General features: G+C 40.8%; 3 protein-coding genes and 1 long non-coding RNA gene across 8 annotated transcripts in view; 3 read left to right on the top strand and 1 right to left on the bottom strand.

The window, feature by feature from the left end:
• Positions 1–21,596, top strand: part of LOC116040821 (helicase ARIP4-like) — a 77,167-nt gene extending 55,571 nt beyond the window's left edge. For all 4 annotated transcript variants that reach the window (XM_031286489.2, XM_031286490.2, XM_031286493.2 and 1 more), the window contains 21 exons: positions 3,710–3,953; positions 5,464–5,597; positions 5,980–6,144; positions 9,377–9,597; positions 9,767–9,949; positions 10,101–10,234; positions 10,904–11,100; positions 11,237–11,440; positions 11,596–11,734; positions 11,832–12,009; positions 12,371–12,589; positions 13,102–13,220; positions 13,466–13,590; positions 14,256–14,355; positions 14,445–14,650; positions 16,564–16,739; positions 17,409–17,605; positions 17,788–17,987; positions 18,151–18,240; positions 18,598–18,693; positions 19,118–21,596. In XM_031286489.2, the coding sequence (XP_031142349.1) occupies positions 3,710–3,953; positions 5,464–5,597; positions 5,980–6,144; positions 9,377–9,597; positions 9,767–9,949; positions 10,101–10,234; positions 10,904–11,100; positions 11,237–11,440; positions 11,596–11,734; positions 11,832–12,009; positions 12,371–12,589; positions 13,102–13,220; positions 13,466–13,590; positions 14,256–14,355; positions 14,445–14,650; positions 16,564–16,739; positions 17,409–17,605; positions 17,788–17,987; positions 18,151–18,240; positions 18,598–18,693; positions 19,118–20,217 (4,427 nt within the window). In that variant the 3' untranslated portion in view covers positions 20,218–21,596. The remainder of the gene's footprint in view (positions 1–3,709; positions 3,954–5,463; positions 5,598–5,979; positions 6,145–9,376; positions 9,598–9,766; positions 9,950–10,100; positions 10,235–10,903; positions 11,101–11,236; positions 11,441–11,595; positions 11,735–11,831; positions 12,010–12,370; positions 12,590–13,101; positions 13,221–13,465; positions 13,591–14,255; positions 14,356–14,444; positions 14,651–16,563; positions 16,740–17,408; positions 17,606–17,787; positions 17,988–18,150; positions 18,241–18,597; positions 18,694–19,117) is intronic.
• A 4,858-nt stretch (positions 21,597–26,454) lies between these two features.
• Positions 26,455–39,443, top strand: tmem115 (transmembrane protein 115). Its single transcript, XM_031286544.2, has 3 exons — positions 26,455–27,900; positions 32,365–32,729; positions 34,977–39,443. The coding sequence occupies exons 1-3, from the start codon at positions 27,409–27,411 to the stop codon at positions 35,278–35,280; spliced, it is 1,161 nt and encodes a 386-aa protein (XP_031142404.1). The 5' UTR covers positions 26,455–27,408; the 3' UTR covers positions 35,281–39,443.
• Positions 39,444–40,818: 1,375 nt separating this feature from the next.
• rhoab (ras homolog gene family, member Ab) lies at positions 40,819–57,132 on the top strand. Of its 2 annotated transcripts, XM_031286555.2 has the most exons (6): positions 40,819–41,002; positions 52,684–52,841; positions 55,121–55,241; positions 56,406–56,536; positions 56,747–56,965; positions 57,030–57,132. In XM_031286555.2, exons 2-5 carry the CDS (start codon positions 52,686–52,688, stop codon positions 56,918–56,920), a joined length of 582 nt encoding a protein of 193 aa, XP_031142415.1. In that variant the 5' UTR covers positions 40,819–41,002; positions 52,684–52,685; the 3' UTR covers positions 56,921–56,965; positions 57,030–57,132. The 2 variants fall into 2 exon arrangements, with proteins under 2 accessions (XP_031142415.1, XP_031142416.1); XM_031286556.2 differs by lacking the exon at positions 57,030–57,132 and having other exon boundaries at positions 56,747–57,009.
• A 1,484-nt stretch (positions 57,133–58,616) lies between these two features.
• On the bottom strand, positions 58,617–59,420 carry LOC118496471. The gene is made up of 2 exons (XR_004899046.1): positions 59,064–59,420; positions 58,617–59,023 (listed from the first exon to the last, which is right to left on the bottom strand). It is a non-coding gene; the product is annotated as an uncharacterized LOC118496471 (long non-coding RNA).
• Positions 59,421–71,511: the final 12,091 nt, after the last annotated feature.

Genomic DNA, 71,511 nt, shown 5'->3' with positions numbered 1-71,511 from the left:
GAAAAACAAAGTCACAGCTGCTCTCTTATGAATTCACCAGTTTCTGTTCATATCTCAGATCCTTCACCATCCTGACGTCTCCTCTAATTCTAAAGTCGATTTTAATCATGTGAGCACCTGGAAAGCTGATGCATTAATATAGTAGTTGTCTATATCCACGACGTTTCACTTCCGGGATTGCTCCGCTGCTGCTGGAAATTATGCCGGATGCATGTCTTTTCAGCCGGATGTCCGTTTCCTTCCCCTTTCTTTCGGAGTTTTATCTTGCACGGCTAAAACAACTTTTGAACGTACACATGTTCCACCAAAACAAGTTCCTTCCCGAGGCTATTTTGCAGTGACACGGTGGCTCTGTGCGGAGCTTAGCGCCGCCCAAGACGATTGTGATTGGTTTAAAGAAATGCCAATAAACCAGAGCATGTTTTTCTCCCATCACAGAATGCTCTGTGGGCTCACCAGACCCTCCTCTGTAGCGCCTTGGAGGAAGGTCTGGCAATGCGAGACTAATATAGTGACAGGATGAGAGGATATGGAGTTAGAGAGAAATTGATAGTACCTGGAGGTTATGAAACTTATTCTTGTTGTCCTTGTCTTATCTGCATGTTCTTTCTCTTTCTATGTAGTTCTTCTAGAAGTATTGTGTTATACTATGGAACAGTGATTGGCTGAACACCAGCTTGTACTCAAGGGGACAAATGTTATATAAGACTGACACCACTGTGTCCTTGCATTGAAGAAAAAAAACATACCTTAAAAGATAACGACCTTGCTTTCGCTTTTTAATTGAAAACTCAACTGGCTGGTCTTATATGGCAGAAAATACAGAACAATGCCCACCACAATCCCCTTGCTCAAGGTAGCATGTATTTGATTATTATTATTTCTTCATTTCTTTTTCTATTATTTGACAAATTTGTGACTATGCTGCATTTTTAAAATAAATACTATATATTTATGAAGTCGTAGTTCCCCACCATGACAATGTACACAAATATATTGTGTTCTTCGTTTGACTTTGCTTTTCACAATAAAAAGCAGAATGGGGGGAGAACATTTTCAGTTAATTGAATATTATTGCCAACAGCTCAACTTCTCTGGAGCACTGGAGACAGATGCATGAACACAAGCCAAACAACATAAAATGACGATGCTGATACTGAGTGTGTCTCTTCTTCCTGCTGCTCATTGGGGCAACCGGAGGTCCTTATCTTTTCTGAAACAGATACATTTCTCTGGTAAAACCATTAAAGTGGTTGTTAAATGTTAGGACTCTGTCAGTAACTGCGGCCAGTCTGTTAATGGCCCATTCCACTGCATCCCACTCCCATAAATCTACACTGAAAATCTTGTAAAACAGGTGTGCTTCCCTGCACTACAATATTATCTTTATTATTGTTTCTCTTATTTAGCAGAATAAGTGTGTGTGTGTGTGTGTGTGTGTGTGTGTGTGTGTGTGTGTGTGTGTGTGTCCACCTCCTCTCACTCTAAAGTGCATCTCTATTTCTCTTTGAATGATGACCTCGCTTTCATCTCCTCTTTCCCTTCCTGTCTGCCCCCTGAGTGTCTCTTTTGTGTGTGTGTGTGTGTGTGTTGAGGCTCTGTGCATTTCAGGAATCGTTATATAAGTGTTCTGTAAGGTGGAGCTGGAGGGAGGCAAGGGTAAAACAGGGATGTGTAAATCAAATCTGGGACATTTTCATGTGAAATAACTTGTTTCCCTGCTGTTATGTCTTGCTGATAATACACCAATTACCCTTACAACTTTTCATTCCTGGAAAACAAAATCATGTGTTTCACAGGTCCAAGATTTTGGACCCAGTCTGAAACAAACCTGTGGATAGTCTACCTGACCCTGATGTGCATTAGTTAATTTAAACAAATTAGACTGACGTGTGTATCTATAATTCTATAATAAATGACCTAGCCCAACTCCGGTTCAGGGTCAGGACTTGGTTACTTGCTGAGTGAAGCCTGTGAAGACCTCTAATGTAGCATGTCTGTCAAATTTGCCTGGGCGGACGTATAACAGCACTCACTCATTTGATATAGCAATGTTTGCAAGTGAGTTATTCGGAAATGCCACTCTGAGACACATAAGCACACCACACACACACACACACTAACTACTGAGACAGGCTGGTGTCATTAGCAGCCAGTTTGTTATCACGTAGATGGACTGAAGGCGTTTTATGTAAGTTGTTTTTCAACTCTCAGTGAGCTCATCGTTTGTGTGTGTGTGTGTGTGTGTGTGTGTGTGTGTGTGTGTGTGTGTGTGTGTGTGCGCGTGCGTGCGTGCGTGCAATGTGGGTAACTGAAACTCGGGTCTGTCAGTGTTTGTGTCCTGCCTTGTGTTTCATAAGCCGTCCATATTTATGATCCAGCTCTTACATAAGACTCAGATCTGGTTCAGTGTGTCTCTGCCTGAACAAGTGAGAGAGAGGAGGAGGCGAGAAAAAGAAAATTGTAGTACAGGCATTAGAAGATACCAAGAACTAGAAATATGGACTTACAGAAGGTTAGAAAAAAAGGTTGAGGAATAGAAAGAAGACTAGCAGAACAGAGTTAAAGGTGCCATATGGTGCCATTTTCATGATTTTCTTTATTGAAGTGTACTGAGGGCCAAAAGGAGAGGAATCTTCTTAATGGTGTTTTGCAAAGGTAGTTTAGCTGAAATTTGAATAGAATTGAAAAGTTTCCATTGAAAACACAGTAAACATGCATGATTAGAAAGATGTCCGCAGCTTGACAAGCAACACAAGTCCTGTTAAATTTAAGAATAGCTGCAAGGATTGGTTAAATGGTTAATTTCTTTATTTAATTGACGTCATCGGGGAGTTTTTAAAGCAGCAAAGGAGTGAGCTTCCGCCTTATGTTGGACCAAAATCAAAAGATATCTTTAATGATGGCGGCCAGTGATTACTTTATTTTGTCTGTTTAGAAAGAAGGATTGTGGTTTGTCCAAAGCTTTAAAAATTGCACAGCAGACTTTCAGTGAGAGGAGTGTTTCATCCACACCTATCTGAACCCATCTGATCCATGGACAAATATGTTTACCAAACACACACACCTGAACAGTAAACCTATCCTACTGGAAAGATAATAAAGAGCTGATACAGTAAAACTGCTTTACTGGCAGGATCTGCATGATTGACTGGGGATTGTTCACACCCCCTAATGATTCATTCATATGATTTATGTCTTACCGTTCACTGGCAGTTATAATTAAAAGGTGTGTAATTGCAAGTGCAATCAATGCTGAGAGCAGACACATACCAAGCCTAAAATACAGTGGATTCCTGGATGTGGCAGTTCCGAATATTTTTGATGATGTAAATGTCTTTGAGTTATGAAGAAAAAGGCAGTTTTGTGCCATTTCCCGTCAGTCACCAACTATTCAGCTTTTGTGACTTTGGCTCATTTGTGAAACGACACCTGGAACAGGTTCTTCACTTGTGGTAGGGCAAGCAGGGGGAAATGAATCGCACAATACTGGATTTTTAATGAAATTCACTCATGAAATGTAGCGTTATTTAGTGAAGAGAAAGCATAAACTGTAATCGTAAAAGTAGAAATGAAATTGATCTAGAATCATGGAGGATAATAATCTAAACTCATAGCATAATGTCCTGTCACAATGTCCTTTTATTTTTTTATTTATTTTACACTATAAATAACCATCACTTATTCTCTTCCCGTCTTCCTCACACAGACCAGTCCCACAGCGTCCCCTTCAGCTCCGAGAATGAGGCTCAGGGAGGTGAATCGGCCGCATGGCAGTGTAACCCTCCCCCATCTACCTCACCGTCAGGGGGGACGCTGGCCCGCCCTCCTCCCTCCCAGCCCACATCCAGACCCTGCTCGAGGCCGGCCAGCCAAAGCCCCTCCCCTCCCTCCGCCCTGACAGGAACCAAGAAGAGAAACTCCAAACCGGCACACATGAGACGCAACATCAGGTACTGAACTCAGCGTCCTCGCTTCAACTTGAAAGATCGCCTCAGTCGAATAGTGCAAATGGACGGACGCTTGTTTATCCTGTAGGGATGCTTAAGAAACTGCACACATAAACTGCAACAATTAACTCGCCACCTTTCTTTTTAAAGCTTTAGATGAAGAGTAATATTATAGTAAATTAATTTGGTGACGTACGTGTGTTACGTCAACCCGTTCTCACTCCCGCTTGGTCAGTGGCTCTCAGCGTCACATACTGATGCAAAGTCTGACACATGGGGCTGCTGTGATTGGTTGAAGTCGCAGGAAACTCCGGTTATTGGTCAAATTTGCTGTAAAGTTGCTGTGATTGGTCAAAATTGCGAGTCGCACCGAATTCACGGTGATTGGTTGAATTTGCGTGAATTGTTGCAATCGCGACATCGCAAATTCTTGGAGGGACTGAAAATGAAAACAAACCAGACTACAAGACTGAGTTTCTTTCAGCCATTCTTTAAACTAGATTTTAGAAAATGACTCAATGCTTGACAAGCACCAGTGAATCTTGAGATGAAAGGGATTACTACACAATCCCCTGATTATGTTTCTGCTGAGGTGCAGAGTAAACTCACACTCAACGATTATTGTATTTCTAATAACATTCACTGTTGGCTGAATAATAGGATTTATCATCTCTCTACTGTGTCTCTTCATGCCTTCTTCCTCTCTCCCCTCATGCTCTTGATTTCACTCTGGGTTTACTCTAATTTAAAGAAGAAACGCACACAGTCACTGATGATATCTGTCAATGATTATACGTACGCATGCTCACTCTGCAGCTTCGTTCCTCCGGCTGCCAACAACCATGACAAAGCTCAACCTCGAGTATGATGTTGCTTTTACGTAACAGCATCTTTACCATAACATCAAACATGTGTCACAGATTCAGGCTTCAGTGTTTGTGTATGCAAGTGTTAATGAAGAGAGTCATTTCTGTTAGAGTTACAAGGTGCTTGTCTATTACATTATAAACACGTATTAGCTAACTTTCTTCTAATCGGAATGTGTTCAACTAATGTATCATTACATTCAATTACAATAAATCCACTGTCTTATATCACGCTCTCTCTTAAATAATGAAGGTATGCAGCCGTCAAAATATTGGCAATTTTCTGTTTCTGTGGAAACGTATTGAGGGAGTGTCAGTTGGAGGCAGTGGCAGAATTAAACTAAAATAATAATCAATACAGCTTGATTGAGTGCTGATGTTTACACATGAAATCTGAGAGTTATTTAAATTTTAGGGAGCTTAAATTCTTGTACGGCTGGTTTATCAGAGGTTTTTCGCTAAAATCACAAAAGAAAACACTGTTTGATAGGATTCAGCATTTTATTACACATTAATGTGTATACGTTAAAAACCATGTGTTTCCCTGCAGTTAAATACAATGACGGTTATTACTTTGTAAAAACACACACACACACACACACACACACACACATAGAGTAATACAAATATTATTTTTCTCTGTGTAGGAAGTTACTGAGGGAGCATCAGTTAGAGGCAGTGACCAAAGCCGCCCAGCAGGACGAGTTGGAGAGGAGGCGACGTCTGGAGCAGCCGAGCAAACCGGATTTCCCCGTACCACTGCTGCCTGAATACACAACTGGTGAGAGCGTGTACCTCCAAAAAATGCTTCCATAAATACTAACAGCCTCCATGGGTCCACTGAACACTAATTCTCTGACATGTACATCATCATAAATTCCTAATCCCAACCATTGACCAAATGATTCAACCTGTAGGGTTCAACTATTGACATTGTCTTTCACTGTGGACAAGTAACGTGGCTGAAACGCCTACATATCACTTAAGAACTAACTGACTATTGTTTCCATCACCCCCATGCTTTCTCTCCTTACTCTCTCTTTTTTTGTCTTCCTTCCCTTTCTTTTCTTTCTGTTCCTTGTTGCTTCCCAATCTTCTTCCTTCTTTCCTCTTTTTTTTTTTTGACTCTTGATCTGCTGCATCGTTCCCCTCCTTCTCTCCAGGTGATGTGACAAAGCATGTGTCGGCATCAACGGCATCGCAGCAAGAAGTGAAGTCGGTCAGACAGGAAGTGATCTGCCTGGACTCCAGCAGCACTGGCATCAGCGAGGACGACTGCAAGACTAACGTACCCACCTCCGCAGCCAAAGAGCACACACGAAAACCAGGTGAGACTACACACTGCATACAGTCTTGGAGCAAATCAGATCAGCAACATTCCTCGAAGAAGTTGCTTCGGTATTACCTAATTTATTCATAATTTTCTGAAACAAATATTTGGAATGGAACGGTGTTTCCGACTTCTTCCTGCTATTTATAGACTCAAGTCTAATAACCTTGAAACAAAATGTGTTTTATTTTGTGTTTTAGGGTAAACCTGCTGACAGAAAAACAAACTTGGTTGAGGTAATAAGGACAGAGGAGTTCAGTTGCCTAAATTGTGCCCCACACATGCAAGGTCTCCGATACAGATTGCTTTTGGACCTTTTGATTGTGTAAGTGGGCTAGTAGGTCAGATGGCTGCGGGAGGTCATGAAAGTAAATAGGGACACAGAGCTGTGAAGTTAATTTATTACCCATCATCCAGTTGTATATTCTGAGCTGTCATCATAGCTAGGCAAAGCCTTAAATAGGCCAGATGCTTATTCTTAAAATGCCTAAACAGCCCAGTGTGAGCTTTGGTACAACGTATTTCAGATGTTGAGTGTTAAAGTTATTTAGGTCCAGTTTCTTTTTTTTTTCAAGATTATTTTTTGGGCATTTTTAGGCCTTTATTTTCACAGGACAGATGAAGACATGAAAGGGGAGAGAGAGGGGGAATGACAGCATAGGGCCACAGATCGGAGTCGAACCCGCGACCGCTGCGCCGAGGCGTAAACCTCTATATATGTGTGCCTGCTCTACCAACTGTGCTAACCCGGCCACATTTAGGTCCAGTTTAAAAAATATATATATTAAAGGATAGATTCACTGTTTTACAACTACGGATTCAGTAGAATGTTGTTTCCTATTATTTATCATCATGCATAACTGCTTTGTCCATAGCTTCAGTTTTGAGAAAGCTGACATTCTTTGGCAACTTAAAAAGTTCAACAAAAAAAAAATGATAGGTTACAGTGTTAAAAAGCAGAAGCTCACAGAACAGTCAACACCTGTATATACACAGTATATTCCACTCATGAAAACATTTTTAGCTGCGGACTACAGCACAAGCAGGAGGTTGTTTAAAATACAGCCTTGTATGTTTTACAATCCTTTTTTCAGTATAACATATAAAGATGTGTAAAAAAGATTTAAGCCCCTTTAAAATCTGTAACATTGCTGTTAAAGTAATGGTTTTTCAGTTTTCTATCATAGGTGTCCGTGAAAGGGCTGTGAATAGAGCTACAATCACGATATACATGAATGAAAGTTGAGAGTTTATGCAGAGAGTTCAGACTGATGGTCTGATGGTTAATGTGATTTTAAAAGGTTCCTTGTCTTGCCTTTCATTTTACGTTACATTCGGACATTTCAGCTGCTGAGTTCAACCACAGGCCATAAAGCCAATACACTGGTGCAATTTGAGGTCCCATACCTTGCTCGAGCATCAGTCTCTCAGAGATTAAGCAAAAAAGCCCTAATTGCCCCATGACAGCCATGCGTTTATTAAATTACACACTAGTTTCAAATTGCTTTCTGAGCCCAGGGGTCTGGAAAGTCGGCACATTAAAAGGCAGCTTCAGCTTGAATTTCTGGGGTAAATAACGGAAGATTGAAAGGCAACCCAAATCTGAATAAGGTTCAAAAAGCCTGATATCTGGGCCATATCTTGGGATGATTTTTAGGAATGAATGTTGATGATAATGTTAAGCATCACGCTGACAAAGACATTTAAGTGTTAAACACTAGATCTATCAAAGTAAGGGACTTCTATGCTCAGTAAAGACAATATAAAGGAAGTTTCGTTTTATTTAAAAAAACAAAATCTTCATTCATGCAGATTTCTTTAAATTCTCTCAAGGTTGAATGGACTCCACAGCGCTTTGAACAGTTAACCCAATTACTGAAAGTCTCCCTGCAAAATGTTAACAACCTAGGTCAAAAAGCTCCTCTGTGTGTGTGTGTGTGTGTGTGTGTGTGTGTGTGTGTGTGTGTGTGTGTGTGTGTGTGTGTGTGTGTGTGTGTGGTTTTCGTAGATTAGCAGCCATGTGCATCAGAATATTTAAAACCTTCTCAGGGTACATCCTGTGCCGTTCCCGTACTGCCTGAGTGCACACACACATTCACAGAGCCACTCAAACAGTCAACACAGTCAAACACACACTTTTAACACACACTCACACATACGTTCTGCGTTAAAAGAGGACGCAGGCAAACTGCAGGCCCACACAAACGAAAGAGAGGGAGAGGGACAGGAAGAGAGAGAGAGAGAGACCGATGGGATGAACCAACGAACAGACAGATAATGTGTAGATTTGGGAGCTGAGAAAGACATAAGTGAAGGAGAGAAAAAAACGAATGGAGGGAGGAGAGAGGAAGAGAGGTGAAGGGAGAGTGTGTCTGTGGGGCAGATCAGAGTGGGTCTGTAGTGCAATAAAGCTGGCTAATCCTGGTTATGGGCCAGAACACACACACACATAAAACACACACACTCGCAGTGGCACAGTCAGTGACATTTCTAGTTGGGGTTGCATAACCAGTCTCCCCCTCCACTTTAATCCTGCTTGTATAACCAGCCATTCACTGCAGTTATATAAGCGCTCTCTCTCTCTCTCTCTCTCTCTCTCTCTCTCTCTCTCTCTCTCTCTCTCTCTCTCTCTCTCTCTCTCTCTCTCTCTCTCACACACACACAACCCTCCTCTTCCTGTGGTGACCCTTGCAGTCCACCAGCTTGTGTAACTTTCAGCACTTGATACTATTGACGTTGGAGTCCTTTTTTTATCAGATATGGATTTCAGTCTGTCTGCCACACACACACACACACACACACACACACACACACACACACACACACACAGTGACGTCCATGTTTGATGTTGGTCAAAGTTGGTAAAAGTTACTTCGTTTTTCTTTTGTTCAGTTTTTTAGTTATCCTGTGATAAAGTTTACAAGTTTTTTCATCAAAGTGTTATTAAAGTCTGATGAGAAACACATGCCCCTCCTGAATGGTCTATAATAGTACAGTATATAATATGTCCATAAGACCTCTAATTGAAATATTGGAATTTCTTTTAATAATTCTCCAATATTTCCTTTTAGTTAATGTGGATAAAGTGTGCTTAAATATATATGTGAAAGCAAGGTCAAATCCTTTTCTTTTTGAGATCAAAACGTGTTTTCTAAACTTGGATGTAGAAAAACAGTTTGCAAGACCTGCAGTGTAACTTTTTGGAAATCTCATCTCCTCCTTCCGGGCAGATGTGATCGATCTGAGCTCGGACGAGGACGACTCCATCGTCCACCTCAGCAGAGAATCCACCATCGAGGAAGAAGAGAGCGAGCAGAGCGGCGCGCACGTCAATGACGCCCTTAACCGAGTGGACAGCCAGGGCAGGGTGCTGGTCAACCTGAACCATCCGGCTGCAGAGGACGACATTTTCCTGTCAGCTCAGCTGGCGCGAGCAGTCAAACCTCACCAGGTATTATTACTGCTGCACTCAAAGCAAATGCTTGGTCCTTTGATTTCTTTCTTATTTTTTTACTATGCCATCAAGTCATACTGTAAGAATTACCTTCTTTCTTGACCTTTTTGAAGTCAGGGACAGCCGGCTCAATTCTCCGTCTCTGTCCTTCCCGTCTCCTCCTCAGATCGGTGGAATCCGTTTCCTGTACGACAACCTGGTGGAGTCGGTGGAGCGATTCGGCAGCAGCAGCGGATTCGGCTGCATCCTCGCTCACAGCATGGGCCTGGGCAAAACGCTGCAGGTCATTTCTTTCATCGACGTCCTGTTCAGACACACCCAGGCTCACACCGTGCTCGCCATCGTACCTGTAAGCACCTGTAGACTGGAATACAAGGAAATGTGAAGGGTCAATAAGTACTCAGATGTAGACACACAGTATGATGATAAGAATATTGATCAAATCAGACTGGAAGACGATGAGGCAATTGACTCAGATTATTTATATACTTTTATCCCAGGTGAACACACTGCAGAACTGGCTGTCAGAGTTCAACATGTGGGTCCCGCCCCTGGAGGCGTTACCTCCAGATACTGACCCGGGACTGGTGACGCCTCGTGCCTTTAAAGTTCACATCCTCAACGACGAACACAAGTGAGTGACAGGAACAAGAGCATTTTTGTTAGTTTTTAAGCTCTTCCTGTGTAAAGCCTGAATCCTTTCACCTACCTGCTTACTTACCCATACTTTTTATGATTTTTTAAAATCTGTGTGTGTGTGTGTGTGTGTGTGTGTGTGTGTGTGTGTGTGTGTTGCAAAATGAGTGTACAATTCTCGTTATACAGCCATGTCTGAGAGTGACACCATAGCCTCATTCTGTCTCACTTCAGTTAAAAATGAACAAAATTAGCAAGCATTTGTTCCTACTGTTCAAGCACTACTCTGAAATTGTTATTATTCATAATGAATTGGTAATTTATCACAATTAGATGATTGATTACAATACTATTTATTCTGGTTTTTTCTCTTTAATACAATATAATCTTGTAAGCCATCACTGAGAGAGCAAACCGCTCCAACACTGCATTTTACATTGTGTGCCACTGGGCTGGTTTATTCAGTTCTGATAAATTTTATGTACTTTTACGTTTTGTACAACTATCTGTATTGCTTTGGGAGAGCACAAACAAGGAGAGGGTGGTGTTCATTCTGTGCAAATGGACCAGTGATTCAAAATATAGTAAGAAATGTGTAAAATCCAAAATTGAGGTATTTCAAGAAACACAAGCAGTAACTTTATTTACCTTTTCTTACCTTACCTAGGAACACAACGACCAGAGCCAAGGTGGTGGAGGACTGGGCTCGGGACGGAGGGGTGCTACTGATGGGCTACGAGATGTACCGCCTCCTGTCGCTGAAGAAGAGCTTTGTGGCTGGGAGGAAAAAGAAGACCAAGAAAACAACGGGGCCAGTGGTCATCGACCTGGATGAAGAGGACAGGCAGCAGGAACTGCTCAAAGGTGGGAGAGGAGGGAACAAAGAGGAGTAGAAAATGGAGGGGAAATATGGGCAAAATCTTTTTAATATATGCTACTTTTTAAAGCACCAAGGTGGAATATCATTGAAGGTATTTTTGCCCATTCTCCTCTCCTCCAGGTATTGAGAGAGCCTTGGCCCGGCCTGGTCCAGACGTGGTCATCTGTGACGAAGGCCATCGCATCAAGAACTGCCACGCCAGCACATCGCAGGCTCTGAAGAACATCCGAACCCGACGCCGCGTGGTGCTGACTGGCTATCCACTCCAGAACAACCTCATCGAGTACTGGTGCATGGTCGACTTTGTCCGACCCGACTTCCTAGGTATGGTACAAGATCAGCGTTTTGTTTCAGGAATTTTTTTTACTAAATGCTCCCTGAGATTAGCATGAAGATGTTGGTCATCAGAAGACTGATTTGGTCGCTTGTTTTCCTGTTAATCTTCTCACTACAGTTTTTATTTCCTATATGTATCTCAGGTACACGGCAGGAATTCAGTAACATGTTTGAGCGTCCCATTCTTAACGGGCAGTGTGTGGACAGCACGCCTCAGGACGTCCGGTTGATGAGGTACAGGAGCCACGTCCTGCACAGCCTGCTGGAGGGCTTCGTACAGAGGTGAGACAGCTGCCTTTATAAATCAACAACTAGGTCCCTTAAAGATTTAATAGAGAATACAAAGGTATACAAAATATTGTACGTGTGTTTATTCCAGGCGAGGTCATGACGTCCTGAAAGACCAGCTGCCCTCTAAAGAGGAACATGTGATCCTGGTGCGTCTGTCTCCCCTGCAGAGGGCGCTCTACACAGAGTTCATGAACCGCTTCAGAGAAGCAGGAAACTCCGGCTGGCTCAGCCTCAACCCACTGAAGGCTTTCTGCGTATGCTGCAAGGTGAGGAGGAGGGCATGTGTGTGGAACGCTACCTAGATTCAAAAGGACCTTTTATTTAACATCTATGGTAGATGTCTTCAAAATTTGCATCTGCACTAGGTACAAATGATTTTTTTAAATAATCAGAGTCACACATTTCAGAGTCATTTTATCTGCAAGTACAGTATAAACATTGAAATTACTTCTACAAATGTCTTGTTGCTCTGTCTGAGTCCCTGCCGTACGTAATACTGTTGCACAAGTAACCATCTAAGTCAACAGGCCTCTGCACCAAGTTAAATTCCTGTATATTTATCATACTTGGCAAATCCAGTGATTGCTGCCTTGAGTGTTTTCACACCGCTGACCTCCTGTAATTCAGATTTGGAACCATCCAGACGTGCTGTACGAGGCCTTACAGAAGGAAAACCTGGCCAGTGACCAGGACTTGGACCTTGATGAAATCACTTCCACAGGTCCCGCCCGATGTCCAACTGCACCCAATCAAAAGTCCAAGCGCCTGGAGAACCCTAACCCCATTGGTGGACTGAGTCTCAACCAGCTACAGGAGAAAGCCAATCAGGTCATCACTTACGAATGGGTATGTCAAAAGACTCTTACTACTACGACTCTTCTACAAAAGAGTTTTACAACTAATTTAATACGTTTGCTGCCTTTAACATAAACCTGCATAATGCATTTTTTTTTTTTAAGAATGCCACCAATGCTTTCAACCGAAATCTCAGTCAGGTCGTAAACGGAACATTATGTTCCCCCTTACTGAGATGCTGCTGTCGGTTCAGTGCTGCCACCCACAGTATAATGAAGAAAACTACAAATAGATGCTCAGTAGTGCATGGTATGCTTCTTTAAGACATCATTAGGCAATCGTTTTGTATCAAAACATTTAGAACAAGTTAAATCCCACAATATATGTTGCATTGAATAGTGCGAAGTTAAGCACTTCATTAGAATTCACATCTTTGTTCGTTGCCTCTCCTCGCTTATAAGCAATTTAACCTCACTTCCTTTAAGTCTGTAAAGGTTTATGAATGTAAAGGGGGTTTTTAATAGTACAGTACATTTTAACAGTCTATCTCTTTGCATGACCAGGCAAAGGACATCATGTATGGCTACAAGCCCGGCCTCCTGGAGAACTCCGCAAAAATGGTGCTGCTGTTCCATCTGATAGAGGAGAGCGTCAGGAAGGGAGACAAAATCCTCGTCTTCAGGTACAAGATCAGACACACAAGAGCGCTTCAGCTGGATTTTTATCAATTCTTTTTTTTCTCAGTTATTTCCACACTCATGTGATATACCAAATAAACCAAAACTGTAACTAAACAAATTACAAATTACTAAGTGGGAACCTAACCTCAGCTTTTATTTTCTGATTTAGTTAAATTCCACTTTACATTACTGAAGCTTCCGGCATGTGATCCAATCCCTAATTTTGCCATTTGTCTTTCTCCTGCAGTCAGAGTCTGTCCACACTGACGGTGATTGAGGATTTTCTGGCTAAGAGACCAGTGCCTCCCTCGCCCAACACGTCCAGCAGAGACAGACCCAACCAGAACTGGGTCCGCAACCTCAACTACTACAGTAAGTGATCAGTAATTATGATTTAAAGATGTTTTTCCTTGTTCAGTATTTGGTCCAATAAATATCCCAAACTAGAAACCTATTAAGGCCCAGTGACAGGTGACACATATGTTGTGTGTAGTTCAGTGGAACATGGTCTGAATATTCTGTACAGTTTACTAACTCAGTTTTTCTGCCACCAGGCTTAACTAATGGTAAATTCTCATAAATCTGTTATTTTTCTTGACTGTATTTCTGACTACAGTAGTTTGGGTGTGCAGTGGTACTGCTCCTCTAATTGACTTACAATGAGTGCTGCCATCTCCTGGTGTTTCTTGATAATAGACTTTGATTTATGGTTTTCCACAGGCACAGAAAGGAATTCATTGTAGAGTTCCTGTTTGTGTATTTCAGAGATAAATGGCTGTATCCACAAAGTCACTTTGTCAACCTAGTAAAAGTGAATTGAGTTTAACTATGTGCACGGGTATCTTATTTTGCACAAATGTTTTCTTTATTCAGAACTTGTGTCCTCTGCACACAGTTGTTGTTTAATTTTACCTCTAGATTATATATAATAGCAGGAGGAGAATCAAATCCCCAGGGATACAATTGCACTATATAGTGAAGCCACCCAGTTTGTCAGGACTCTTCTAACTCTCCATTGGTTGTGTGATGTTTTGAAGGACTGGATGGGAGTACAGCAGCCTCAGAGAGAGAGAGACTGATAAACCAGTTCAATGATCCGTCCAACACCTCAGCATGGGTCTTCCTGCTGTCAACCAGGTAAAACGCACAATAACAGTAATATTATTGACAGAAAATGGATGTGAAAGGTCGGGACATTATATGACAATAAGAAACATAACCCTCAGGGCTGGTTGTCTGGGCGTAAACCTGATTGGGGCGAACCGTGTGGTGGTGTTTGACGCCTCCTGGAACCCATGCCATGATGCCCAAGCCGTGTGCCGCGTCTATCGCTACGGGCAGAGGAAGCCATGTCATATCTACCGGTTGGTTTGCGACTTCACGCTGGAGAAGAAGATCTATGACCGTCAGATCTCCAAACAGGGCATGTCAGGTGAGTCAGAGAAGGCATTTATGACTTTGTTTGAATATTTAGGTGAGAATTAGTCTCGCTTTGCCAGGGTCTGGCTAGTCCACACAGCATTCCGGGATTGGAGAAAAACATGCTCCGGTCTATTGGCATTTCTTTAAACCAATCACAATCGTCTTGGGCGGTGCTAAGCACCGGGAAAAGCTGCGGTGCTGCTGCAAAATAGCCTCGGAAGGAACTTGTTTTGATGGAACGTGTACGTTCAAAGGTTGTTTCAGTCGTGCGACAGAAAACTCAGATTGGACAGATGGTCTAGCTAGCTCTCTCGATTCACCCTGCAGAGATCTGAGAAAAGGTTAACCGTAGTCCTCATATATCGACCAGAGTTTAATATGCCGACACAATGGAAGCCCAAGGCAACGGATATCTGGCCTGAATGAGTGAAATCCGGCGGAATTTCCGTTGGAATCCCGGAAGTGGAACGTCGAGGATATAGACTAGCAGAGAACGAATCTAATGTAGAGTTGTTTTCTGTGGTGGGATTTTCAGAAACACCATGTTGTGGTATGATGAGAAAAAGGGAAAGCTTAGACAACATCAGGTCATTCATAGGTCACAGGTCAGGGGACGAGAATATTCGGCCAGTCTCTTATAACCAAACCTGTTATATATAGTTACGTTGTCTCTCTACAGATTTAGTGAATCTAGGCAGCTGTATGATAAAGGAATTTTTTGTCTCAGGACTGTCTCCTTTTGGAGGTCGGTGGACCAGCCACATTTTAGCATACTTCCCAGAGAAAGAGAGAGGGGCTGAATTAGGCTTTAGCATCTGTGTTTAGGCGCCTGCAATATCTTTGTTTACCTTAAAGGTTCAGCTAAACAGAACGCCTCCAGCATGAGTTTAAATACACCTTCAGGAGGACAGGAACTTCAGAGAGTTGGGACGGCACTGCACAATAACACACCGTGGTTATACTGTACTGCCTGCTTAATTGTCTCCTCAATTGAGTGTTCATTAAATGCTCCTGTGTAAGTCCTCAAGGTCTCCCCAACCTTCTTCACATAATGTGAAATGAGTTGTGCTGCTCCTGAGTTTTTCCTTAACATTTTCGTTTTGCTGTTATTCATACCAAAGATGGCGTGGTAGAGTTTGTGGGCATTTGTAAAATAGTCTTATTCCTTACAGATAAGCATTATTAATTATATGCATGATAAAAGCATTATTCAATTTCAATCATTTCTTTTTGGTACATTAAATGCTTTTCGGTACATTTTTGCAACATTGGTTCTATATTTTTATTTTCTATTTGACGTCCTGAGAGTCCCGGCCGAAATAGCAGCACAATCACACTACACGAACCAACACAGAAATAAAATGAGGGGAAGGGAGGAAGAAGAAAAAAGGAACTGAACAACGTACAAAACCGATCAAAATGGAAAATAGAAAACATTTTAAAACACAATAAGCTTAAATTAAATTTCTTCATGGATATACAAATATTGTGTACCCCGTCTTCTCTTTCATGAATAACCTGTATAGTAAATATTACTGCCTTCAGCTGACAGCACTGTCAAACATCTGTCAGTAATCAGACTCTGTCAAAACCCAGTCCAGGCTCTTCTGTGTGAACACCCAGCAGACAGACCAAAAAAAAACAAAAAACTAAACAGTCAGCTTTGTGTTGAAACCAGAGTTCTTGTGCCAAGAGGTTCTTGTCTGACACAGTAAACTAAGTAAGCTTTGACTGGCAAGACAGATTGAGGCCGCTTATGCTTTGGAGAGCTGTAGGAAATCAGCGGGGTTTTTTTCTGGTCAACAGTTGTTTTTTTTACAATTTGCTCTCTTTTGAACTCCCATCATTTCCTTTCTCCTCCTCTCTGTCCAAACATCCCTCTCCTCTGGACCCTTCGTTTTTCTCTCTCCTTCCCTCCATTAGACCGGGTGGTGGATGACCTGAACCCTGTGCTGAACTTCACCAAGAGGGAAGTGGAGTCTCTTCTTCACTTTGTGGAGGAGGAGCCGGACCCATCACAGGTCCAGCTGCAGCCCCACGACAGCATGGAGAGCGTCCTCAGGAAGGCTCTGCTCATCTATCCTCACCAGGTTACTAAGGTACATGAATGGAGGAGACACTGTCGCTAAATGCCTACAGGTGCTTTAAAAGAAGGACGTGTGTGTGGCCCTGCATACAGTTTTTGCATTATTCATTGTGGTGAAGTTTAATTTTCAAGTAGGCTGTCCAAGAGATGACTGGCAGTCCTCTGCTTATTCAATAAGTCACTTGCGATAGATAAATAGATTATGTGGCAATGGAAATGTCAAGACTTGTCAAACTTATCATACTTACTCATTAATTATCCATGGAAATCCATTTGTTGAATAAATCTGAGGTGAGAACTACGCCAAGCAGTTGCAGTCACGCTTTGCTTTATATTTTTAACACTGTTTTTAAATAGCTCATGAGGTTCTGCAGTTTGAAAGGTGGTAATTCACCTCATAATTAAACCAGCTGGATTCTCAGTGGATGTTTTCCAGACTAAACTCTCGCAGCAAAAACTGAGCTCACAAGATTTTAAGCTTGCTTTGTGAGGCTAAGAATCTCTCATTTGGAACCTTTCATGTGTTTAATTGCAGCTAATTCACTGGTATGAGCAAGGACAAATTCCATTTACTTATAATAATTGACTTTATTTTCACTTGTATTCACTTAGATGTTTGCATTCTAAATTCCAATAAGCTCCTCTGCTTCTCTTACATATTTTTCTTCATTCTACCTTCCAGCAACCATTCCCCCACGAGTCGCTGCTGATAGACCGCAGGGAGCTGAAGCTGAGCAAGGCTGAGAAGAAAGCAGCAAAGAAAGGTTACGAAGAGGAGAAGAGGGCGTCTGTGCCATACACCCGCCCTTCCTACGCTCACTACTACCCTGCCAGTGACCAGAGCCTCACTAACATCCCCGCCTTCAGTCAGAGGAACTGGTCAGTGACTTACAGCAGCAACAAAATATACTATGTATTTATCTATATATAGATACTCTCTGAATAAAAAAAGAAGCAGCTTTCATTATGAATTGATTAGCAATATTTAAACCTGGTTTTATGAACACAACAACTAATGAACTAATAAATAAATAAATAAATAAATAAATAACTCTGCTCAGGCGACCACCTCCGTGTACTGAAGAGAAGCCCGGGGCCAGTGTCCGGCCAGTCCAGTCAACTCCAGTTCCCATGACGCCCCGTCAGGCATCTGCAGGCTCTGACCCAGGCAATGACTCGTCAGGATCCAGCCTCGGAGGTTTTCCTATCAACTGCCTGCAAAAAGCCGGGGTGTTTGTACAGAGGATCGTCACCACTACTGGTAGGCAAACTGTGCATGTATTTGATCTTATCTTTTACTTTGTCTTCATTTTATGAATGCTTTTTTCCCCCCCAAGAATCCTCTACTCGCCATGACATTGGATGAGGAATAGTTGATGTTTCTATCTACTCCTGGTAAATTAGTCTTTCTTGGTCTCTTTCAGACATCGTGATTCCAGGCACCAACAGCTCAAAAGATGTCCAGGCCAGGATCACTGCTGGAGAGAGCATCCACATCATCAGGGGCACCAAAGGTACAATAACTCTTTACTCTTGAAAACATTTGCATGTTTGCCACTATAATCACTTAATCATTTAAATCTTTGCTTGTTCTACCTTTTCAAATGTGATAATTAGCCGTTTTTTTTCCCCCCATTACACATGATACTAAACTGAATATCTTTGGGTTTTGGACTGTTGTTCTGACAAACCAATGAATCAATTAATGGAGAAAATAGTCTGCAGATTATTAATGAAAATAATCATCAGTTGTAACCCTATATGCAATCCCAATGCTGCAAAAGCATCTTCCTAAGAACCTTCACTTAATGTAGCAGGTCAGGGTAAACTCTGTGTGTACTGATCATTTCTTTCACCTGTGTCTGTTTTAGGGACTTACATCAGGTCGTCTGATGGTCGAATCTTTGCCATCAGAGCGGCTAATAAGTCCAAGACTGCAGGGGAGAGTTCTACAGCGCCACCCAAAGGTAGGATGATCTATTACCAGAACTGACTTCCACTTAAAGCAGAGAGAGCAGAGAACGTTTTTATGCCAAGGACCCCTTAGCTGAAAAAGAGACAGAGTAGGGACCCCCAACTACATGTACCCTACTGTGTAGAGCCTAATGGTAGAATTATTTTAATGTATCTTTTCAGACATTTTAATTTTTTTTTGAAAAAAACAAACTTCCAAAACATAATTTTTTTAATATTTGGCAGCCCCCCTGCACTAACTCTGAGGACCCACTAGGGGTCACGGACCCCCCTGTTGAATATCTCTGACTTAAAGAGCCTTGGTTAGACCAGCAGAGATGTAAAAATATAAGGAACAAACTATTATTGACATTATGATATTATTTAACCGAACCCAGTCCAAAAGCTAATATCTAACCTCCTGTTTCATCTTTTCAGACTCCCAGGCTGTACCAGAGGAAGTGTCAAACAAAGGCAGTAACGGTTGCCTGTCACCTGACAGGAAGCAGCAGGTACCCTTCAAGACTGCACCCCGCCCTCTTTCACCTGACGGCCCAGAGATCATCAGCGAGTTGCAGCGCTACACGGGTAGCACTGGAGCTGGCCCCGCCGCAGACTCCGGAGCTCAGCCAGAGAGGGCAGCAGAGGGCAACATGAACAACCTGCCTTCCACCAAATCGGTTCAGACCAATGGCAGCAGTGGGAGCAGTTTTGCTCCTGAAAATATAAGCCACCATGATGCCTCTGTGATTAGTGTAATCCAGCCCAACATGGACGCCACTGCAGCCCAAGACCTGAGAACAGGTTCCAAGCGCAATGCTTCTCCCCCGCCCCTGGATGAGCGGCCCAGTAAGCAGCCCTTTGCAGGTAAACACTCCTCAGCCCCTCTGGCCACACAAGGCTTCCCCTTCACCGGGGGCTACGGCCTCCCTCCTCTCGGCCTCAACCCTGGCATGTTGGGTGGATCACTGGGCCACCCGCTCTTCATGGGGGCAGGCTCGCCTTACTTCCAGCCCCCCCACACTCAACTGGGGGATCCCAGTTACACATACCCAGATCTGTTCAGCTTTGGCGGAGCCAGCGCAGTCCCCACCTCCTCTTCCTCTTCCTGCTCAACAACCACTGCGGCTGCCGTCTCATCTTCCTCATCATCTTCTGCATCAGTCAAAGCTGCCAGTTCCGTTCCAGGAGCCCTGCCGCCGTTTATGCTTTGCCCCAGCATGGTGGGCATGGCTGGGATGCTCCCAGCAGGCTTCCCTCTGTCTTACAGTCAGTCTATGGCTAGTCTCTACACAGGCTCCATGCTCCCTGGAGGGCTGCCGGGTCCAGCCGCCACTCCTGGTCCAGCTGGAGCCAGCTTCCTCTCCCAGTACCCTCCCACTGCTGCCTCCAGTTCCTCCTCATCTTCTCCTTCATCCTTTTCCCCTTCAGCGCGGTCTGAGAGCTGCCGGGGCCCGGTGCTGATTAACTGCGGGATTGTCAGCAGCGCCAGCAGCTCTGATGATGACGATGATGTAATTGAGGTGAGGGGACAGTGACAGACGAATGATGTGGTTGTTTGAGCAAGCTTGATTCAATTTAGAAATCATCAAAATGGGATGGCATCCTGTTTGCCGGGCTTCAAAGGGCCTGTGCCCGAGGCCGTGAGGGAAATGGACAAAAAAAAATGAAAGGCAACTGACATGTTGACAACTGAGCCCCTGCTAAAGTGTTTCCTCTGTTCGTCTCTGCTGCCTTGGAGAAACAGTCTGAATGGGGATTGAACAAAGACTGGACACCGAGCGACAAATCTTAACACTGACTGTCAGAAGATGAAACCAGGGGAAGAAGAAAATGAAAATCGGAGGACTTTGGGCTTCCAAGTTTTTGTCCAAAACTGGCATTGAAATACTAATCACTGGACTTAGAACTGCTGAGTGTGGGCCTGCAGTGACCACAAATGGCCTCTAGTTGTAGTGTTGACTTTAGAGATTCTAGTTCTGCAGCTTTGCAAAATGTCAAGACTCTTTTTGCTTTTTTCAGCTAATCAAAAAGATGACCGTAGCGTGGATTTGCTTTAAAAAAAAAAAGTTTGAAAAATAAGTAAGCTGGTAGAAACGTTTGTTAAATATCAGTAACTGAAATGGTATTCTTCGTTAGTTGTTAAATATTGCTACTGAATATTTTCTTCAAATGGTAAAAAGAATCAAAAAAGATCAAACTGAACTTTAAAAAAAAAAAAAAAAAGCATTTTGATTGAACAGAATAATTCACTGCCAGGACAGGGGGTATTGTACGTTTTTGTTTTTGAAGAAAAAAATACTACAGAAGCGGGATCATCTTGGATTATTGAAGAGGCGGTTGAGGCTTGATGAGGTTAAAGGCAATTACTGCAACCTTAAAACTGTAATGAAAGAATGTATGCCTAATCAAATGCCTTTAAACCAGGCCTTTTTTTTTGAAAAGACTCCTATTCAAGCATCAGACGTGGGAAGATCTGATTTTTCTTATTTTGTGCATTTTATATTTATGTAATCTCTTTTGATTTTTAAAGAACAATCCTTGCCTAAAGACAGCCAGGTGAAAATGAGAAGGAAAAAAAAACTGTGTTCTTGTGAAGTGTCCTCCTCGTAGCGGAGAAACAACCAACACAAAATGCCTTTTTGCCTCCATCTTTCTGAATGTTAACTGTGAGAGAGAAGGGGTAAAGAGAGACAGGCGGTCACTGCGGCTCTCTGAATCTCACCCACAGTCTTACTGTAGCCTAGCGAAAAGCGATGCAAAACACTCACTCAAGCCTATATATGTATTCGTACAACCCCAGAGGAATGAATCTTGCAGACCCCAAGTTTTGGTTACGCTTGTCTCGTTACTGTGTTCGTGTCTGTGTGTTGTTTTTTTCTTAAGGGTTACAAAAGGAATCGTTTAAAAATTTGAAAATAAGAAACTTGTGTGACTCGGTTTGGTAACTCGTTCTGACGACACAGATTCCACCTCTCTGCTCTGCTGTTTTTTTATTTCCCTCTTTCATCTCATTTTGTGAACAGAGGTCATTGTGAAACAGATTTTTTTTATTTTATTTTTTTTTATCGAAGAGATGGAAAAAAAAAAAAAGAGAAATGCACAAGCACATCAGAGACCTCCATGGAAGAGGATTGTGTCTTAAGAGACTAAATAACAATGTAGAGCAGAATTAAAACTCCACCACAGCAAATGCGCTGTCTCTACAGCATCCTCACAGCTGCAGCTGAGAAGTACATATCCATCTCTCTGTATGACCTTGCAGGTAACACTGTGCACTGTACTGCACTGTAAAAGAGACACAAATCTGTATACGTCTGTAAAACGGTTGAAAGCTGGGAAAGCTTCAGCATGTGACCAAGTTCCCTTTAAATTAACTATAAACCATCGCTCTGCTGTTCCAATTGATCCCCTCTGATCACACAAAGCGATCTACTACGGTCTGCACAGTCCTTCAATGGGAAATGTTCTCCTCCAAAATGGCTGCAGCAAGAACTTCAAATCCCACCAGCTCTTTTGTTGAAAATGAAACTCGGAACATCGTCAAGTAAAGACTGAGAATTTTCAGTTCTTTTTTTCTCTTTCCTGTATTTGTTCTTCATGCTGAAATTGTTAGTTTACTTATGTTTCATTTTTGTTCTCTTCTTTTTACAATGTTTGAATTTACCAAATTAATTTATTCATAACGGTGCATATTTATTCATTTTTATTTTTGTACAATGTTCTTTTTCTTGGTTTCCTTTTATTGCTTGTCTTTTGTTTGTACGATTTGTATGGTCATATTACTATTGTTGTTAAAGGGGAAGTATGCAGTTTTGTTTAGCTTAATTTACCTTAACTGAACAGCTTCGGAGTCATTGGAATGGTTATATGACTTTTTTCGAGTTGAATGGTGGTTGTCTCGCCTCCCCCCTAGCGTCTGTGAGCGGAAAAACCACCCTTGCAACTTTTGGCCGGCGAGCCGCCGGCCTCAGTGTCAGTAATTATCACGTGATATCAGGTCTCGCGATGCAACGAATTGCTTCACGGCACTGCACAGCACACATACGCCCATTCAGGAACCGGCTAACAAGGTAGCAATGGAGTTTTTCACACTCTCGTCATAGCTGAGCCGGCAAAAAAGAAGCAGAAAGCTAGGAAAGCATTGTCAGAGGAACGGAGAATGAGGAAACGAGTAAACATAGGAGCTGCCAAATATCTATTCCGAAGCTGTAGGGGGAGCTCTATAGAGAAACCTGCGAGCAAAACGGCGAAGAAATGGCCAAAACTGCATAGCGCCCCTTTAAAGTGACGATCTGCGAGTCTGACCCAGCACATGTGAACTTGCATGTGGACCAACCAATTAGTGCATTACTGTGCACATTAATAGCCAGGGTAGAAGGATCGATTCATTATCATATCCCATTTGCCATAACTCTGATCGGCTCTTGATTATGAGAAATCCCCAAAAAAAAGGACATCAGGGATACACTGATATTAACCGTAATGCTGAGCTGTGTTAAAACCTTCTTCTAATCTATATGAGCTCAGATTCATTCATCAGAATGCCCTGCCTGTTCACAAGTTTGTTCACAATTGGGATACAAATCTTAAGTATTTAATAATATGAGCCATTTATCTGCATGTAAATGAAGAAACAAAATAATAATCAAGAGCTTTTCTTTCCTTTATTTGTTGTTCATTGCCATATCATCAGAAATGTCCATCTGTGTCATCCCTATGATGGCAAAAAAAAAGCGAGTTTCCTCAGTGTTGACCTGTTTGGTTGTCAGCTCTGCGTTTGTCGCACTGACTGACTGCTCTTTTATTTTACAGCTTTCTACTTGAATTTACATATTTATTTATACAAATCGATTCGGTCGACTGTCTGAATTTTAGCCGAGTAGAAGATTAAAGCTGCTGTCTTTGAGGATTGGCTCTAGTCAAAGCCTGTTGTGTAGTTTATCGATGGATAATGTGTATGACCTTGGATTACTTTTAGATCCTATTTTTTTGTTGTTGCTTTTTTGAAGTTTGTAAATAAAAAGAAACATGTTTTAAAAAATACTTTTCCTAATTTCTTTACATTGATAGTAGCAGCAGATGTAATGTATACGCCTGTATGTCTCTCCCTCACACACACAAACACACACAGGTAACCGAGCAACATTGTGACGGAACAGCTAAACTGCTTCCAAAAAAAGGAACCACTTTTACAGTCACAGACAAGTATAAGTAGTAGTAGTAGTAAGAGTATTATTTGCTCTCAACCACAACCCTATGAAGTATAAACAGTGGTATATTAATTCAATTGTAACGCTGTAATGTACAGTGTAGATGTGTCTTGAAGGAAAAGAAATGTGTAATCTAGGCTAAGCAGACTGTAGAATCCATTTAAGAGAGAAAATGTACCCAAAGGCCCTAAAACAGTTTGTCCAATGTTCCTTAGAGTTCATGGACCATTGAAGTACTTGGTGGTGTCTTTTTCTCTGTCCTTTGCAATATTAATCAAGCACTCGTAATAAAAATGTGAGAATCTGGAATCAACTCCAGACAGTGCTTTATTCTGTTCATTGATCTTTAAGACCACACTGCATATAATATCAACGATAAGTGTTTTACAGGAAAACCTAATGGGTTGCGTAGTTTCAATAATGTTTAACATTTTAATCCCTTAAAAAAGAGATAAATGTGAACACACTAAATTAACCAAAACAATGTAGGCCAATTCACTATTTCAAACACGTGATACCTACTCATGCAAAATGGCATAAAAAAAATAGCACTTCTTAAAGAAAAGCTGGTAATCATAATAGGTGAAAGAAATGATTGTTGAATCTCAAACATTCTAGACATAACTTGATCTTGTTGTCTTCTGTCTATTTATTTGCACTCGTGTAGATGTCAGTATGTTCAGTGCCATTGCTTTTGGCAGTATATTTGATTATCCTGTTCCCGTAGTGTAGTGGTAAGATCAATGAAATGTAACATTGAGGGTGGAATCTGGGTTTGGTTTGTACTGAACAGCTTTCCATGTCCTACTTTAATAAATGGCCACTCGCATAGTGGAGTTTGTGTGTGTGTGTGTGTGTGTGTGTGAGACCTTGTGTATATATATATATATATATATATATATATATATATATATATATATATATATATATACAAGCAGATGATTATTTATTTAAAATTTGGATTCGTAGAATTGAAATCCTTAAAATTGAATCAGGGCATTAAAACCAACAAATGTGTCACCTGACCACTGTGTAAATCCCAAAATTCACCAGCCTTTATTTGGCAGGTTACTTGAGTTGTTGGCTTGTTGGTGGTGTCACATATAGTTTATTCCACCTACCAAAAGAGGATAAAACAGATAAATGTAATGGATAAATCAACCTCCATTTCCAGTGAGAGGTGTGAAACATCTGAATAAGTATCTTGTTTAATTTGATTAATGTCCTGCACACAGAGGGGGATGGTTCTGCAGAAACAAATGACTGAATTCCCATAGCTCACTGGCTCCTTTGCATGGTAATTAAATTGCAGAACCTGACTACCTGTTTCGGTTTTGTATGTACACCTGCATTTCATTAGATCTCATTTGATCCATAACCATTACGTTCCAATTTACTATCCACAATGATTATACATTAATTTACACCCACTATCACCATAGAGCTAGACTAGGATTTTAAAACAAAATTGTGCTTCTAAATCAAAGTTATAAGCCAGAGTACTTAAAGTTATCAGCCCTGAGATAAATCAGTGGTTGGCTGGTGGTAACATCTGAGTGAAGGTTGCTGTTTAATGTGTCCTTGTTGCATGTTTCCCTATTACAACCTATTTGTATGTGGTTTGTCTTCTTTGTAAATGTGATGTGAGTTCTGATTGTTCTTAATAAAATGAATGCATCTGTTATATTTGTGTCTTTTCATTACATCTTTTCATTTTCATTGCATCATTGAGTATAATATCGCTGCGAAAATTGTTATTGTCCAGACAATAAATGTGCAAATTACCCATTTTAAATAATATTCCTATACTACATATCTTAATGAGATCATCAAAACGTAACTAAAGGAAATGTGTGACCTAATCCATAGAAATAATACAGTATTTCCACAGGAGAGAGGTATTACTAGTATAGATAGAACATTATCATAAACCACCAACTAGAGGAACATTATTGAAGGAGCTACATGGTGGAAGAAGTAGGCCTATGTCGTGGTGTAAAAGTAGGCTACTGAAAGTAAAAATCGTGAATTATCTTTTTATGTAAAAGTACTATCTGAAAAACGTATTTGAAGTATGAAGTAAGTAAAAACACTCATGCAGAATCGCGCCTTTTAGAATGTTATATTTAGGCTGGCCTTTTCTTGGCTAGTTATGCATTTACCAGTAAGCAGGCTATACAGTTTAATGTTGAAGCAGTTAACTAACCAATGCTAAACAAATTAGCAAAATAATATCATTATGCAAAATAATTATCTGCAAAAATAATTAGTGACTATAGCTTTTAAATAAATGTAAATAAATGTAGGCTTATTTCCCTCTGAACCGTAGGTATAAAGACCTAAAATAAATTACTTGAATAAATGTATTTAGCTGATCCTGTTCCACCACAAGCAAGGCTAATCTATAAGGTGTAAATAGTAACAAAGTCATCTACCGACTAATTTTAACCCAGCTTTACTTACTTTGTGTTGTACCGAGGAGGACTGGTGCGTCATTTGTTGAGAACTCGGTTTCCCAGAATGCTCTGGTGTTAAAACGTTACGTGACTTGACGTTTTTTTTTCACCAATTGTTGATGACGATGGCAGACAACGCAGGTCAGTAGCTGAACGGTGGTACAGGCAGGGAGGAGTGCCTGCTAAGATAAAATAATTTTCTCCGGTGACCTGCTCTCAAAAGACGGAAGACCAATACAATAAACGAATGAAGCTAAGGTAGTGTGAAGAAACTCTGAACTATTCGCGAATTGACGCTGGTTCAGAAACGTCTCTAACATTGTTTTGAAGGCCTGTTGCTAGCTACGAGAATCCTCGGGCTAGCCCGGTAGACACCCGGCCGAGAGAGCGCAAGGGACCAGGACAGGGTCGCCGTAGACTGGTTTGATCGACCAGGTTTAACTGATGCTGGCTGCCCTGTCTTATAATCAAACCAAGACGTAACCTCTCCTTCTCCTCCGTGGCGGATATAAATCAGCGTAACTCAGTTTGACAGCTAGCTAACATTAGCTCTCCTGTGTTTACAAGCTAACTCAGCCCAGACCCTTTGAAGAAGTTGGACACTTGGGTATATTTGTTTCAGTTAGGATTTTCACATTTGGGTGCCACCACCTGCTTGCTAGCTGGTGGTGATTTGTAACCTTGTTGTAGTTGTGTCCACGCCGACTAAAGGTCGCCAGCTAGGCAGCTAGATTAAAAAGTGTCCTAGCTAAGGTTATCGCACCTTCAAGCTTATATACTGCTGCCAAAAGTTTGTTACCTTATTTGAATAGAAGGAGTAGACTACTGGGTTGATTAACACAACTATCTTTAACCAGTTGAAAGACAGTAATCCGGATGAAGGCTCACAGAGAAGTGTGGATTTTGATGCTGTCAGGTTTTAGAGGTGTCACCTGTTATTCTTGGCATTATTAAATCTCACACCGGGATCCAACATCTGCTGCACCAGGACCAACTGATCTGCTGTTTCGCTATCTTGAGCTGATTTGCTCAAGAAGGATCCTCTTCAAAACAGATCACAATGAATCGTTACCTGCCAGTGGCACGACAGCACTTTCTGGCTGCCCTTGCCAGCACCAGTGTGGTAGTGAAAAGTATAAGTGCTGTGGTGGTACTCCTCTATCTTTTGTCATGGGCTGTCGACACTCCATACGCACTGGGGATCACCCCAGGCTACCTTTTTCCGCCCAACTTCTGGGTGTGGACACTGGTGACCCACGGGGTGGTAGAGCAGCATGTCTGGGGTGTGGTGGCCAATGTGGGGATAGTTATGGCCTGTGGGCGCCTGCTGGAGCCTCTGTGGGGCGCTCTGGAGCTCCTGATCTTTTTCGCAGTGGTTAATATCTCTGCAGGCCTCCTGGCAGGCCTCTCCTACCTCCTCACCTATGTTGCCACCTTCGACCTGGACTACCTGTTTGCTGTTCGTGCCTATGGAGCAGCTGGGTTCCTGGGAGGTGTCCTGGTGGCGCTGAAGCAGACCATGGGGGATACTACAGTGCTCAGGGTGCCACAGGTGAGGCTAACAAATACTGAAAGTAATTTCTGTTCTGCATTGATGCATATTGGCAAAGGGTATGCTGCTAAATATTACCAGACCAATGAGGAGTGCGGGACAGCAAATCTGAATTGAGAATACAATCCAACAAGAATGTAAACGGCACTGGAAATCTAACCACTAGTCCTTGAGATGTGTACATAAACAAGCCTGTGTCAGATTATGGCCATCACACATCAATGACGTCCCCCAGCCGTATTCACAAATAGCATAAAATGTGCTTTGTGTTAGTTTAACTTAACATAGAATTTCACAATGGATACACACAGAGAAAGGACAAGATGATGTAAAGGCAAGGTACCAGATTCTTTGCCTTGGTTATACACACTACACATAACTCTTCATGAATTAGGAAGCCATTTGTGTCTGTGTCAGTCTTAGAAGCACTGAATAATATATACTGTATGCTTTCAGCTATAAAGGAAGCATTGTGAGTTAAAAGGGTAGCTTTTAAAAATGAGGTTAAAGCTTTAGTGCGTAACTTAATATTAATGAACGTTCGTTCCATTCCAGCCATTGCTAAATGAGTTGCTACAAAGCTAATTAAGACTATCAGCTCCACACAACTCTCTCTGTATTTCTCAGTATGGCTGTGTTCAGAAGATTGTGGCGTCTGGCGACTTTCGCGCGCAGAAACTCAAGCGAAGATAATTAGTTCTTCTGAAGGGTCCATCATGTTTTTTAACCCTTGTGTTGTCTTCCCGTCGACAACTTTTTGTTTTTCTGGGTCAAAGTTTTAAATTAAAACTTTTTTCAACATTTGCGTCGTCTTTTTAAACACTTTTATTGCTTTCCCCAACGTTTTTGTCACTTTTTTTCCAGATTTTTTTCTGCACTTTTTTTGACATTTTTGTCACTTTTTTAATGTTCTTTTATCTTTTTTTTTCAAATGCTATAAAATTAAATAAAACACCCAAATTCAATAAAAATAGTGAACTGATTTTTTACTTTACTTGTGAAGAGCGTTGTAGAGAACCACCCACATTAGCTTTTTTTGACAATTTGGTTGATAGAAACCCAAATTTCTGATATAGAAACTTTGTGAAAATGGGTCAAATTTGACTCTAGGACAACAGGAGGGTTAAACCTCTGTGTCCTCCCTGGCTACTAGCAACTGTGTGGAGGAGGGGTGGGGGCTGTGCACGTTCAGGGAAGGCTTGTATCATGTGGACGCGCCGACAGTTTTGTTGTCATTACTTAGAATTCCTCAGGGAGGGCGACAGAAACTACGCACTATAGCTTTAATAGAGTGGTATAGAGTGAAATGCGCAAATTTGCACACTTACCAACAGTATACTGCCGTGTTTTTGGATTGGAGAAATGCTGGAAATCCACACGTGGTAAAGAACATTCTGGGGTGTTGCTTCCAGTCACCTTGGAGACTGTAGTTTGTGGATTTGCATGAAAGCATTCAGTCATGTCTTTCAGCCCCTTACTAACACTTTGGTTAAAAACATCTAACGGGATATACTTATGAAGGTAAATATGGTGCAAAAAGGGAGAGCTTGTAGAATACAATGTGAGAACTTGCAGAACAAAAAATCTGAACTTGTATGTTAAAATTTGCACTTGTAAAAATTTAATTTGCACTTGTAAAAATAAAATTTGCACTTGTAAAAAATATTCACGCACATGTGATCTGAATTTGAAGTCATACAAAGAAAAAAAACGAGAGCTTGTAAAAAAAATCTGAACTTGTAAGTTGAAATTTGCACTTGTAGAAAATGTTCACACACCTGTATTCTGAATGTGAAGTTACAGAAAAAATATTCACAAATGTGTAGATTGATATTTACATGAACACAATGACAGCTGCAAACTTATAATGCAACATTTACTCGTATACTTTTTTTTTTACTCTGGTTCATTTTCCATCACAACCACAACTCAGTGATTACAACCTCTCGAATCTGTCACTGCAACTTCACATATGTGCTCTCTCGCATCACAAAGTGGCGAATCTGCGCATCTCGACTTTCACAACACTCTTGGCGATACATTTGGTGCAAAACTAATTTGTACCTGTGGACTTAGGCTGTGGAGCTCTGAGCTAACAGAACGGGAAAAGCCTTCTTATATACAGTCTATGGGAAAAGCAGGGTTTCTATCGCCAGATGAGGGACAACTCTGTCTGGCTTATTTATGTAGCATGGAAACTTGGTGGAATAGCATGCTAGCGTTAGCTAACTAGCAGCCAGCCCGCTTCTAAATAAATACCTTTTAATTGTATAAACATTTTTAACAGTCAAACTAAAACACTGGCGGTGAGCTCCACGGCCTGCAGCCGCAGACGGACCGTCATCAGTGGGTAACAGGTGCCAAGTTTCGCATCCCTGCCGAGAATTGCATCCACTAGGGAAAATGATTTTATAAGGCAAAGTACTGTTTAAAAACTAGGCAATAGTAAATCTCTTTGTCATGTTCATCAATAATGATTAGGATTTTAGAAGGTTTAGAGACATCAATGTTTTATCAGACTCTGTAGTAGCATTTCCTTGCTACCTAGATGCAATTTTCGGCAGCAATGAATTCTGCAGAAATTATTGTTTCTGCCCAAGCGGGTGCAATTCTTAGCAGGGATGCACAACATCAGCAAAGCAAGCTCTGGTCATGGCCGGGGGATGGGCCGCTGCTACCGGATGTGGGGCTCTCCGTGTCCCGCTGGAGCTCCGACTGCAGGTCGAGGTCGGCAGCGAAGCTTTCTGGCAAAAGCAGTGTTGCTACGCTGGTCGATCCCCACTGATGACGGTCCGTCTGCGGCTGCAGGCCGTGGAGCTCACCGCCAGTGTTTTAGTTTGACTGTTAAAAAGTGTTTAGATAATTAAAAGGTATTTATTTAGAAGCGGGCTGGCTGCTAGTTAGCTAGCTAACGCTAGCATGCTAGTCCACCAAGTTTCCATGCTACATAAATAAGCCAGACAGAGTTGTCCCTCATCTGGCGATAGAAACCCTGCTTTTCCCATAGACTGTATATAAGAAGGCTTTTCCCGTTCTGTTAGCTCAGAGCTCCACAGCCTAAGTCCACAGGTACAAATTAGTTTTGCACCAAATGTATCGTCAAGAGTGTTGTGAAAGTCGAGATGCGCAGATTCGCCACTTTGTGATGCGAGAGAGCACATATGTGAAGTTGCAGTGACAGATTCGAGAGGTTGTAATCACTGAGTTGTGGTTGTGATGGAAAATGAACCAGAGTAAAAAAAAACATGTGTTCATGTAAATATCAATCTACACATTTGTGAATATTTTTTCTGTAACTTCACATTCAGAATACAGGTGTGTGAACATTTTCTACAAGTGCAAATTTCAACTTACTAGTTCAGATTTTTTTTACAAGCTCTCATGTTTTTTTTCTTTGTATGACTTCAAATTCAGATCACATGTGCGTGAATATTTTTTACAAGTGCAAATTTTATTTTTACAAGTGCAAATTAAATTTTTACAAGTGCAAATTTTAACATACAAGTTCAGATTTTTTGTTCTGCAAGTTCTCACATTGTATTCTACAAGCTCTCCCTTTTTGCACCATATTTACCTTCATATATACTATTGGCGTAACAACACTACAAACTACAGCCATAAGAAAGACAACAAAGATGTATAGGCTATCTACTGCAGGACTTTTGTATGGTCAGTTTTTTGTGTGTATACTGTGCCTTTTTAAGTGGGATGACTCCCAGATTATTGAATTGTGATTTTATGATGGGGGAGGAATGGTTGTTTTTGGTTTTACTCTTGTTGCATCCAAGTAGCACTTCCTACATTTAGGTTTAGTTTTTATGGCGGCGTGGTATGGTAATAGCTTTAATCAATTTATGAGCACACACATCAAATTATTGTCAAATACAGTGATCATGCTGTTGTATTGAAGCCATATAAGCCAGTGGTTTATAAGCTGTCGAGTGTTTGCTTGGTTTGTGTCCTGCTGTTTAGGCATGTGATTCTCTTCCAAATTTGGACTAAAGTGTGATCTGTTTACATTTTAAGTTTAAATCTGATGCTCTTCTGCAGGGCAGCTTACACTGAGTGTCCAGATAAGGGTTTTAGTTTTTAGCTGAAGCACACATTCCTAATGTGTCTCTTAAACTACCAGGCCACTCTGCTTTGGCTACTTTTTTTTAGCTTTTTGTACTTGTTGTGAGTTTGTATAAAACTAGGTTACTTCACTCTAATCTCCCTCATCTCAGCTGAGCAGGTTAGGAAATGTACTCCATCAAAATGCTGGTACATTTTGACTATGACTCCCGCCTGCCACCCTGGCATGCAACCAGCTATTGTCCGTTGTTTCAATTCCTGAATCTAGCTGACTTGGGTGAACTGTGGGAACTGGCAGCCACGGTGGTCTGTAGACAAAATGGCAGTTGTCCCTTTGCCTGATTATTTTTATTTACATGAACTAAAATCTGTCTCCCCTTCCCATCTCAGGTGAGACTCAAAGCAGCACCGGCTTTGGTCCTCCTCCTCCTGGCCTTACTGCGCCTGGCAGGGCTGCTCGACAGCTCGGCCCCCCTGGCTGCATACAGCTATGGAGCCCTGTCCGGCTGGGTCTACCTGCGCTTCTACCAGAGGCACAGCCGGGGCCGTGGGGACATGTCGGACCACTTTGCCTTCGCTAGTTTCTTTCCTGAGGCGCTGCAGCCGGCCGTGGGGCTGCTGGCGGGGCTGGTCCACTCCACCCTGGTGAAGGTGAAGGTGTGCAGGAAGATGGTGAAGAGGTACGACGTGGGGGCGCCCTCCTCCATCACTATCAGCCTGCCAGGGACGGACCCACAAGATGCAGAAAGGAGGAGGTGAGTCAGAGTTAAACATTTACATCTGCATGCTTATAAACTGGTCTCATGCATGATATATTGGTGTGCCTAGTTTTTAAATATCTGATACTGGCCAATTAGGGTCTAGTGTGATTAAGGTTCCCTCGTGATCCTTTACATTTCATTTTTGATTAATACAATTTTTTGAAAAGCTGAGCCTCTGTGCTCTTTTTCAGTCATACTCCTCAAACAGTTCATGACGTACACGCTAAGGCAGCATTCACATAAAAGCCGGCGTTGCAGCTATTAGACGCAGGGTTGTGCGGCGGTGTGGGTCTTTCCATTTGCGCGTTTGTGTTTCCATGGTGTTCTCCATGGTGCTAGTATGCTGGGTCCTACGAGGGATTTACTTAAATAATTACCAGGATACGAGGTCTATCAGAACGGTGCTTTTTAAACTGGTGCACAAGGCTAAATTGAGTGACGACACGTGAAACAATAACGTAACACTTCAGTCTGTTGTGTTGTGCCGGTCTGATCGGCAGTTATGTTATTGCCCACTGCAGCGTGACGTCGGGTTGTGTTTCTCCAAAAGTTGTTTCTCCAAACTTTTCGTCCCAGGCCGCTGTGGGTTTTTCTCCAACACCCCCTGTGGCCCCACATTCAAATGAATGGGAGGACTGGCTTTTTTTGCCGCAGTGCCAGATCTCGCCTGAACGCAGCCTTAGAGCACACACACTCTTACGCACATTCACTAACACTCTCAAGCTGTCAGAGGTTTGTTTTTCCTCCTGTCCCCATTGTCTGGCAGACGCGCTTCCAAGCTGTCATACAGATTTAGTTACAAATAAGATGTCATTGCTCTCTCTTTCAAACACACATGCACACAGACCTGTGTTCCTGTAATTGTCAAGGGGTATTTTATACTTTTTTTTGACAAGTCGGAGGGAGGGGGTTTGTGAGCCCCGGTAGCCATATGGTGAAGTCGCATATCAGATAACCACAACATCCTCGGTTTGACCCCAGACTGGGGGACTTTTTTCCACCGAGTGTCGACTAAAGACAAAAAAATAATTTTACATTAAAGGATGGCCTCTACTTTTACAACTTCCATCCAGGCTAAGTTTGCTGTACACTCACACACCTGTACATGTTCCGCAACTTCCCAGTTGGAAAATGTGATATCAAACGAGTGTTATTAAATTTGTATCCGGAAACTGGTAAACAAAGATTGATTTTAATTGGAGAATCGATTATTTTAACCCAGCCCTAATCACATTCACAGTCCATGTAAACATTGTCATTGCTGGCATGCTACAGCTCTGATGCCACAGGTATCAGAGCTTTTTTTTGTCAATTGAAAGACAAGAGACCAAACATTAACATCACTGTCAGGACATTTGTAGATATTTTTCAACCGGTACTACATCTATTGTAGTACAATCTATTGGGCCAGATGCCCTTAACTAAGGCACTGAACCCCCAAAACAGCTCGAATGGCTCTGCACTTTTGCTTTCTCTAGGGCTGGGACGATATACTTTTGTCCCGATTTGATGCTTTCACGATACATGGGTGCCGATTAGACTTGTATTGCGTTTTTTCATTTATTGCGATTCTAGAAATATTGCGATTCGATAGAATTGAGTATTGCGATTTTCTTTTCCTTCTTTAACAAAAACAAAAGTTGAATAATACACTTCTAGAGACGATATATCATGAGACATTTCTGAAAAGTAATTGTTTTCTAAGAAGAATGCACGTCACATGTCAGTCAGTCAGTCTGACATTTATTTCATTTGTTAAGAAGTACATAACATGTATTTTCTGCATTTTCTGCTTTCGGGCTGTTTTGCTGGAGACGGATATGATGTAGTCGCTACCGGTACGGTATAAACAGAAAATATTTAGGTGAATCATTAGTTAAAAAAAAACAAAAACATTCTAGGAAGAATCAATTTTAAAAATCGTCACAAAGAAATCACGATACGATTTCTTTTCCCACCCCTACTGTGCGCTGCATGTGTAGGGACGTTATGTTTGTGTAACCGATGAGGGATTACTCACTTTAATTGTCTTGACAGCAAAGTTCTCTTGTCTTTTTTCCCACATGGCTCACTTTACTGGACGTATTTCGTACTGTTGTTAAAGCACAGTGATGCCATGGAAGCATTAGATTACATCTACACAGGAGCGCTGCAACAATCACAAACAGGCCTCCCTTGTTGTGCAGCAGCACTTCCTTATGGGATTAATGAAGAACATCTCTCTTTCCCTCTTCCTTCCAGACAACTGGCCCTCAAGGCTCTGAACGAGCGTCTGAAGCGTGTGGAGGACCAGTCCGCCTGGCCCAGCATGGACGACGAAGAAGACGACGACGACGACGAGGTCAGGACCGACACGCAGCCGCTCCTCCCAGGCGGGCGTGACCCCTCCTCCACGCCGAGACCAGCAGGGGGACCGGTCGGCGGCTCTCTCTCCTCCACCTCCTCATCCTCAATGTCGCAGAGCAGCGGAGGGCCATCCACAGGCGGAGCGCAACACCCAGAGTCCAGCATTATCAGCTTCGAGGATGCACCTTCTAGATCGTAACAAATAGAACGCACGTGTACAGAAACGCACGCTCTGTTCGGTGTCACTGGAAGGTATACTAGTGTAGTCAGCGTCCCTGACTAGTATACAAATATGTTCAGTGACAGTGAGTAGGTATACACTCGATATCACACACGCCAACACACACAACATCTTTGACCAGTTCATACACACAGACCGTGCGCTCACAAACACACTGTCAATGTCATGATGAAGCCCAAAGGGGTGGTAACTGTAAAGTGCTTTCAGTTCAGACATATTGTTTGTAAATGCTCAGTGTATATGGGCAAACTGGACAGTTAATTCTTCTTCCTTCCTGCATATGACCAGAAACCAGAAATTCTGTCTGGTTCTGGACATGATCCGAACTTGCAGTCCTCGGGCCACTGCTTCATGTGTCTCTTTCTCTTGCTTTCTAAATAAATAACAAAATGGGTGTACAATATTTTTTTTCTAAGTCTTTTTGGGAGCAGCCATAGCTCTCTGATAGCCTGCCTTGAGAAAGCTCGCAGTGACAGAGACGCACGCTGACTTGTTGATTCTTGATGAAAGGCCGACTCTATGCACACCGGTTTGATAAGCGCTTAAAAAAAATGGCTGCAAGTGACAGTGGATTATGGTTAACTGGTTCTTGATCAGAAACCAGGTGTGTAACGGAGGAAGTATGACAAGCACGTTCTCGGCAGAGGTGCTGGACCAGAGGAAAGAAGCTGGTGCAGGTCTGTCCTGCTGATAAACTTTGATACAACACTTCCAAGATTTGAAGAGGTGAAAATAATTTTTCCGGGCCAGGTTCATTTGCCGCCTGGTGTCTCTCTGGAACAACAGGCAGAGAAATGGACTGTGTACCCATTTTTTAATCCCCCGTATGTCGTTCAGTTGAGAACAATTCTGTATTTTATTTTTCTTCTAGGTCTGTTCATGACTAAACAAAATAAAAAAAAACAACAACAACCTTTTGTTTCTGTGCACTAACAAGACACGTTCATGACGTTACACTCGCACACAGATCTGGGGATGATGATTATGATTCTTGTTTTACGAATTATGAGTTTATTGTATTTTTCAATGTCAAGCCTACTCCTGGAGCATCATCCTGTACCATTTTACACTTTCACCTTCTATGATCTGAAATGATACAAGAATTATACAATAATCTGGGTGCATGTAATACAGAGTGGTCACTGTCTGTCATGGTTGTGTTAGTCATTTGGTGCCATTACAAATGCAGACAAGGGTAGAGACTGGTTATTCACAGACTGGGCAGGTATTTTTAGAGTTGCCGATTCAGAGTTTGTACCTGTGCTGTGTCAAACTCTGCTCTGAGTTGTCGATCGCAGACTCATAAATGACTCCACAGGCAGCGGACACCTGCGCTGATCAGTAAGCAGCCTGGCCAGGGTTTTCCCAGTCACATCCTTTGCACTCGTAAAATCTTTCATTTCTGAAAAAAAAAAAAAAAACACAGTGCCAAGCAGAGCCAGTGGTGAATCATTTTCTTGGGAGGTTGATGGGCAGCTAAATTGTTTCATTAAAAAAAAAAAACACTTCATAAATGCTATGCAGTCAGTGATTTATACTTGTTGTAGACAGTCATCGCTGTAGATGTCGCAGTGTATTATGGTAATGAATCTTGATCAAATAATTTGAATTCCCAATTTCCCTCCTGTCCTTGTTGATTAAAGTCAGTTGCAGCCAATACATTATTTCAGATGTTGGCATCACAGTGATGACAAATTGATAAATTATTTTTAAACTTGTGATCAAGAGGTTGAAAATGTTTTTATATGAAATGAGAATTTCCAAATAGTTGAGGTGAACCATGCAGAATTTGCAATCTGGAAACTACACAAAATGTATGAATTAAGTAAGTACAGAAATGTGTTGTTACATGTTTAATTCAAATATAAAGTAGTTTTGTTTTTGATATGTAGTAATCTGATATTTGTTTTCTGAAGACTAATCTTGCAGTGGCCTTCCTGATCATTGTATTTGTCACTTACTGAATTGGCATACATTCAAATTGAAAACAAATCAAATGTAACAAAAGAGGCCGTGGGTTATTTATGCCATCTATCGCCCTCTATGATTAACCAGTAGGAGAAATGTCCTCCTGTGTCCGCCCAGGAGTAGTGGCCTGTGTTTTTTTTTTTTTTTTTTTTTTATGGGATTTTAGGATTGGATATGTTCCAAATCTGAGCACACAGCAAAGTATGTTTACAGTTTTATCAACAACCTTATGTAATACCCCAGGAATGCTATGTAAGATTTATATTCATATGTGTTGGAAATGGTGGAATTTGTCAAATGGAAAGAAAGAACAAAATACAGAGTTATGTAAATCTGATTCCTGATCAGCTTATGTTTTTCCCCGCGAGGTCCTGTGGAAACCTTCAGCTCACAGGCTCCATCTCAATGTCTGGACTTGGCTGACACATTTTGATAGTGTAGTTTTGAGGAAGAACATCACAAGATTTGCTTTTTGACAAATGGTGCAGTGCGACTTGATGTGTAAAGCTTTAGAATAAGCGATAATGTCACCAGTTTAGGAACAGATGCTCCTGGGAAAACAGGATGAGAAAGAGTTGCTTTTCACCTGATGGAAGGTGTTGTATGGGAAGTAATAAGCCATATTAGAGTGATGAAATTCTGTGTGTGCTATCATGTGTTGCTCCTTGTTCCTTCTGCTCATTTCCCTGTGCTCTTGTTTTGGCAAGACAATGTTTACCTTGTATGAGTGGGGCCATTCTTTAATTAAATATGGATGTGGTATTTAATCTAAATTCAGCTTCATAGTGCAGAATATAGAGCACCAGTTAAATATCTGAAATCTCAAACTGCCAGTACGTACACTAATTACAGATTGTAACGACGCAATCACAGTTTTATGTTATTCTCACAATTTTAATTGCAAGTTACTCTGGAAATAGCATATCTTTTTTTTTTTTTTTTTTTTAAACTTAGCTATTGGCACAACTCAGCTCGGATGCCACAATAAAAATCAGCAATGCAGCAAAACCCATTTGAACATGGATGCCTGAAGATAACTGTGAAGTTGTGTAATTTGAGTGAGAATGCGTAGGAATGTCGTAGTTGGCACTCTGAGGTTTCAGATTGAGCCTGGCCACACAGCCAAACCTCCACTCTCCATCCCTGTTCCTTTTGTTTTTTCTGTATTTACATTTGTTCTGACTGTAATCATCCTCAAAGAGAAGAAAGGAATGCAATTGCGTGCTGTGTGTGTGAGTAATTTACAGTTGGTGTTAACAAACTAGGAAAACTACAGGCGAGGGAAATGCATGATGTCACTGGGTTGGTCAGTGGCCAAGCCTTTTTAGTCAATGAACAGGTACTTAATTGCTAGGATTCCAGTGTGGCTACATACATGGTTCATAAGTGTTTTGTCATTATTAAAGACCCACACCACATTGTAATTTCCCCTTGTGGGATTAATAAAGTATACATTACATTACATTACATTACCACAGACAGGCCAGGTAGACTGTTATTTAAACCTCAGCAGGTGCTTTCTCAGTTTTAACCAAACAGTTAGATTTTCCCTGGTTGGTTTTCTGTCAAAGTGCAGATTAATGTCAAGTTTCTTACCAATCTTTATGTAAACTTGAATAAATGGGATTTTAACGTAACCAGGGGGAAAACAATTCTTTGTCAATTATACTTTTAAGTGATTTATTTGCTAGTCTTCGTTTGCAGGTACAAATCGATTACTACAGTAGCTATCATTGGAGGGCTATGGTTTTATTATGTGTTATAAGGTGTGGTCACGGATTTTAGTAGCTTGACTTATCTTTTAGCCAGGCAGGCAACAAATCACGTTACAATCTAATTGTTTGGTAAAATAGTGACTTTGGGGTAACACCTGTCTCCTGGACTCTATGAATGCTGTTTTCCTGCCCTAAAATGAATGACAGATTACAGATGAGGCTGATCTGCATCACCGCAATGTTTTCCTTTATTTATTTATTTTTTCTTTCTTATCTGTCCCTACTTTTGCACCATCAGATCTTGTTCATACTAATGACAGTCTCTCTCTCTCTCTCTCTCTCTCTCTCTCTCTCTGCACTGTGGCTGTTGCACCGACTTTTCTGTTTTAGTTTTCAGATATATTTCTTTATCTCTATATGAAATAAAAGACGATTGTAAAACCAGTGTTTCAGTCTTTGTTACGTAATTGTTGTGATATTTGCTGCCCTGCTGTGGATGTACATGTGTTTTTACTATAAGAGCAGGCTAGATAGTGGTGGGGTGGCTTAGTGGTTTGACCTGTAACATCCCACAACAACAATGAATCATACTGAATTATCTATTAAAAAAAAGCAAGAGTGTTCTACCAAATCCTGAATATTTGTAAAATTAGCATACTGATGTGTAATTTTAAAAAGACACTGTTTTTGTTAAGTGGGTAGATTTAAAAAAACATTCTGGTATTTACAGGTGGGATTACCAGGTGTCACATAATAAATCCGTCTATAACCATGCAATGTTAAACCAAACTTTTAAACACCAGAGATTGCCACAGTCTTATGGTATGAGACAAAATAATTAAGAGGGTTGGAGAGAGTACTGGAATATCCTACTCAAGTCAAAGTTAACCTTAATGTTAAGACAAACTATAAAAGAATCAATGAGGACTACGCTGACTAAGGTCGCGATAAGAAATACCAATATGACTCCCTTAAAAAGACTACAGTTACACACAGTTACAGTGACCACTTAACTTATGATAAATACGCACTACCCAACACCCAATTTCTGGGCAATTTTCCCAGACACTGTATTTAAAAGTGGTGATCATATATAAAAGGACATAAATTCAAACTAAACCTAAATGGACCATAACACCAGAACTGTTTGTTGTTCTAGTTATTAGTAGTTAATAACGTAACAGTTTCCAGCTGAGTCTCAACTCTTCAGTGTATCAGCAGTACTTACTGCAGTACTTACTGCTGATACTCTAATTATGTCCTTTTACAACTGGGTGGCATATTTCTATACTTTTTATTCTCTTTAATATGTTACATGATTTGCCCTCCATTTCTCTGAATTTGTTTAGTTACCTAAACTGTCCGCCAGGTGGTGCAGTAAGTAAAGATTTCCACTTGGACAGTCGATGCTGGCCCACAGACACTTACAATGAGAGAAAATGTACAGCTTCAGTGTTGGCAAAGCTGTAATGGGCTCAATTAACTCTGATTAATGAGTGCAAAACACTATTGACTCAAAGCTATACGTGCTTACCAAGCCTCCTGAAAAACACCAGGGGTAGACTAATTAAGATGGCAATGCAGTGACCCCAGGTAGGATACACTGATATAGATGACTATTATATAGGCCTTAGCATTGCAAAGCTCTGTCTTGGTAAGTTAAAAACAGAATCACATACTGTTAAACTTAAACATGAAAGTTAAAATGTCACGTCTAAAAAAAAAAAATAGACAGGTATAGCTCAACGTAACCTTACAGATTTCCATACTGCTCCGAGTGCTTGTACACCTCGTGCCCGCGCAGGTGTGGCTCTCAGGCTCGTACCCGTCACCCCTCCCCCAGCTACAAACTACAAACCCTGGCGGCGCGCTCCCGTGAAGTAAATCATTGTATCAGATTGAGACGGGGGAAAGCAGCGAGCGACTCGACTGGTCGGCAAAGCAATTCTGCTCCGCGAAACACTGACAAATCCGACTGCTTGCCACATACACTGCAGGTAAACTACTTTCTGGAATACCAGACCACTATGAAGTGCTACTTATCTCGTATTGTTAAGTTTTAAAGCGGACAGGGTTATTTTAAAAGTTGTCCGGAGCTTTAAAAGGCCGTGCTAGCAAAGCTAAAAGCTAGCGAGGTTAACGTTAGCTAACGTTAGCTTTTCCCCTAGCCGACCTCACTTTCAATGCCGCTTCCGCAATTGCCAAACACTTGTGCTGAGGCGAAAACCGCTGTGTTCTGAGTGTAGAAACGGATGTGACCGAAACACCTCGGTCAAAGTATACCGAGGAATGTTTGTACACTGTGAAAACTTACGTGTTGCTTATAAATTGAACCGTTAAGACTGGCCTAGATTGGCGATCCAGCCGTAGCCAAACAATGAGGCTCCTTTCCTGACTTGCCCCGGCTGACCAGGCGGCTTCCCAACGGCTCAGCGTCGCTTCTTGAATGACTGCTAGTGGTAGTTTCTTGTTAATGTAACGTTAGACGTTAGTTTTCCGGTAACATGCCAAACATAAGGAACGACTACTTTATCAATGTACTTTTTTCAATACCAAAACAGTATTTCTCATTTTGTAGATTTTAGAACATGTCAGTGACCATAGCGCACACACAGTCTGTACTTGGTAGGGGTTTTGAAGTTTTACGGCATTAGCAATCGCCTCTGAGAAGTCATATGTGTAATAAATGTGGGCCTTGGTGTTAAATTTGGATCGGGGCCACCCACCCGTTATTCCACTGCGGACACACTAGCCATCTGTTGCCTCTGTGATGACGCCATCTTTCTGGTGACCCACCCTGTGGCTAGCTGGTTTAAAAACAATGTTTGACTAAACACTGGGAGCTCTCACAGGCAAGAAACACAACTTTTTCTGTGCGCTGGTAAACCACACAAAGCACGGCCAATTTTCTAACCAGCCATGCAAGTGTAAAACATTTGACCACTTAGGGCTGGGTGATACCGGCAAACTCATTTATCACTATATTTCTATTGACCACGATTATTGATAATGTGACTGTCTTCTGTGTGTGAGTTGTTGGTTTCATACAGTAGTAAATCAAAGCTAGAGATGTGATATGGTCTTGGGGAAACATAGCAGTAATGCACACAATTGTCAATTTCACCCTGACACACATGAAGGTAATGTTATTAGGGGTGCACCGATCCAACTTTTTCAATCCCGATGCCTGGGCTTTGTGTATCTGTCGATACCTGATACCGATCTGATACCGTTGTTGAATTAATAATACACTGTATACCTTCCACCTTATACTTTCCTTCCACCATGTGGAAGAGACTAAAGTCACCAGACTTTCCTAACTAAACATTACTTTCCTAACTAAGACAAAATAACATAGATGTAATATATTGAATTCTTATTTATTAGTACACTCAAGTCTTCCAGCATGCAACACACGTGCGACAGAGGGGATAAAAACTAACAAAACTGGATCGGCCCGTGGATCTGTTAAATTTTCCGATCCCCGATCCAGCTATTTTGTCAATATTGGGACCGATATCCAATCTTAATATCGGATCGGTGCACCCCTAAATGTTATCATTTGGCTGTATAGCGAAGAGAGACACGATGAGTAAAATCTGACAATATATAATCTCGTAGCACAGTGTCAAGATATATGACATCCACACCAAGATCTGAATAAGTTCATTCTTTCCAAAATTCATTGTTTTTGGATGGGTGTTCATTGACATAGTTTTGTAGTTATGTTTTACTCACTTTATTATTCGTGCCAAATACACAAAACCCTCCGGAAAAGCATTCAGTCATTTAGAAGACACTGTAGCTCATTTTGCAGCACCTAAGGTAGGGGAGGGAGTGAGGCAGGTTTTATTGCAGGAGTTACACACGGTCACGCTTGAAGCTATTAACTAAAATCATATCCTGTCCTCCATGGTAATGGAGGGAGATAACAGTGACTGACTGATATCCAATTTCATTAACTGGCCAATTCATAAATCTGTTTCTAATTGTTAAGGCTTCTTCCCAATACATGCATACATACATACATACATACACACACACACACACACACACACACACACACACACACACACACACACACACATACATACATACATACATACATACATACATACATATATATATATATATATATATATATATATATATATATATATATATATATATATATATATATATATATATATATATAATATAATAATATATGCCAGTTCTCTAAAGATGTGGTGTGTTCTTTTTTAATTTTATTTTTTAATTAAGTGAATACCTGCTAATCCCCTTGAAAATATAATTTAATAGTGTCCCCGCAGTGCTTTGTCTTGTTACTCCAAGGGGTCATTTACATGTTTATCCGCATTTAGCTGTGTTTTCCTGTGCAGCAGTTGCTCATTGTATTTGTAATGGTCCCCTCATTTAAGCTATTTTCAATTTTGTGTTTTGATTATAAGGATTAGAGTGTGTATTGGGAAATTATTGTGCTTATTATGAAGGATCTGTTTATTGGGGCTTTAAACGTGGCATTAATTAGATTACCCAGGTGGTTTGAATGAGTCATAGTGAGACTTTGTGGCTGCGATGGAATAGTCAAAAAAATTAAGTCGTGTCTTTTCCTAACCAGTGTTTCTTCACCTCGATGGAAAACGTCATGAGGTCAAGGAAAGATGTAGAGAAGAATTCACAAGGACTTAGGACAAGACAACCGCTGTGCTAAGAAAATCCGACTGCACTTAGACTCATTTACGTAATTATGCGACAGTGGATGTTATTGATGTTGGTCTTACGTGGTGAAACTACAAGGTTCAGAAGATGGACTACAAAAAGTGCATCTTAGATACTTTGCCTTGCACGTTCTTACCGTGTTTAATGCAAGCCCTATAGACATAGACACCCGGTGGAAATATTACTTCATTACCATTTTATTTCCCATCTTATTTTGAATTAAAGGAGGAATAGCAGAATAATCTCACTGATTTATTTCAGAAGCTAAACATGTAGTTCTGTCTCCTCTGTCAAGTTTATAAATACAGTTTTTAGTTTTGCTGCTTACGTGTCCCACGATATTTGCTGCAGTGACATTACTGGGCACATGGAAACATTTACAAAACTGAAAGCAGTCTCTAATTAATAGTAAGTAAGTAAATCGTTAACACTAGCACCGCCATACATTTTAGGGGTACTATAACCGCCAAGTCTGACGTCTGTCTGTATTCCTTTGTTATTGCTAGGCCACTAACGCATCACCCCTCTCCATCTCTACAGCACTGCGTTAATCTCTATAGCAGCAAGGACACATGCAGCCCCCACACAAAGCCAGATAGCTCATATACCAGCTAAAACCCACACAAAACTGGTGTACTCTTGGCAGTGTACAGTAAAATGTGTTATTTAAAAAAAAAATATATATATATATATATATTGGCGCTGCCACCCGATGCACTAATAGTCCGGTCATTTGCGCTGCGTGTCGTTCAGTCAGCACAAAATCTCAGCGGTTTCTGTGAGCAACTCCTGCAAATAGTTTAAATGAAAAATACACTTCTATTTGGTTCTATCTGATGCTGTTTTGCTGTTTATCTTCTTTTGTGAAGGATGGTCCAGTGTACCCTATGCTAAAAATAGATAATAATAAAGGAAGCAATGAAGCACTTTTCCATATCATTTCGATAATTCAACCAGCTCTTATCATGGCTGCCACTTAAATACTTCCGGGTCATTTCGCTTAGTTAGGAACCTTCATAGGCAAAATGGAATATTCAACTGCAGCACTTGTCTTAACCCTTGTGTTGACTACAGGTCACATTGACCCGTTTTCAATTTTTGTTTTATATCAGAAAATATGGGATGTAGAAATAAGCGCTGAAAATGTGTAGAAGAAAAATTTAACAATTTAAAACGTTGGAAAAAGCAAAAACAAACTGAGAAAAAATGTTTTTTGTTTGTTTTTTTTCAAGGTTGACAGGAGGACAACACAAGGGTTAAGATCAGAAGACTCAATGCTTTAATTAGCATTATGATTAACCTGGTTTACTTTTAAATTCAGGATTGTCTTCTTCAATTCAGGAATGTTGTTTATATATACATAACACATATGTTGTAGCTGTCATCGTTGTTTTGAGGAAGGCCCGAGGGTCGAAACGTCGTCAGAATAAATAGAGATATACATACGGAGCCAGCGTGTGCAACACTTTCTTTTTTTTTTTTCTTTTTTTTTCAGCTGTGATCTTCATCATGTAGGTTTGACAAATTGTTGCATGAAGCCAACAGCCCTATTGGAGTGCACACAGTCACTAACCGGTCTCCACAAGGGAGTTATGTTTTATATGGATGTGCTGCACACAGTGTTAAAAATAATTATTTTCTAATTCTTTCAAAGTAATGGATTAATTAAAAAAATTCACTACCCACAAAAATGCATCTCAGGTGGCAGAAGACAAACTCCAATTTCTGTCAGAAACTGAAATATTCATCAGCCGGCAGTCCATCAACCGTCACCAGCGGTGGCTAATTTCCCACGCTGAAGACTGTGTAGGGTATTTCCTGGAAGAAACACACACCGGCCTTTTGATGCAACTGTTGCATTTGTGGGGTTTTCAAAAAGATAAGCTGATGACTCATCAAGCATACAGTAACCATTAATAATACATTTAAGGCTGTGTCATACAAGGAAACAATGCAGAATAAATAGTGTTTCACCTAACACTATTCATCAGCAAAAATGCCACAGAATAGTTTCGTGTTGGATGAAAATGCATGAGTGTGTTTGACTGGCAGGCCTGCTGTCAAAAATATTGGCTGCTTGATTGGATGACAGCTAACAGCCTACTTAACCATCTCAAAGAGGGGGGGGGGGGGGCCTAGATTGAAAGACAAGATCTATCAAACTTTGTCTTTGTTTGAAAAAGTGTGTGGCTTATTCAGTTAAGTAGCTAAGGACAGTTGGATGAGCTGCATTGTCAAATTTAATGCAAGAGCAGTTTTTCAAAAGGAGCACAATCTGTATGAAATATTCCTGTCGGGAAAGTCAGTTGATAACGTGAATCACAAATAACAAAGCTGTCTTCTATTTTCACATCACAGGAGTGTTCCCCGTTGCTCTCTCTCTGTGTATCCTACTCTGTTAATTTGATCCTGTTTGGGTTATCCCCGTCTCTCCTTATCCGTTGTTTGTCTGTCTCTTAATTTCATCTCATGCAGTGCGTTTACATGCACAGCAGTAACCCCGGTTAGTGAATAACCGGGTTATGCCAGTTCTCCCCATATAAATGAGCGGGGAACAATAGGAAGAATGACAGGAGTAACTCTACCTCCGGTACAATAGATGGCGCTCTGCCAACGCACAACTGGCGCTTCCTTCCGGTAGACCAATGTCAACATTACACCGATCGGCCTTTCAATTAGTAAAACTTAATGTTTCATTTACACATTCTTGTCATAACGTAGGAACGCACAGTGTTCACGCCAGACGACGGACAACTTTTTCAGCGGATTATAACATTATCTGTAACCATTGTCTGGTGGAATTAGCAAGCTAAGTTCGTTAGTTAACGAACATTAACGTTAGCCAGCTGCTCGGCCCCTCCACTCTTTTGCAGAGACACAGCGTTGACAGCCCCGCAGATGGACAATCTGTTTACGTTAGCCATCTCCCGATGTCCACTGCTGCCTTGGCTGCGACTAAAACAGATGGACCGCAGGCTCTTTCTGCCGATGTTCCGCTAATTCGGGCATTGCTGTTGTGTTGGATGGTGTCATAGCAATGACAACGACTCGCAGCGCTGACAGGATTATTTCCGGTTCAAAAACCTCTCCAGCAGAGTGGGGATGGGCAGTCGAAGCATGCGCAGACGCTTAAACCGATCATAGCCCGGTTAAGGTGTATACATGCAGGGATACTCCGGTTACTGAAGGAGTTCTCTACCTCTGTTAACCGGGTTATGAGAACTCTGATTTTAACCGGGGTAAGGTGTTTACATGCTGTTTGAGAAATCGGGGTATTGCCTTAACCCGAATATAATGTAAAAGCACCAATGGTCTCTGGTTAGCCAATGTGCAGGTGGGGTGGAGATTTGCACATGTAGTGGTCCTTATTATTTACTGGACCAAGATTATGTTGATAGCATGCACTCAGTTTATTACTATGACCATTTTCTGCATAACCAACGTTTTCTTGACCTTTGTCAACATTTTTAATTTATTCACCCAAAGAAGACAGCTGTAAAGTGGTTGTCTGCAGGCTGTAGTTGGTGTTGCAACTACTTTCACCACTTCACATATGAACCACTTCTAAGCATGACAAGCCTGTTAAATGTTTTGTAGGGCTGTCCTCGACTAAAGAAATTCTTAGTCGACTAACACTTATATGATTTTGTCGATTAATCGATTAGTTGATGTAATCGACAGAGCTGTGCTCTTTGAGAGGTGGTTAAGACTAGAAAAGCGCAATATAAATGTAGTTAATGAACCATCTGTAAAACTGAGTTTCTCCACAATTAATCCTGCAAAAGCACCACTTTAAATCTTGTGTTTACCAGAAATGTGCTCATAAGTTTCTTGGAAATGAGTAATTAAGCATGAATAAGCATAAAAAATGACTCATCAACTAAAGAAATCTTAGTCGACTAAGACCAAAACGACCGATTAGTCGACTAATCGACTAAGAGGTGGCAGCCCTAATGTTTTGGGCTAGCTATTTGCCAAAGTGCTTGGCAGATATCATTAAGATGTTAGCAACAGCCCGAGATGATGTGTTGGTGGTAGTTTCACATTGTTGTTTGGCGCCATTTAGCTACAGGCCGTGGTTCCAGCTCCAAGGAATAGTTAAGATTGTCACCCAGATTGTATATTCCCATGCATCAAAAAATAAGCGTAATCGAAACCCTTTTCATCCAGATTTTTGTATTCCCTGATTTGTGATGTAATTTACATGTTCAGCTCATAGAACAGGTATAGGGTGATTCGCCAAAAAAATATCCTTTTTTCCTTTTAGCTGTGCTGTAGCTGCTGTACCAAAACAACAATCAATCGTATCGTCTTTTGCGGCCATTGCCCCATATAAAAACATTCAAAAAAGAGCAAGTGTAGTCTTTTAGCTACCCATGAGCAAATAATCGGTGTCAGATTATCCTGTCTCAGTTTTGCTTAGTCTAAAATGATGGACCTACTGCCTGATGGCCATTTTACTCATCGTATACTACCGTAACATCAGCATCGACGTACCGTATGTGCTGTGATTCCTATGTCACCCTGCTCTTTTGAAACGAGTTCAGGCAGTTCAGACACAGCCGTCTCCACTGCTAATGGATATTTTCCTGTTGTGTATGGTCTTTATAGTTCCCCTGTTAAGTGTTTTTTTTTGAGCTAGGAATTTTTTTTTTCTAATAATGTAATGTCTGATACTGTCATTGAAAGCCAAGCGGCTGCTTTGTATTACCGATTTCAAGTCTCCTGTTGTCTGGTAAGCTCCTTAAGGAATAATTTGTGGCATTAATGACTTGCTTATAGGCACCTAGCCAGCATTTGTTAAAAGGAGGGCACATTGTTATTTGCCCGGTTTACCCGCTGGTCAAACGTTTCAAGCATACGACCACACACGTACCTCGAGGCTACAGCTGCCCCCATTTTTGTCTTTTCCTTTTTCTCCAAGTCATGGAGGAAATGGTCTAATCTTATTTGACACTGTCCTACTTGGAGATTAATTTACCAATTATAGACTGTTTGCAGCACCTCACAGTGCTTTGGTGCATTTTAGGGTCAGAATCTAATGGGACTGAGGGCAAAAAAGGCTGTGATATTGAAAAGTCAATATCGTTAGTAGGGATCAACCAATACTGGTTTTTCAGGTTCCGATACCGAGTATTGGTAGTTAATGAAACTGATAACCGATATTTGGAACCGATATATATTTACAGAAAAAATGAAATTATTATAAATGAAAGCTGTAACCTTCTACAGTCCATGTAGCCTGTTAACCATTAGTACAAGTGCTCAGAGTTTTAGAAAGTAGCAATGCCACATAGTAAAAATACATATACAAGTATATGTCTTGCATTAAAAATCTTTAGTTATTGTAACAAACAAAAAATACTGAATGTAACAACAAACGCCCGTTTTAAAATAATTTATAACTATTGCTGCATTATTGTAGAGGTGCAACGATGAATCGATTAATCGATTAGTTGTCAACTATTAAATTAATCACCAACTGTTTTAATAATTGATTAATCGTTTGAGTCATTTTTTTATTAAAAAAAATACGATTTCTCTGATTCCAGAGATTCCATTCCATGCTTGTTAAATGTGAATATCTTCTAGTTTCTTCTCTCCTATGTGACAGTAAACTGAATATCTTTGAGTTTTGGACAAAACAAGACATTTGAGGACGTCATCTTAGGCTTTGGGAAACACTGATCCACATTTTTCACCATGTTTTGACATTTTTGTAGATCAAACAACTAATCGGTTAATCGAGAAAATAATCGACAATGAAAATAATAGTTAGTTGCAGCCCTACATTATTGCATTCAAAACTTAAATGTTGAAGCTGGTAAAGGTGTAGCTCATTTTAATTGATTGGAAGTCATAGTTTTAAGTGCAAGCAATATCATTATAAGTCTACCCTTCAGGGTTTGTTTCTGGCTATATCCTAATGAACCAGCAAATGAAGTTATGGACGTTTACTAAGGCTTATAAATTAGCTGTGAGACTCAACGTTATTGCTGGCTACCGTTGCATATAACATGTATCGCATGTAATGTGCAAACATTGTCTCATACGGATGAGTAATGTTCCATTTGCAGGGTGGAAGCTTAAATAAGTCCCTGTTGCACTGGAACCAATGTTGTTTAAAGATTAAACATTTAACTATCACTCCACATTCATAAACTCCTTTTAATGCTAATGGTCTAGTTAACACTGCAAGCTAACATTGTCACCACAAAAAAGTTCATTAATCTGGCTTTTTAAGTGACTTGTCATTATAGAAATAGATCACAGGATTGGGCTGTTTTTGCAACTTCAGTGTGGAAATTATTATGTTTTTAACTTGGAAATTCCTCCAGCCTTACCTTTTTTGAAGCTTAGCGCAACCAGCTCCACTGGAGCCTGAGACACAGAGCTGTAGTGGAGCCAAAGTAGCGCACTTTTTATTAATTAACTCGGTTATCATAAAATAAAACACTGATACAGATAATCTGCAAATTGCCAAATATCGGCCACGATAATCGGCCAGGCCTACAATTGGACAATAGGTCGATCGCTAATAGAGAGCAATAATTGACAATAAGTACTTGTGTTAGCTGAAAATGCCAGTTGCATACAAACTGCTGTTTGAACAAAAAATAAAAGGAAGGCTAACTGTTTGGGACCAGAGACCATCTTCTTATGCAAAGGCTAATCAACATTTAAACACAATCAAACCCCTGGCAGCCCGTGTCACTGTTCAAAAGGGGCAACAGTGACACAGGGAATTTAACCTCTAACCTAGACTGTGGTAGCGCCATGTTACAGCTCCAGAAATGCTGCAGATCAAAACTGCAGCTCAGCTGATGAATTGAGAAAGAACAGCAGAGGTGTCGGGGAGTTTGCTCTCTATCACGCCTCCAGCTGACTCACTGATGGAGATAGCAGGGTAGAGAAAGGTGATTGACACCGCGCAGGGCTGCACTTTCTCGGATCAAGGCGGAAATGACTCGTCAGTGATATGATTTATTACCCTCTCTATGCCGGCTCCAGTTGTTCTTGTGCAGTTAGCAAGTATATGTGCTTGTAAGTTGTCTCTGCTGCAGTGCCACCATGACAAACGAGGTGCGTAACGTGCGTTTGATGTGTTCTTGGTGAATAAAATGTTTTGGATACAGTTCCTGTTCAAGTATGAAGGGAAATTGCGGTTTCCGGTTTTATGTTGTGATCGCATTCTGTTGGTAAAATGTGACCATAAATCTTGTTATTAATACACTGGCAAGAATTGAATAATTCTAAAGATTCCAATAGAAAATCAACATTTAAACCTAATTCCTGTGTTTGAGGTTAAGAGGAGCTTATAGCACTCCATATTGAGAAATGTCATTTTACAGAAAGTCACAGACTACAAAACACTCCTTTGCCCCAACTTCCCTTAACGCTGTTGGGCATGCTCGTTCTCTCACACCCACACTGATACATCTGTCGGGTCTTCTACTGTCATGAATTACTGGAACCTCGGCTACATTTTACTTCCTAGTAGCCGATTTGATTTGTCGAATCGGCCAGTGGGCAGTCGGACTCAATGGACCAATCTGATTGGTGGAGTGCTAGCCCTTTATTAGCGAATCAGTGCACTTATGTTAAAACACCGGAAATGACGAGCGGGATGAGCGTGACGATTGTCTCTCACAATCTGACGAAAATCTTTCCAACTGACCTTTGTCGATTTAAAAATAAATAAAAAAAAAAAAAAATTTAAAAAAAAAATTTAAAAAAACAGATTCAGCAACTGCATGGCCTATTTCTCGCTTAAAATGTTTTCAGAAACACGTTTTGGTGAACTATTTTAGTACAATATGAGATCGTATTCCGAACGAGCCGCCATAGACCTTTTTCATGGCAGACATGTTGACATGTCATAGTAGGAAAAGCACAGGTGTATTCACAACCATTAATGATGGCTGCATTCCACTTAGGAGAGGCCCTGGTATTGTGCATGCTGACTCACTGAAATAGCTTACTGGGACACTTGATGAAATTGAGCCATCGTTAAGGTTATCAGCTTTCAGTATTTCAGCTGTGCTTTTTCCTACTATGACAAGTCAAAATGTCTGCTGTGAAAAAGGTCCATTATGGTCGGCTTTGAAATTCAGGAGAAGCCAGACCCACGTGACGCGTTTCCTGTTTTCATTTTTTGGGCGACAATACACTGTTATGGAGACGTATTACGTCTCGCGCACGCGCAGAACATGCGCTCAAGTCGGCGTCGCTTTGGCGTGTTCCGAGGCCCTTCTTGGACCGATGGGAGCCGAATGATCAGTCCGACTGCCTTTTCTGCCGACGGTCGGCCGTCGGGTTGGTGTGTCAGAGCCTTAACATGCAGCTAGCTTGCAGGATGTTTGTGTGATTTCAGCTTTTGATTTACACATACTGTCCTCTGCCTTTTTGGCCAACAAGCCACTAAATATTAAGTGATTCCTGCTCTTGTCAGGCCACTTGTGCAATATTAAATAAGCCTGAAGTGTGGCAAGCCTTCCTTACTTTAACGAAAATCACAACTATGAAGACCATTACATGTCCGTCTTGGATTTTCTTTTTTAGATTCCATTAATCCTCTCGCAACCCCCTGAGAGAACCTCAGGTTTGAACTGCTTTTTTTTTCCCCCAGCCCTGTGGTTAAATGTGTCAAGTATAGTTTTGCATGGTGCACCTGCACGATGCAACACTACTCAACACGTAGTCTTGCTTTCATCCCACATATATTGAACACAATTTTCACGTTTTCTTTAGTCTTAATCTATAAAATGGGCTGTCCTGGCATTTTTACACAGGATAGTTTGTTGTGCATTTCCCCCTAAGGTCACAAATATTGATGGTTCTGAATAGTCAAATGCTCTGCTGTAACAGTTGTGCTTTTGATTCTTCTTAATGCTTTTCCTGTGGCTCCTTGATCATAACCTCCTCCTCCTCCTCCTCCTCGGTGTGTTCCCTTCAGGGATGGCAGCCATCCGTAAGAAGCTGGTGATAGTGGGGGATGGAGCTTGTGGAAAGACCTGCCTTCTGATTGTCTTCAGCAAGGACCAGTTCCCCGAGGTCTACGTCCCCACCGTGTTCGAGAACTACGTTGCTGACATAGAGGTGGATGGCAAACAGGTGAGACAATTGCAGTGAAACTGTCACTACTATCAGTCTTTCCCATTCAATGTCATGTCAGAGTGGTGCCTCGGGGTAAATGGATTGATCCGCACCGCGGACAGCAAGAACTGTACTCAAGGCCTTCTCTTCAAGTGGACTTGGGCACGGGTCTAACAAACTAATCAAACAAAATGGACTTTGACGTTAAATGTACTCTGATCTGGCCCCGGGTCACTGGTGTGAAACGGCACTGTTCAATTTTCATCAATCAAATGAATCAACAAAATATGTGTAGGTGTTTCTGTGTCGTCTTTTAGGTGTGCGAGTCTGTTTTATCTGAAATGTCGTCAATTGCTATGCTAACTCACATTAACCAGGTGTTTTTGTAATTGTTTTAATTTCATTTCTATGTGGACACAGATTGACACATTGATGATAGTGATCATGCCTGATTTAGATAAACATGTTTTACCCCGAGGAACCGGCACATTGTAGGGTCAGGGCTGGGTTTAATACTTGAACATTTAATCAAAATCCACTGTAACTCAGAAATTAGGAGACATTCTCATCTGGGGGAAGACTCCTCGTGACTTTCAGGTTCACGATGTATGTGTGCCACTGTGGATAACTGCAGCACCCAGCCCAACTGATCAGTCAAAACCCCACACATCCTGACCTCATTTTGGGTTAATGGGATTCTGGGACGTTGAGTCTTTTGTTGGCTGTTTGATTTCTAACCCTCTGTGCTGCTGAGGAAGACTCGGGCTACTTCTTGTCAAGTGTCACACTTTTCCAAATGTTTCGATTTGGTTTCCTCTACCGATTTTAGCTTTGCAGTCTGCTCGCTTAAGAGAGGTTTTTACACGTCACTGTCACATTTTGTAGTCGCAGGGCTTAAGGGCCGTGTCCCAGAGTGTTTATTAGTGAGGAACAAATACAGAATTGTTTTTTTTCTGTTGCTAATTTGAACCTTGTATTAAATCACTCACACTTAGAAAAAGGGTCACGTGTGTCAGTTAATTAAAAAGAAATCCTATATTTAATTTATAGAATAGGACTACATTTTTTTAGGACAATTACAGAGATGCTCCACCTAAAATGTATAATGTTTAATTCTTTGCTTTCCTTGTTATGCTCCTTTTGATATTATAATGCACTAAATTCTATGGCTGAACGATTAATTGCATTGATAATATCGCGATATGTTAAAACGCGATTTCCTAATCGCAAAGGCTGCGATTTGGTCACATGACTCGCGAGAGCAAATCAGTCTGTACTCCGCAGAGAAAGCATCAACTAGCACGCTAACGCTACACTGTACCTTGAGCTGATTTCTGTCATTCAAACAACTCTGAGTTGTAGTTTAAAACTTTTACAGCCATTTTAATAAAATGAAGGGTTTTATTCTGGTTCGAGTCCATACGTGCAGTTAATGGATACAGACACGCAGAACTGAAGGCTCGGTTGGCAACTAGCTCTGATTAGCGGTTAGCTCCGGTTAGCGGTTAGCTCCGTTATAAAGATATGAGTGGAGGAGCTGCCACTGAGAGGGGTAACAACCAGACTCTGATAAATGACGTTCGGGGAGCTTTCACAGCAGCGTGGCCGCGGTGTTTCAACAGTTTTATTAGTACAGTTAATCCCACGGCAAGAACACCAGCAACTAGCTAACGAAACGATAGCCTCTCTGAACAAGTGCACACGGCAGCACGCAACTTCACGAGGGGGAGGGGCTGGAGGCAGCTCCTCTGTGCACTGTAAAAAAAAATTACAGTTGTGTGTGTATATACTATAATTTTACTTTTTTAACTGTCTAGTGTGTAATTGTGTGTTGTTCATACTATAAAATGATTTATTGTTTGTCTTTGTTGAATAATACAGAAGACAAAGTTTGAAAAAATAATCGAATCGCAATATTTGGGGAAAAAAAATCGCAATTAGATTATTTTCAAAAATCGTTCAGCCCTACTAAGTTCCTCTCGTGGAATAAGAAAATAAATCTGTCCTTTTCTAGTTCCTGGTCAGGACGAGGTCGACTAGCCCTTTTCATTATCTCCTTTATTTGCTGCCTTCACTGTGAAAGTTGTGCTGATCAGGATGGACATGGTGTATTAACTTCTCTCCCTTCCTTTTTGTTCTTCCTCTTCTCTTTCTTGTTCCCCTTTTACTCTACATTCCTTTGTCCTTCTTTCTACCCTCAATGTGTGTTTGTGTGCGTGTTTGTGTGCGTGTGTGTGTGTGCGCGTGTGTGTGTGCGCGTGTGTGTGCGTGTGTGTGCGTGTGTGTGTGTGTGTCAGGTGGAGTTGGCTCTCTGGGATACTGCGGGTCAGGAAGACTATGACAGGCTTAGACCTCTCTCTTATCCAGACACTGACGTCATCCTCATGTGCTTCTCCATAGACAGCCCTGACAGCTTGGGTGAGTACAAATCTCGCTCTCATAAACACACACACACACACACACACACACACACACACACACACACACACGGTGCTGTATTGTTTATGTTATGTAGTCATGTATATAACTGTCAAGGCATTATTTATGTGTGCAGCTTGGAGTCCAAAACAAATTTCCCTAAAGGCACCATAAAGTATATCGTATCGTACACAGACACACACCTACAAACAAATCATTTGTCATGCAATGGCATGCAGCCATGCTGTAGAACAAGTCGTGCCTTTTCTGTCATCATGATTATGAACAGCACTTCTGTGATCACATGGAAATGGATTGCATAAAATAAGGTGATACAAGCTACAGATCATTTAAGTCCTAGACATGAATTAAATGGGATTAAATCCGAGGAAGTTACAATTATAATAAAACAAAGGCCTATTGTGCTAAAGCTTGTAATTTCACATTGCTTTACATGACCATATGTCAGACAGTACATCTCCATTTAAAGCAGTGTTTTTCCTGACCAAGTGGGACAGATTTCTTTTCCAACACTTGATGCTCAGTTGAGATATGGAGGCTCTTCTTTGTTTGTTCTTGTCTTCAGAAGCAGAATTATCTTTGCAGCATTTTAAATTAAATTACTTTGTAAATGTTTGTCTAATCAAAATGCTGACGTCCTGTGATTTAACTCTGTTAAACTAATTTAAAGATAAGGGTATTTGCTGAGACATCAAATAGCTTTTATGTAAGGGTTTCCATTGTCTGTTTTTCAGTGTGGGTTTTCAGTTGTAGCTAGAAGAAATGGTACCAGCATTGAGTTTATGAACTATAGAGTTTATGGGTTTGAGTTTATTTTTGACAGTTTTTGAGTTTTTATTTCCTGTTTTCTTAAGTGAGACCTAGACAACACGAGTAATCACTCGACTATCACAGTGCAAGAATGGGCTTAGTGCCGGTTTTATAGTTCTGTCACTTTCCTTTATTGAGCTGTGGTGGCCTCCCATTGCTAGAACGTTTATCTCACAGCTGGAACATTTTAAAATATAATAAACATTCATCACCTCTATTGTAATGGGCTCTGCATTTAATTTTAGTCAGACAGCCAAAATGACCTCAGACATGCACACATAGAATAAAATAGCCAATGATTGATTGTTGATTGATGATCTTTTTCCTCCACAGAAAACATTCCAGAGAAGTGGACCCCAGAGGTCAAACACTTCTGTCCCAACGTTCCCATCATCCTGGTAGGAAACAAAAAAGACCTGCGCAACGATGACCACACGCGCCGAGAGCTGGCCAAGATGAAACAGGTACCCTAATTCTTCTTTTGGCTGGCTCAAATAGCTATTGAGACTTTTTTCTTCTAGAAATCTATTACCATTTGGGATATTTTTTGACAAGTATTTATAGAAGTACTTATCTTTATTAGCTAGTATTTTCTAGACTTGTGAATATTCATGGTTACTATGAATGTGTTCCTAATCCAAATTCTTCTTTTTCATTTTCTCTTCATCCAATAGGAGCCAGTGAAGTCAGAGGAGGGCCGGGACATGGCTGGCCGGATTGCAGCTTTCGGTTACATGGAGTGCTCCGCTAAGACCAAGGACGGCGTGCGGGAGGTGTTTGAGATGGCCACCAGGGCGGCTCTGCAGGCCCGCCGCGGAAAGAAGAACAATAAATGTGTAGTGCTGTAAAATGGCCGACATATTTGGACTGTTTTCACCCTGGGCTACAGTACCCAGGAGCTAGGGCTCGGGAGGGACGGAGGGATTACTAGATGGGAGAGGGAGTGGGGGGAAGAAAAGAGTGCAGTAAATGACTACCGCTGTAAAATGGCTGTTTGTTGGACTGAATTTACCCTGGGACTTGGGTTTGGGATGCTTTGTTGGAGAGGGATTGGTGGGGAGGGGGGGGGGGGGGGGTACTACCGCTGTAAACCATTGGGCTCTTTTCCTGTGGGTTTTCTATCAATTCGGGAAATTTACACCAGCCAAATGCTGGTACATTTTGTCTTTTCAACAAGCCACTTACACTGATAAAGATCATTAGGAGGTCCTGGTCCTTTATAAAAATCTAGCTGACTGGTAACACTGATAAAGTTGCTGGTGAATTATTGGATGTTCCAGACTCTGTTCAGTATGGACAACAACAAAAAAGGTTTAGTTTCCTGCCTGGATGACTTGACAGATGGATTGGGGGTTGGGGGGGGGACAGACAGCACAGTAAATGAGTACCACTGTAAACAGCCACCAGTGGACTATTTATCCCCAGTAATATTTATCCCCTAGAAGTAGGAAAGGGGAGGTGGGGAGTTGGACAGGTGGAGGGATGGGAAGACTGAAGCCTGGGTGTGACCATGATGAGACTGTACACCAAACCTGTGCAATGTTTATAGTTTTGCACATTCAGCCTACTTGTTATATGCCGTAGTTACCTGGGCCCCAAAGTAGACAAATCACCAGTAAACTGTATTATTCTCATGCTGCTCAAAATGGTGCTCTAAACAGGTTCAAGGTTGATTAGCTTGCGGTTCAATTCAATAACAAAAACAAGACATTGCTGTTGTAAAATATGACATTCAAGAAAAGTGAATCCTGATTGGGTTGTTGTATCCACAGTATTCAACAAGTGGTCATGTGCTGTCAGGTGCTCAGGTCTTATGTGTGGTATTATCAGAGCGGCGTGGAGCGACATGCTGACATGTCCAGCTCAGTGTCAGTTAGTCTCACTGTGGCTAATCCGGTGCTCAAAGATTCACAGTGACAAACACATTGCTGTATTCTTAACTGAGATGATCGGTTACAGCCACCTAATAGTGAGCGCTCTATTTTTTTGCAGATAAGCTGCAGCTAGTACACAGTTTGAATTGAAAGAAAATGCCCACAGCACTGGTTTTAAAGTAAAAACTATCATTGCCCACCTGTATTCCAGTTGCTGCTTTAAATATTAGGCATCTTACTATAGCAGTGTTGTAGCAGACAGTGTGAAGTTTACTTACTTCCAGAGGAGCAGCATTGATACCGTCAGCATCAGGGCTGGACCAAAAGTACCCACATGCTGATGAATCTTTACTGAGGTTGGTTTGTCTACTCCAGGAGGCGATCAGCTGAAGGCTCTGAAACGTCAAACGTTCGTTGGACTGAATCAGTGGAAGTGGCAGGTGAATTGTGGTCCCACTCGATGACAAAGTTAGCTTTCTGCCCTGCATAGTACAACCGGCGTAAACTCTTGCCAATGCTCAGCTCCCATCCCTTCCTGCTCCACGTAGCTGACTGCTGGTGCTCAACTTCCCCTGGTTTTAGACCAGGACAAAGAACAAGGAGAGGAGAGTATTGTGTTTACATGCACACCACTGACATCCTTATTTGGGATGAACAACAATTCAATTTCTTTTTTTGTGTAGGCATGTATAAAGGTCAGATGTACAATAACCAGAACTAGTTAATGTTTGAGGAAAAAAGGTCCCTTTGATATACCATGTTATCCACCATATACATGTCTGCCTTTTACTGGTTAACTGTTGGTTTAACAGTTCATCTTAAAAAGACAAACATCACACACGTGACATGACCTTTTTGTACTGTGCATGGAAATGCCAGAATTGTCAGGTTGGCTAGCTTGATATATTTTGGGGTAAAACATGCTGGTAATCGGTAGCTATCAGAGTGAGAATGAACTGCCTGCTGTCTGTTGGACAGTTTTCATTTTGGGGTATTTTTTTGAGGACTTTCCATTCTAACAAGGGTAAGGGTGGCCACTCATATTTGGGATTTATCAGCCACCAGCCTTCCCTGACTCTTCTGTGTGTTTTTACTGGCAGATTCAGGCTCTCTTGACAACGTTGAACCCTCCTGTTCTTCTTCCTGGCCTACAGGGAGGAGCCTGTTCCAGAAACTTGGTCTTGTGTTGTTGTTTTTATACTTAATTTTCTGCTTTAAAAAAAAAAAAAAAAAGTCAAATATGTTGTCGTTCAGTATTTAAAATAGGAGGTGTAAGACTATGGGACTGCTTATGTGTCGTCGCTTACGGTTCATTCTTCTTTTGTGCTCTAACTGAATTTTTCTGATGATTAACAATTGGTTGTAACGACCTGTCAATCATCCCCGCCAAATGCTGTTGTTAGGCAGTCAGGAGAAAGGCTGGCCCCTCGGTTGCCTGTCTAGAGCATCGCCGGCTCTTTTTCTGTTCTTTGTTTTGAACACAAACTTGGCTTAAAAGACAAAAGGAAAAACTGTAAGTTTCCTTATGTACAAATTTTTAGTTCTACTTTTATTGTATTTTTAAATCCTAATTTTGGATGCTGAAGCAGTGACGTAAACAAAAGAACCGGAAAACCAAGCTGTATGCAAAGTCTGTAAATATAAAATGTGGGTTTGTTCATACTAGACTATACACGCGCACAGGACTGGAAACTATTTGTAAACTAGCTTTGGTTTGTGTAATAAATTACTTTCTATAACACCTAGCTCCTATTCATTGTGGTCTGGGGGGGGGGGGGGGGGGGGTTTGTGTCTCCAGACTGAACATGACACAAGTCTCATAAACTGACAAATTACGTAAAATGTAAATAATTATTTAGGAAACAGTTGAGAGGAAGGAAAGAAACACTTTTGAAACCACAAATGAAATACTTTAAGTTTTCCATCAAGAATAATTAGTTGACTCAAGATGTTCACATGTAAGGTGTTCTTTTTTTTTTTTGTCAGAGAATCTTGCTCTTGACCGTTGACTTGTTAGTGCAACAGACTGAAAAGTCTGACCACCTAACACATCCGTGCTCAACACCTTCAATTATAATTTATTGTTATATAATTGTTAGTTGTTTACTTTTTGGTGTGAAGTTGGTGAGATTTGTATTAGAAACGTGAACCAGCCACTATTGAAATGCGGATTTTTTAGTCAAGCAACTGCATTTGAATTAGTGCTCTCCCCAAACCATAAAGTTACAGCCCCAAATTTTCATCCCACCTCAGTACTAAATAGTCACAGCGGAGTTTCAAAACAATGCATTTGTGATAATGTATTCTGTTGGACACTATATATCAGTAAATATAGATAATAGTTGACAAGTGATGCATGCAGTAGAGTTTTTTAAATCTTTGGACTCCCACGCAGAGCCTCAGCTGATCATAAACCAGGGTCAGCACACACAATGACGCACTGAATTAAAGTTGGGCAAGATATCGTGATATGAGACTAGATATTGTCTTAGATTTTGGATATCGTAATACGGCATAAGTGTTGTCTTTTTCTGGTTTTAAAGGCAGCATTACAGTGAAGTGATGTCATTTTCTGAACTTACCAGACTAACTGTAACTGGTCTATTATTTGCCTTTACCCACTTAGTCATTATATCCACATTACCAATGATTATTTATCAAAAATATCATTGTGTAAATATTTTGTGAAAGCACCAATAGTCAACACTACAATATCGTTGCGGTATCGATATTGAGGTATTTGGTCAAAAATATCGTGATATTTGATTTTTTCCATATCGCCCAGCCCTACGCTGAATGTCATCCAAACCCCCTAATATCACTGAGTTTAAGTGCAAGTTTTTAAGATTTCAGCTACTAAGCATCACACCAACAGGCTTCTTTTAAGACTACTACTCCACAGTGTGACTGAGTGTGGAGCTCCTCTCGACTTGTGCTAATGTAACTCTGTTTTAGTGTGCCAAATGTACATTGCAATAGTCTTATCACAAAATTAAAATGAGGTAAACATATTGTACCTCGCCACAAATAAATGGAAATACAATGTGTATTCCAGTCATTGCAACATCTGTAGTCTCACTTTATAAAAACCCAGGTACAATACAGGTAATTAGGATGATTGCTGGTTGAGGAGCAGAAAGCAACACCACATCACTCTGAGATGTGCCAGGAGCCTCACTCTGAGGCCCGTGCTGCAGAGAGAACGGAGTGTGTGGGATGCCGAGGTGAGGCAGTTTCAGCCTGTGTGGGATGAAGCTGGATGTTGTGGAGTAATATCGAGAAGCTGCGAGCGTGTGCAGTGTGGAACTGCTCCGTGACCAACAATAAAACACAGTAGTTGTGTAAGGCAGTGCTGAGGAGGAGTGGAAATCCAGGAATAAAATGGATGTACGAGCAGGATGGCGCTCACAAGGAGCATGCACTTACAGTAACCTCTTCATATATAAACATATATATTTAGCTTCACATGCAGCATACATCGCATTACATTTTTACAACTAATGTGGACCAAATAGTGTCAGCAATCTCTCCATGTCTGATTCTGTTTGAGCTGGATGTGAACACTGAAATCATTGTTTGTTTAATGCTGCCAGAGCAATAAATGATCAGAGGCAACTGTCAATATTTTGGTGCTACTGTTAGCATGAAGGACAAGAGAACACAACAAGAGAGGAAGTAAATCAGCCAATTGCATAGGTATTCATGGACATATAACACCAAACCTCAAGACACTATGGCAAGGGTATTTCAAAAAGAGGGAAGCATATAGACACAAAGACACACGTCTCCTACATTGTCACTGTGCAGGCATCAGCTAGTATTTTAGAAGAGCTAGTAATTTAGAACTGAATTTAAACACTTAGTAGTAGCAGTAGTCTCAATAAAAGATCCAAGGATGAGGTTTGTGAGCCTTAGAACCTACATTTTCTACATTCCTGGCTTTCCTACTGTTATTCCTTCCATTGCATGCTGTTCAGATCACAGGTCAAACTCTAGTCTCTCTCCACATTATTACATCATAAAGATGCCCAGAGTGAACTACGGTTATACAGGAGACTTGTGTGCTATGGTTGGAGGAGGTGGAGGGATAAACCAGTATAGAAAATAGGAGGATGGATAGTAGGAGAAGGCCTCCAATGACGGATTACAAGAGGTGTAGTAGGTGGATGAGAGAGGAAACAAGTAGTCAGCGTGTCCCACTCTGAGTGAAAATGACTCCCTGCAAATGAGAAGAGAGCACTTTTTACCCTTACTGTAAAACACTAGACCATCTGAGCCAGAAGACTGTTAGTCGCTAGTGGCCACTAAGCTGCATTTTACTGTACATTATTATAACCCTCGAGTGGATTCACAAGGAAATCTGCTGGATTGCTCTTCAGCACAAAACAGGGCATTGGCTCTCCAGAGCAAACACTTTTTTCCTAATGGCGGATGAGGGCTGATGGAAAAGCAACTTTCACGTTCCAAAATATTTTTCTTCTTCAGTAAAGCCAAAGAGATAACAGCAAGCATGGTGGAAGAAGTATTCAGATCCTTTACTTAAGTAAAAGTAGCAATTCCACAATGTGAAAATACTCCACTACAAGTCCTGCATTCAGTAGCCTACTCATTCTGCAGAAAAATGATTTTAACTCATTTACATACTGCTGCGTAGTTTAATCTACAGCAATGCATCATATTCTATAAGATTATAATATGTATGTAGCGTCACTGTACTGTAAGAACCACTTTTCTCTAAGAAGTATTTTTTTCCTGCTTTGTGATGATGCATTTTCAAGCTAATCCAAGTTTCTTAAGTTATCTTAAGAAGTAGGAGGATTTTCTCAACCCATAAAGGAACACATAATCCTTCAGTCTATCAGAAAAATGTTAATTCAAAATCACCAAATAAGGAGATACATGGTTTTCACTAGACATTAAGGGTATGAAAATTGTAATCTGAAAAATAAGTCTGATAAATGTAGTGGAGTAAAAATACAACAGACCTATTTGCCTCTGAGATGTAGTGGAATGGAAGTATAGAGTTGCATAAAATAAAAAAGGAAGTAGGCTACCTCCAATTTGTACTTAGTACAGTACATGAGAAAATGTACTTAGTTATCCATTGTAACTTTACATGATACTGCTGGTGATGGGTGCGTTTCAGTGTTTTCATCTGATGAATGCTAGGCATGCTAGCTGAAACTGCCTTTATCCACGTGGCTGCACTCTGTCAAGTCTACACCAAATGGTGTCACAACACGTCATAAATATATGCTTCATACTAGCTACCTCTCTTTGTAGTTAATAGCACAAAGACTGCAACAGAATGTGCAGCCATGTTGGACACACAAACTCATCACTGGATTTGAATGAGACTTTTAACATAAGAGGCAACTTGTTGAAACAAGTGGGTTAGTCTCAATCACAGCTATGGTTTTATGGTTATTCATTACTTAATAACAACGTCTTGTCTCTGCTCTGTTAAGGGGAATGACTGTGGCTCTCTAGAGAGAAATTCAGAACGACACCAGAGACAAAAGGGAAGGAAGGAAGTTCGTCACTGCCTACTCCACCCAAAACTGGTGGCCCGGCATCATGTAAGAGACAACGCTGCCCCTGGTGCAACACTTGCAGAGGAATGAGCTGGAGAGAGACTGCTCCCTGTTTCTTTCTCTCTGTGTCTCCCTCTGTCTCCATGCTTATCCGGCTGCCGGTCGGAGAGGAGTAGCTCACATTGGAGCTGAACCGCCGGCTTTATATACCGGTCTATTTTTAGCCCCTCGCGAGCCCAACTATTTTTAACCAATATGAGTTCATCGCCCGCCCGACTTGTCCAATGGGATAACAAGCAGAAGAAGGGGACCATCCAATGGGAGGGAACGAATAGGATATCAAGCAGGGACCGTCCAATGGGAGGGAACGAGATAGGAGAGGGGGCGGGTTACACAAGAGCCTATCATCTGCAGTGAAACAAGCACGAACGAAGGAGGAAAAGAGGAATGACCTCTCACTCTGTCGCTTTTATAAGGCACCATAAACCTTTGAGTAAGGAGAGCCAGAGTCCTTGCAATGTTCATGCTAACTGAGGCTCCATAGCCTCAGCAATACAATGACTTTTCTCATAGAGAGTTGGACTCTAAAAAGCTAAGATGTGATACTACGGCTTTCTGGTCATAGTAAGAGAAATGAACATGTTCATGTTCTGGCTAGTAAATAATCACTTGTCATTTCAATAATAATAAATAATTTTGTTAGCTTTCAACAACAGCAAATAGGCCTACCATATTCTGCCAAAGCTAAATTGGAGTCATTCCCTCTGTGTGTCTGTGCTTCACAGCTTACCTGGTCCCATTTCAGGGCTCTCCCATGGGTGACAAGTCTAGAGGCTCCTACAAATATGGCTAGATTTGGCCTGAATTTGACATAATAATCATATGTTTGTGTTCTTCAATTTCCCCAACAACTTAGTGCAAGTTGTTTAGATGATGCTAAACAAAAAGCTCATGGGAAGGCTAAGGTTCAGCATTGCCTTTAAGGTGGATTAAGTCCAGAATTCATCCCTATTTGTTTCAATCAAGGTCGAGCAAAATACATTCAACTTCTTGTCATGAAGAGATCTCATTTCATGTAGGGTTCAACCTCATTGAACTTTGACCTGTGGCATTGTGAGACCCAAGAATGTCCAGCCAATTTCAGAGAGAGTTATAGATGACCTCTCAATCTGGAAGTAGTATAGTATGCTGCTGCTGCATTGAGAGTACAGTAAGAGTGATTTCTCTTTCAACCACAGTTATTCATCTTTCAAATAGACGATCTTTGGGGATGACTTTGGACTGACTGGTAGGACTGGCTGCTTCCTCTGTCTGAGGTGTATTTTTTTGTTATGACTTTGAAGTGGCTATGACAAGGATTGCCCCATGATTGTGAGTCATGCATACACCCACCTATTCTGTTGTTTCCCAAAGTTTTATTTTTAGGTTGTCTGCACCGAAACACTACGCCCAGTGACAAACCAAACACTGGCTTGTGTTTCCCACAGTTGACCGTAACGATCACCTATTATTTAACTTCTCAGCCTTACTAAGATTACTCAACCGCAGTGCTAATGTTCATACTTTACTGTAGGTTCACTGCTGGCTACTGTTTTAGCACCAAACGCGCTCCCGTCAGCCGCGCCCCCACACAAAGGTTCCAACACATCATGACGGAAGCGCGCAAGACGGTCAGACCCACTCCCTCCAAACCCACTCCTCCACCCTGTCATAAACTCCATCCCATCTGTTAAATAATTTAAATCCAAACGACTCTCTGGAATTAAATTTGATTGGCCAATATTAGAAATAATAAAAAAATGTACTGAAATCAAACATCACAGCAAAAGGCATACATTAAACGTGTCTAATTTATACTGCGGTCAAGCCAGCCGACACTCGGATCTCCGTGGTCAACTCAGCCGACACTAAACTTGTAATGCGCTCTTATTCCGGCACGCGTGGTAAATGCATTCAAACGGCCGAAGTTGGCGAGATGATACACATTGGACTACTTCCGGTTTTCAAAATAAGATGTTAATACAAAGTACATATAAAAACTAGTAATGGATTATATTCACCAGAAGTAAAATACATGTAACCTGTGTCTGTCCATTATACAAAACAAATGAGTGAATTGTGAAAGGAATGTATAGTTTGAGTTTACAAGAATACAACAATAATTCCAGACTGATTTATTTCAGGGGACACCTCTGACTACACCCATATTTAAAATCAGGCAATTAAACGGTATCAATTTGGGGATTTTTGGAAGCAAAGTCCCATACTTCTGCTGTAAAATGACTCAAAATATGAATTTGGAGGTGCTATAAAAAGACTTTGGTCCATAGTTCCAGGCAATGACTGACATATTTGAGTACAGGGCATCACTTAATACTGTCATACTGAAAATCAAACAATTTTACTGTATAATTTTGGAGATTTCTGGAAGCAAAGTCCCATACTTCTGCTGTAAAATGACTCAAAATATGAAACTGGAGGTGCTATAAAAAGACTTTGGTCCATAGTTCCAGGCAATGACTGACATATTTGAGTACAGGACATCACTTAATACTGTCATACTGAAAATCAAACAATTTTACTGTATAATTTTGGAGATTTCTGGAAGCAAAGTCCCATACTTCTGCTGTAAAATGACTCAAAATATGAATTTGGAGGTGCTATAAAAGGACTTTGGTCCATAGTTCCAGGTAATGACTGACATATTTGAGTACAGGGCATCACTTAATACTGTCATACTGAAAATCAAACAATTTTACTGTATAATTTTGAAGATTTTTGGAAGCAAAGTCCCATACTTCTGCTGTAAAATGACTCAAAATATGAATTTGGAGGTGCTATAAAAAGACTTTGGTCCATAGTTCCAGGCAATGACTGACATATTTGAGTACAGGACATCACTTAATACTGTCATACTGAAAATCAAACAATTTTACTGTATAATTTTGGAGATTTCTGGAAGCAAAGTCCCATACTTCTGCTGTAAAATGACTCAAAATATGAATTTGGAGGTGCTATAAAAGGACTTTGGTCCATAGTTCCAGGTAATGACTGACATATTTGAGTACAGGGCATCACTTAATACTGTCATACTGAAAATCAAACAATTTTACTGTATAATTTTGAAGATTTTTGGAAGCAAAGTCCCATACTTCTGCTGTAAAATTACTCAAAATATGAATTTGGAGGTGCTATAAAAAGACTTTGGTCCATAGTTCCAGGCAATGACTGACATATTTGAGTACAGGGCATCACTTAATACTGTCATACTGAAAATCAAACAATTTTACTGTATAATTTTGGAGATTTCTGGAAGCAAAGTCCCATACTTCTGCTGTAAAATGACTCAAAATATGAATTTGGAGGTGCTATAAAAAGACTTTGGTCCATAGTTCCAGGCAATGACTGACATATTTGAGTACAGGGCATCACTTAATACTGTCATACTGAAAATCAAACAATTTTACTGTATAATTTTGGAGATTTCTGGAAGCAAAGTCCCATACTTCTGCTGTAAAATGACTCAAAATATGAATTTGGAGGTGCTATAAAAGGACTTTGGTCCATAGTTCCAGGTAATGACTGACATATTTGAGTACAGGGCATCACTTAATACTGTCATACTGAAAATCAAACAATTTTACTGTATAATTTTGAAGATTTTTGGAAGCAAAGTCCCATACTTCTGCTGTAAAATTACTCAAAATATGAATTTGGAGGTGCTATAAAAAGACTTTGGTCCATAGTTCCAGGTAATGACTGACATATTTGAGTACAGGGCATCACTTAATACTGTCATACTGAAAATCAAACAATTTTACTGTATAATTTTGAAGATTTTTGGAAGCAAAGTCCCATACTTCTGCTGTAAAATTGTTTGATTTTCAGTATGACAGTATTAAGTGATGTCCTGTACTCAAATATGTCAGTCATTGCCTGGAACTATGGACCAAAGTCTTTTTATAGCACCTCCAGTTTCATATTTTGAGTCACTTTACAGCAGAAGTATGGGACTTTGCTTCCAGAAATCTCCAAAATTATACAGTAAAAATGTTTGATTTACAGTATTAAGTGATGCCCTGTACTCAAATATGTCAGTCATTCCCTGGAACTATGGACCAAAGTCTTTTTATATCACCTCCAGTTTCATTTTTTTAGTCATTTTACAGCAGCTGTAAGGGACTTTGCTTCCAGAAATCTCCAAAATTATACAGTAAAATTGTTTGATTTTCAGTATGACAATATTAAGTGATGCCTTGTACTCAAATATGTCAGTCATTGCCTGGAACTATGGACCAAAGTCTTTTTATAGCACCTCCAAATTCATATTTTTAGTCATTTTACAGCAGAAGTATGGGACTTTGCTTCCAGAAATCTCCAAAATTATACAGTAAAATTGTTTGATTTTCAGTACGACAATATTAAGTGATTCCCTGTACTCAAATATGTCAGCCATTGCCTGGAACTATGGACCAAAGTCTTTTTATAGCACCTCCAGTTTCATATTTTGAGTCATTTTACAGCAGAAGTATGGGACTTTGCTTTCAAAAATCCCCAAATTGATACCGTTTAATTGCCTGATTTTAAATATGGGTGTAGTCAGAGGTGTCCCCTGAAATAAATCAGTCTGGAATTATTGTTGTATTCTTGTAAACTCAAACTATACATTCCTTTCACAATTCACTCATTTGTTTTGTATAATGGACAGACACAGGTTACATGTATTTTACTTCTGGTGAATATAATCCATTACTAGTTTTTATATGTACTTTGTATTAACATCTTATTTTGAAAACCGGAAGTAGTCCAATGTGTATCATCTCGCCAACTTCGCTACTCGATCTCGGCCGTTTGAATGCATTTACCACGCGTGCCGGAATAAGAGCGCATTACAAGTTTAGTGTCGGCTGAGTTGACCACGGAGATCCGAGTGTCGGCTGGCTTGACCGCAGTCTAATTTATGGGGATGCTACATCTCTATGTTATATTATTGTAATGCTTACCATATGAGATTAAAAGCATATCAGAAAGCAAGATTAACTTGAATTCACTACTAAAACTTATAAACACATAAATCTCGAGTGTGGCTTATGGTGATTTGTCACTTAAGATTTTGTAAAAATGAAGAAAATCATCTGTGTGCTGGGGCCCTAGCAAATCTTTATAACACATTGAATATCATATAATGTCATATGTCATACATTATATTGTTTGGAATATTAGATTAGATTAGATTAGATTCAACTTTATTGTCATTGTACAGAGTACAAGTACAAAGACAACGAAGATGATGATAATATTGTACAAAAATCTAGCCTCTAAATGTCTTTCCCACCACCCATAATGGATCGACGTCTGTATTAAAATCTTAGTTTTGGCCTGAATGATTCACAGCAGGTAGGAAGCCAAAAGAGCACATAAGGGCCAAGAATTAATCCAATGAAAAGCTGGTATCCAAAGTTTAATTTCAACAGGCCCTGTGATGTTAGTTTGATATTCTTTCCTCAGTTTCACCAGGAAAAAAAGGAAAATAACCCCTTCGGGTTAAAAAAGCATGTCAACATTCCACTGCTATTATTCTTTGAAGGCTTATATATTTTTTTAAATACATAAAACATTTTCAGGACCGTATGTATTGCATGTTTCCCCTCTTTTAGACAGTATACTGAATTTACACAATCATACACTGACCTCTAGTGATGTAATGCTGTCATTACATCTTAAGTGTATTTACAACTGTTGCTTCTCTTCTTCTGTGATGCTGGAAACAGTTTTAGTTTTAGAGGTTTGTTGTCGGTACATGTCTTGTTCACTTTTGGCGTGCGGAAAGACTTCTAACTTGAGCAAAAAGGACACATTTATACGGCCCATTTCATATACGAACCAAGTCTCGTTAGAGGTTTAGTCTCCCAAGGATTCTCGCGGGAATTTGGTGTTCCTGAAACGCAAGAGTCCCCAGTCATCAGGTACGCGGCGGGAAGAAACGTAAGATGGCAGCACAGTCTTACCTATGTGGTGCGTTAATATAATACATCCATGGTGTGGTGTGAAGGAATCTGTAATATTATGGGCGACCTCTGGCTCACCCAGTAGAGTGTGTGCCCCATGTACGCAGAGTCCTTAGCAGCAGCTGGGGGTTCGAATCCAACCCACGGTCCTTCGCTGCATGTCGTCCCTCTCTCTCTTTCTTACCCCCCCCGCCTGTCCTCACATTTGGGTAAGCCTTTGTTAGATTTAGGCGATATTTTTGGTAACCTAAATCTCTCTCACTGTGCACTTGTCTCACTATGGCAATAAACAAAAATCAAATAATTAAAATTACGCTTAAACACACCTGTACTAACGTTAGCTAACAGTTAACGTTACAGTATTAGCCTCACAGAAGCCTGACGTTACCACCTAACGTTACCCCAATAATGACCATTTCATATTTTCTTTTAAAGTAATTGTTATTTATGTACTGTAAGCTTGTATTATGTCAGTTAACTATGTATTAAAAAGGATAAAAATGTTTAAGAACAAATAACGTTAATACTACTTCAGCTGTTTCTTCATTGCTGTCTGTCTGCAAAGGAGACAAGTATGAAACAAGACCTGTCTAGTGTATTTTGAAGCCCTTACAGTAATATGACATTTTAGGTGACCCAAGTTCACTTATAAATCCCACTGTAATGGGTGCCTGTTGTATAAAACTTACAAACAGCCACCAGTATAAAAAAAAGCCTCACTTGTGTTTTGAGAAACAGCTTGAATCCAGCTTTCATACCACTTACATCAACCATGACTATCATATACACTGTGAATTAGTGATATTAGAGTTACTAAAGATACACAACAAGAGGATGACAATGAGCACTCTTTAGATGATGCATTCTCACTCAACCAACAAAATGGGGAATGTGCATGACTAAATAGATGTGTGTGTGTGTCTGTGGTTTGTAGAGAATAGCAGCGGTAAGATCTGAGACCAGTAATGATCCCAGCAGCCAGAGCTCACACGCTAATTGCCTAATTAACATCACTTGTCAGAGAGAGATCAGAGGCTTTTTGTTCACCCTAGCTGGGAGGTTTTTTAGTTGCAATTAACAAGCTGACTGATCAGGTAAGGTTGGTGAAGAAGAACTTGTAATTATTAATATTATATTGTCTTCATGACCTGAGAATTAAGGAGGTCCTTGTAAGTCAGTTTTATGGCGAGAGCTTAAGTGACATTTAGAGTGGTTAAACTGACAGCACTGTGCCTTTATGCCTGTCCTTTCCATCTTTTCTCCTCAGAGATGTGATGCACATGGTGACTTGAGCAACAGGAGCCCCTTTCGTTTTGTTGGCCATAGAGCCAACTGCCCTAAAAAAAATCTGCATGCAGAGGTAGTACTCTTTGAGTGGCTGAAAATATCAAAGTAAAGAGCGCCACCTACAGGAACGTCATCAACAGAAAATAAGTAAACAAAGTCAGTAATATCTACACTGTTTGACTGAGAGATGTTGCTGAGTAGCCTGACAAGAGGAACACACCATTGGCAGGGCTCAGTCCGAGAGGCGGGATAAACGGTTCTCTTTCAAATTCCCTCTGCACGCAATAGGATAGCGCTACAACCAAGCAGAGCAACGAAGAAGGTAGCGGAGCTAGTTGATAGATTAAACTTTTGCCTTTTTTAAGAATGACTTCAGTGCCGTCCTTTGTTCTTTTCTCAAAGAAAAGCCTCACTCCAAGTATTCCAGAGCCGCGGCCAAAGCCGATTCGAAAGACCGTTCTTCGCCAGCAGCAGCAGCCATCTTCTTTGTTTTCAATTAACAGGGAATTCACGCGGAACCTTCGCAACTCTGCCGTCATTATGTTTAAGCCCGCCCACCGACTCTATACACGATGTGATTGGCCTGACCAGAATTTGGTTTTTCCAGCTCGCAAGCCAACGGAGAGTTGCTAGATGACCCTGGCTGCAAATTACATTTGCTGCCACTAGGGTGCGTCTAGATTTCTAGGCTAGTTGCTGAGATCAGATCAGGCCAACAGCAATGAGACTGGAGTGG

This window comes from Sander lucioperca, chromosome 12 (assembly GCF_008315115.2).
Source record: "Sander lucioperca isolate FBNREF2018 chromosome 12, SLUC_FBN_1.2, whole genome shotgun sequence".
Taxonomy (NCBI): domain Eukaryota; kingdom Metazoa; phylum Chordata; class Actinopteri; order Perciformes; family Percidae; genus Sander; species Sander lucioperca.
This window is presented reverse-complemented; position numbering and strand designations above follow the sequence as displayed.

Coding starts and splice junctions, on each gene's coding strand:
- rhoab (XM_031286555.2), top strand. CDS start 52,686: ATGGCAGCCATCCGTAAGAAGCTGGTGATAGTGGGGGATGGAGCTTGT. Junction 52,842..55,120: donor TAGAGGTGGATGGCAAACAG/GTGAGACAATTG, acceptor TGTGTGTGTCAG/GTGGAGTTGGCTCTCTGGGA. Junction 55,242..56,405: donor AGACAGCCCTGACAGCTTGG/GTGAGTACAAAT, acceptor TTTCCTCCACAG/AAAACATTCCAGAGAAGTGG.
- tmem115 (XM_031286544.2), top strand. CDS start 27,409: ATGAATCGTTACCTGCCAGTGGCACGACAGCACTTTCTGGCTGCCCTT. Junction 27,901..32,364: donor CAGTGCTCAGGGTGCCACAG/GTGAGGCTAACA, acceptor TTCCCATCTCAG/GTGAGACTCAAAGCAGCACC. Junction 32,730..34,976: donor CAAGATGCAGAAAGGAGGAG/GTGAGTCAGAGT, acceptor TCTTCCTTCCAG/ACAACTGGCCCTCAAGGCTC.